We start from the raw sequence: 72,089 nt of genomic DNA on the forward strand, positions 1-72,089 counted from the left end.
AACAAGTCATACACAAGAAGAGCAACTAGATGTCAGACAGAATAGATACATGGTTTGTGTGGACCTGTTTCATGAGAGTGAGCGAGTTGGCTTTTGCACCGCTTTTAGCAATACTCCAGCAATATCGCGGCTGGGGACACCAGAAATGGGCTTCACACATTGTACCCATGTGGGGAATCGAACCCGGGCCTTCAGCGTGATGAGCCAACGCTTTAGCCACTGGGCTGAAAGACAGTGTCAAGACTAAGCACAGTGACAGTGCCGTAACTAAGCCCAGTGACAGTGTCGTGACTGAGGGAGAGTGTCGTGACTAAGCACATAGAATATGTCAAAACTAAGCACAATGACAGTGTCCTGAGAGAGAGTGTCTTCACTAAGCACAGTGACCACACTAACAGCGTCCAGATTAAGCACAGGTCAGCTTTTCCTTGGGATCCCAACATGTTACACAGTACAATAATAAACCTTCCAATCCTTGCTCATTATAAAAGTTCTACCTGAAAATGCCTCATTTACAACCGGGTTAAAAATAAAACCACCATCTCACCACAGGACATGAGAACAGCAAAACTGCCTTCAACACTTCCTTTGTGGTTATACAAAACACAAGACAGATGACAATACACAAGACATGACAGGACAGATGAAGGAGACTGTACAGGGGAAAGGATGGCCCCCATCTCATTAATTATAATACAATATAATCCAAGTGTCAAGTCAGAAAATATTCGAAGAAAAAGGTGTAGTGAAAGAAAATTCATGGAGAATAGTATTTGTCTCTTTAATGTGTACCAACAAAATTATACTTATGCTGCCAGGGCATTTTACACAATGTAATTTTTTAAAAACAGTTCAACTGACGGAGGTTGAGATTTCACTGAGGAACAGTGCACATTACTGTAGTGATGCTAACTAGGGGTGCAACGATTCGGTTCGACACCTAAGTTTTGATTTTCGATAACCATTATCACTATTTCAATTCAATATTCGAATACCAATAACAGTGTTTAAAACTCCCAAAATTCCAAGCCAGACAGCCGGACTGGTGACTTTAAAAAAAATACCAGTCCGGATACAAACTTGCCTGTCCGGTTTTCAACAATGCAAAAAAAATCGGGTTTCTGAATACTTTACTGTTTGTAGGCATCGCAATGAACAACATAGCACTAACAGGCAATGTACCGAGTTTAGGTAAACTGAAGGTACATGTGTTGTGATTGGTTATTGTAAAATGAACTGTCCAATCGTAAATAGTTTATCGTAATTATCATAATACCTTAAACACCTCAAACTGACGACAAGAGAACCTGTCTGATATTATGAAATATTTATTGTTATGGGTAAAACATCTACCAGACCACCGGACAGGCTACTTTTGAAATTTGACCGTCCGAGATGAAAACAGACCGTTCCGGAAGGTCGGGCAGGCGGGAATTCTGAACGCTGCTATTAATATTATTTCCACACGAAGAGAACATAAGTTTGACACCAACTTCGAGCAGTTTCGAGTGCTGAAATAATGCTAAACGTGATTGGTTGACGCCGGGCTAGTTATTGTTGAGAATTGTTCTTAGGAGACATCGCCAAGTTGATGATGGGTTTCAAGCCAAAAAAGCCGACTCACTTGAACTCTGATAGTTAAATGAAATCTGATGTTTTCACTTGTATGAAGAATCGAATCGAAAATGATCGAATCAAGGGTTCAATATCGAAAACCGAATCAAATCGAGGTCTGGGTGAATCGTTGCAGCCCTAACCTGTATCTCAGTTAAGCAGCAGTTACAACTATTTGATCACATCTGTGACCATAACATTTTAATTAGGACACCCTTAACAACAACTCAATCTGGTAAAAATGATAAGCTCCACAAATAGTTCTGATTGAATTAAAATATTAAAAATGGTTGTCTTATGTATGGTGTAAGATTCAGGCAAATCCTCCATGAGCCCCATCTCGACATCCACATGGCCAAACAGCACGACACTGCAAACATCTGTTGACCGTATTTAACGTAATTATATTCCAACTGAACTTCTAAGAACTACAGAACCGACTATGTTTCTTAATATGTTCCCATATATGATCCAGCACAATGACACGACAAATTCACAGAGTAAGTATCTGGCCCCAATATGTATTTTGAAAAGCTCATTTAGCACAACACATTCTAACTTTCATACCCATTATTTTTAAATACTCAAAATGGACCACAGAGAATAACTTGGGTCTCAGTTTGTTCCTTGAGACACTTCCCCAGCACACATCTTAGGTCTAAGTAAGTTCCTTGATGACATTTCCATCTGTGTACCCAGTATAAGATTCCCATGTATGTTCCTTGAAGAAATATAATACTAGGAACACTGCATGTTCCTTGACCAGACTACGAGTACCAATACTTCAGTTTTAGTCCAAGCTTGTTAAATGAGACCATTCAACATGGCTTCATAGCCTAACTTTCAGACCTTTGTTTGCTGTTGACCAGTTACTTCAGTATTCTCCAATTCTTAAGCCTGAGCTTGTCCCTTGAGAAGATTCAGAGTCTAGCTCCCAAGCCCCTGTGTTCCTTCAGATGTTCCAGAAGCCTGTCCACAACTTGTCCGTTGAGAAGCTTCAGATTCTAGCTCTCAAGCTCCTGTGTGTTTCTTCACAGATGTTCCAGAAGCCTGTCCACAGCCTGTCACTTGAGCAGCTTCAGATTCTAGCTCTCAAGCTCCTGTGTGTTTCTTCACAGATGTTCCAGAAGCTTGTCCACAGCCTGTCCCTTGAGAAGCTTCAGATTCTAGCTCTCAAGCTCCTGTGTGTTCTTTCAGATGTTCCAGAAGCTGGTCCTGCTTGTGGAACACGGAGCTACAGAGGGGACAATTGAACACTGACTGTCCTTCATGAACTTTCATGTGATCATGTAGAGCCTTGAAGGAATTAAACATGGCAAGGCAGTGTCGGCATTCCACCTGATGACTCTCTTCAATGAAACCCTCACCGTGGTAACCATCATGTCTGGCTACATCATGACACTCACTCAGAGGGGTTTGTTCTGGAAGACACTCCTCTGGTTCTTTCTTAATTACTGGACTCTTCATCAGCTGCTTTTGATGACTCTGAACAAAAGATGAAGCGTCGTCGGTGTGTGTCGATGCACTGCTCCTCTCCTCAACCCGGTTCTTATTGGAATCTTGTACAGGATCACTGTGGCCTTTGAGATGGTGCTCTAAAAGTTCGGCAGTTGAGAACACATCACCGCATATCGAACACACTTCTTCAGAGGTAGAATTATTCAAAGGAAGCAGAGCAGATTTGGCTGCACTTTTCCTTTTCACTTTTGAGGTAGTTTTGCTACTGAATGACTGGCTATTTTCAACAACTTGAAATGAGGTTTCGCAATGCGGCCTCAACTTGTCTCTTTGAGAACTGGTTTCAACACTAGCTTTGTCTGATTCTAAATGATCAGCCATATGCTGTTGATACTTTCTGCTTTCAGAGAACATGGCCCCACACACATCACAGACGTTTGGTTGGACACCAGAGGTGATGGTCCATGCTTGCCCTACTGAATCACATTCCTCCATGTCTTTGATTGGATCACTTTCAAATACCCCATACTGTTTGCTGTAATCGATCTGCCTTTCAGAATGTGTCAGAAGATGTTCAGTTAGATCCTTCTTGTGTTGGAAGATTAAAGGACAATGGACACAGTTAAAGGAACACACAGTGTGACTGCCTGAACTCATCTCTCCTTTATAATGTTCTGGAACATTTGAATCAATCTCAGACATACCACCACCCTGAATGTTTTGTGACATTTCTTCAGAGTTTGATGGACCAGGTTTCTTTATATTATATATTTCAGGATGAGTTCTCATCGATGTTTCATTCTTGCTGCTTCTACTCAAGCCTTGACTTACATCACCACCTGTTAGAAGTCTCAGTATAGTTTTTCTCCCTTGTAATCCATTGGATTTCAGCACTGATATATCATTGGGATTATTCACAGCAGATCTGGACACTGATCTTCCACTGTCAACAGCCATCCCAAGCACAACCTCCCCATCTTCTAGATCAGTGGAACGAAACACACCATCTGATTCTGCATTTACATCATTGCCCTCTGAACTGTCCATTTTAGTTGGCCTCCCTCTCTTCTTTGCAAGTTCTGAAGATGCAAAACTTGGATGCATCTTCCTATAATGAAGTTTCAAGATATGCTTATACTTGAAGCTCTCCTGGCACAGCTGGCACTGATTGGGCTTGTCCCCAGTGTGCACCAGCATGTGTCGCTCCAGCTTGGACCTGACACTGAAGCCCTTACCACAAATGCCACAGCTGTACTTCTTGGCGTCAGCGTGGTTCCGGAGGTGAGCCTGCAGGTGAGCCTGCATAGCGAAACCCTGGTGACAGAATGGACATTCATAGCAACGTTCATTTTTGTGTATAGTCATGTGATGCTGGAGATAGTGCTCACTCTGGAACTCGCTTCCACAAAAGGAGCACATAAACCGCACTCCCGAAGAACATCCATCGTCTGTCTGTCCCGGATCCGATGAAGCAAAGTGGGGGTCAGTGCTGTCTCCGAGCTGAGCATGATCCTCTTCCTGAATGTTGCTGAGTTGCCTGGATATTTCTAGGCTTGGGTCCAGCATACCACTGCTGTCTGTCGGCATGTGTTCTGCTGCCTGGTTAGTTGTTATCACACCTTGATTACCAGCTTGTGAGGGGTTATCATAGGGAAATATAAGCTTGCCATCCACTAGACTGCCCACTCCACCTGGTGCTACAATAAGTTTCTTTGACTTCTTTTTCGATTTCTTTTTCTTTTTCCCTTTCGATAATTCATAAGTATCAATTTCCACCTTTTTCAGCAAGGATGTATCAAAATAAGCATGGTTTTTCTGACAGTGTGACTTCAGCTGCTCCAAGTAAGAGAAACCCTCGTCACAGAGAGTGCAAGGGTAAGGCTTGTCGCCACTATGACGCAGCATGTGTCGATTCCGGGAACTGCTGGTGGTGAACCTGCGACCACATGTCGGACATGCATGATTCTTCTCCCCAGTGTGTGTCCGAACATGTTTGTACAAGTTTTGAGAAACAGTGAATCCCCTTCCACAGAACTGACAAACAAAAGGCTTCTCCCCAGAATGGGATCGCATATGTATTATCAGATAGGACTCTCGTGACAAAACCCTTCCACAAATTTTACATTCACAACCATCAAGAATAATTCCTCCAGGAGGGTCTCTTGTATTGGACGACTGGGGTGTGTCCTTGGTTACCGAGGCATCAGGATTCTCTGTGGACTGTGCACTTTGTTCTCTAGCTACCGGATCCTCTTTCATGGAAGACACATCTGTCGAACTCCCACTCTGATCCTCGACCTTGGTTATCCTGGTTGTATCATCACCCATCTCCAGCATCTCCTGTGATTCCCCAGAAGGAGAGTGTGCTCTGCTTCCAGCAGGATCAGAACAAGAGTCGTCCACTCCTGTCATCACAGACTCCTGGAGAAAGGTCTCAGGAAGAGAGGCATCAATCTGGATACTGTGATCACCAGACTGTGATGAAGAACTATTACTTGAGGGATTCAGGGATGACAGCTCAAGAGATGATTTAAGGGTATTCTCTTCACTGAATTCTTCAGAGTCGGGCAAATCTGGGGTACTCACTTTAACAAACGGCGATTGTTTTCTCATGGTTTTCCTGGCCGTTCCAGCCCCTTGACTAAGAACAGGTTTCTTGGCCATGACCTTACTGCCTGATCCACTAGCATGAGAAGCTGTCTTTACAACACTCAGTAACTTGTGCATTTTCTGATGACGCGTCAGTTGGGATTTATTGTCAAAAGATTTCGGACACTTGCTGCATTGAAGCTGTTCTATTCTGTTTTTCACCTGCTGCAGCAAGACAGGTCCCTCTGGTCTGGTGATGCTGACCGCATCTGTGTTCTGGAGTTCTAGAGGCATCAGTTTGTAGGGGGATGTGTCCTCAAACGCCATGTCACCATCCTCCTCGGTCAAACTCGACATTTCAGCTTGTTCCTCAGACCCAATACACTGTGCACTTGGACCAGCAGTCGTATTGTAAGCGAAACTGGAAAGGTTAGCCAGCTTATCCTTCTGACCCGTGCTGTCTAAACCAACTTCCTTTTTCAAAATTACGTTTCCAATTATTTGAACAGCAGAGGACAGGTTCTGGATCTTGTCATCACCCTTGGAAGAGACTGTCTTGGGACTCATATGGTGCACATCCGTGCTACCTTTTTGAGTGCCGGATGCACCTTGTGAGTTCGAACTGCTCTGGTCCATCTTCATCTTCTTCCCTGGAGGCAGAGACACAACCTCCTCTTCATCAAGGCCATGGGTCTTCATCATGTGAGCCTTGTACATTTCTCGGTATCGAAAGTTTTGGTCACAGTCCTCGCACCGATACGGCATCTCCCCAGTGTGGAGCCTCTCATGCCGATTCCGAGATGTACTGTCCCGAAACATCTGCCCGCAGTAGCTACAGCCGTAATTCTTCACCCCAGAATGTGTTCGCATATGCTTGTACAGGTTTCCCCGTACACTGAAGCTAAGACTACACTGCTTACACGCGAACGGCTTCTCTCCTGTATGTGTTCTCTTGTGCAACTTGAGATAATTTCGACTTTTCACTGACTTTCCACACTCATCACAGGTGAACCTTTCCTGTTTTTCCTTCAAGTCTTTCCTCGCTTCTGTGACATCAACTTGGCTGCTTGTTATTTGAGTTATCAAATTAGGATTTCCTCTTGCAGTGACGCTGTCAACTACGGTGCCGTTGATGATGGGATCACAGACACCTGCATTTGTGTACAAGCCGTAAAGGGACACCTGGTAGGTGGCGATGGCAGCCTGGTGGTATGCCGCTGCCTTACTGGCGTCGATCATACTAACATAGAGATGTGTCTGGATGGAATACGCTCATGCTCCGAACTGTTCACTGAGGTTAGGCAGGTGCTTGTCTTGTGATTAGCATCATGAATAGATCGGTTGGTGATGATGGCTCAGGTCACAGATAGAATGAAGGTACCAAAAGTTTTGAGATTGTATCTATGAATTTGGTCTTGTGGTTGTGATGGCTGCCCTCTTGTCTATTTCTGCTGGATGGGTCTGCTCTCCTGATCTGTCACTCAGTCTGGAAGGGAAGAAAGAGATAAATGATTATTTGTATTTTTGTTTGTTTTTTTTACGCCGCACTCAGCAATATTCCAGCTATATGGCTGTGGTCGGTACATAAATCAAATCTAACCACACAATCCAGTGATCAACAGCATGAGCATCAATCTACGCTATTAGGAGACGATACATATACGCAACTAAGACACGATGACATGTGTCAACAAAGTCTTTGAGTCTGACCATCCTATCCTGTCAGTCACCTCTTATGACAAGCATGGGTTGCTGAAGACCAATTCTAACCTGAATTTTCACGGCTTAACATGGGAAGTTTTGTTCACAGTGCACGCTTAGGGTTGTACTATGTAACCTACGTTGGCACCGAACCGTCAGCCTGGCCTTGTTCTATTTATTGAAACATTATGTATGTATTCGGCCATTTCTTCTTCTGCAGGGTTATAAGGATTTATATTGTGCTGAAAATGTTGCTGACAAATCAAAGATCAAACACACGTGAGATTCAAACTCACAATCAATGAATCTGGGAAAGTTAATGAACAACTCTACAGACACCGTTGAACTGACTGACTGAGTGAGTGAGTTTAGTTTTACGCCGCTTTTAGCAATATTCCAGCTATATCACGGTGGGGGACACCAGAAATGGGCTTCACACATTGTACCCATGTGGGGAATCAAACCCGGGTCTTCGGCGTGGACACCGTTGGACAAAAGATCCCGATATATTGATAAAATATCTTAAGACATGTCGTAAAAGGGACACAGAGAGTTTAAGAAATATAGACAAGTGTATGAGCACAAGTTTTCAGCACACTTCCAATATGGCTTACTTAATAGGCTGTGTTTGGGTTGAGTGTGAGTGAGTTTAGTTTTACGCCGCACTCAGCAATATTCCAGCTATATGGTGGTGGTCTGTAAATAATCGAGTTTGGACCAGACAATCCAGTGATCAACGGCATGAGCATTGACCTGCGCAGTTGGGAACCAATGACATGTGTCAACCAAGCCAGCGAGCCTGACCTCCCGATCCTGTTAGTCGCCTCTTACGACAAGCATGGGTTACTGAAGATCAATATTCTAACATGGACCTTCATGGTTCGTTTGGGTTGAGGTACAATCGTGGTAAATGATGAGCTCCAGAAAAGATGCGTATTCATGTAAAGTGAACTGAATGTTCATCATGACATCAAGTTTAAATCGTCACTACATGGCTGAAATATTGCTGAGGTGACGTTATATTTTAACTCACTCACTCATGTTTAAAAAAACAGTACAACACTGTGTAATTAACCAGTCTAACCTCGTCATCTTGCAAACCATATGTGTTTAACTGATCCAATTCAGGCATCACAGATTCACATAGTGAATAATGCCAAATTCCTTATGGTTGTTTTGTTATTTAATGCCACATACAGCAATATTTCATCTATATGGTGACGGTCTGTAAATAATTGAGCCTGGACCAGACTATCTGGTGATCAACAGCATAAGCATCAATCCACGCAATTGGGATACGATGACATGTGTCAACCAAGTCAGCGAGTCTGACCATCCTTCCTGTTAGCCACCTCTTACAATAAGCATGTGTTGCTGAAGACCAATTCATTCCATTAGTACTCATGAACAGTGGTGCTTGCTGACCTGGAGACCGAAATCATGCAGATCCTTCTACCTTTGCATGAGCATTGACCAGCGCAATTGGGAACCTATGACATGTGTCAACCATGTCAGCGAACCTGACCACCCGATCCCGTTAGTCGCCTCTTATGACAAGCATGGGTTACTGAAGGTTCGACCTGTGCAGATCCGGGGTAGAGTAGGTCTTCAGCAACCCATGTGCTTGCCATAAAAGGCAACTATGCTTGTCGTAAGAGGCGACTAACGGGATCGGGTGGTCAGTTTCGCTGACTTGGTTGACACATGTCATCGGTTCCCAATTGCGCAGATCGATGCTCATGCTGTTGATCACTGGATTGTCTGGTCCAGACTCGATTATTTACAGACCGCCGCCATATAGCTGGGATACTGCGGAGTGTGGCGTAAAACTAAACTCACTCACTCACTCACTGAAGGTTCATTCTAACCTGGACCTTCACGGGTTAATCTATATTAAACCACAAGAGATCGCAGTTTATTTGCATCAGTGTGGCGTCCATCTATTACCACTTATTCCAACCAGAAAGTCTATTCATACATCTAATAACAACTAGACTAAGACCTAGTTTTCTGAAATGAACATATTTTTCACAAAAAAATATTTTCAAAGTGTGTTGCTAAAATACAATGAAAAGGATCCCAGAGACATTCTATATGTTGGTAATCTGGACTTGAAATACATTCTAGACTTGCATAGCTTGTATTGGGTATATTTGTTTCAGGGTCTGTATGACAGACTACATAACAATCAGCTGAGCAATGGAATGACTCAAGAAGCCAGAGGATAAACAAAGGGAGGTAACTCCAAGTTAATACATTTATCAGTTTAATCGTTCATCATTAATCATCATAAATGAATTTTATACACAGTCAGAGGTACTTTATTATTTACATTTTTGTATTATTTTAGTCTCACTAACATGCCTTGATTAATTTAATAAAAAAAATAATGACAGGGTTCGAAATTCCCCATATAGTGTGCCATGGCACGGTAAATATTGAAATGGCACAGATAAAAAATGTTCTCGGTGCCCTTATGGCACGCGCCTAATTTTTAAGAGACATAACTCACCTTTAGTCATGTAATCCCCAAAACAAAACACTTACGTAAATGAAAAACAAGCAAAAACATTTATTGACTTTATCACCCAGGAAATCGCTGGAATTATGATGGATGATGTCAAGAAATCTGGTTGTTTTTCCATTTAGAGTGATGGGAGTAGTTATAGTTCGGTTACTGAAGAGGAAATTGTGCATTTTACATATATTGAACAAGTCAACATGTCACAAAAGTTTTAGCTATAAGGGGCTGGGAAAGCGGAATATATGAAGCGAAAGCCATTTTAAACAGAAGACATATCAGTGATAACAGAAAACCGGTTACATTTGTTGTTTACTAACAATAAAATTCAAAAGATCATCATCATTGCTACAGTTATTTATTCTAAAAACATGTGGGCACACTTGATTTCTGAAAGGCACATCTAAAAATATTTGTCTGGTGCCCTAAGACACACTTAGAAGAAAAAGTATTTCTATCCCTGAATGAAATGAAACATTCCACATACACTTCAAACCATGTAACGATGTTGAAATGTCTGTGTGGCATGTAGACCTAATCACCAAGAATCTTGATCAAGCTTCGATAAAAACTTTTAATCATGACAAAATAAAAATTGCAAATAATATTTAGCACAAATGAAACAAGGAAAAGATCAATTTAACATCAACACAGAGCTTACTAGTTTGAACAAACTAGTTTCTCCACTCTCAAAAAAAAGGCCTGAGATTTTAGACAACAACTTGACCTGGTCAGGACATATCAGAGATCATTGGTCATTAATGAGTAAATATTTAAAATTTTCACACCAAAAACATTGCGAAACACTTGAACAAAAATTACTAACACAACTATCTTGACTTCCGGTGTGAAAAACGGAAATATCCGAAGATTTTCGTGTGCTACAAAGTATTCCGAATGCATGTCAAAATATCGTTTTTCGATCAGCGTATCGCAATACGTATCGTTTTCATGTCTGCGCCAGTAAATACCGGCAAACCCAGGTATATTGTGCAGCCCTACCAAGAAGGAATTTATCTTGGATTTGAAAACAAATTTGCCCATGGCAGCTAAACTGGATTATAACAACAGTAATAATGTTTGTTATACCCTGGGCTGGCAAAACATTAAAACCTCTAGGAAACATGAAGATGTATTCCTGTAAAACTTTAGAAAACATAGATCTATTCCTGGAAAATTTAGGAAAAACCAAGATTTATGCCTGGAAAATTTAAGAAACACAAAGATTTATTCCTGGAAAATATAGGAAACACAAAGATTCATTCCTGGAAAATTAAGGATAAGTCAAGATATGTTCCCGGAGACCCTGGTTAACACAATCTTTATTTATTCCTAGAAAATCTAGGAAAAGCCAAGATTTAATCCTGGAAAATCTTGGAAAAACAATCCCTGTCACTTGCACCACTTGTCAATCTTTAAGATTCTGGTTAGAACTGGTCTTGAGCAAACCCATGTTTGTTGTAAGAGGCGACTAATGGGATCAGGTGGTCAGACTTGCTGACTTGATTGACACATGTCATCGTAGATTGTCTGGTCCATACTTGATTATTTACAGACCACTGTCATAAAGTTGGAATATTACCGAGTGTGACGTTAAACAACAAATAAACAAACCACCATATGTAATTAGACTCAATGGTTTCATCTATCGCCTCTTAATCCACTGTAAACCCCCCGACCCTCTTTGTACATCAATTAGACCCAATTGGCTTCTATCATCAATTGTAACAACATCATATCTGTTTTGTATACCTATTCTCCTTCATCTCATAATCCTGTTTATTGCATATACATGTTTAAATTCACTCTGGCTTCATGTACATTACTAGTATATATATATATATATATTAGTCACCATTCACCCGACGAAGGGGCAAGGAAAAGCCCAGAAACGTTGTGTATAGAATACACAAGAAGTTGACATCCATAATATTTTGTTTCATAGTCATACACCATATGTCAGGGGTGGAAATAACCCATTGCCCGACGTCCAAGTCCAGTGTTTTTTTCTGTCGGGCAAGCACATTTGTATATCACCCTGTACCGGTGTCCAGTTGACATTCCAATTTTAATTATGTTGTTTGTTTAAAAAAATCACCAAGAAAATCGTCTGGTAGCACGGAAAAATTATCAGGGCAAGTGATTTTACATGTGCCACTGTACCGGAGTACACTAGCAATATAAAAGTTATTTCCACCCCTGTATGTGAATCATTATCTGGATCATTAACTTGGCAAATGTCCATTTATATTTTCACTTCTCAAAGAATAATATGTAGTGATGCTATCAGCGACAACAATGTAGATATCTAACCAATCTACTTCGGGTTTGAATGAAGTATTACACGGAACAGTACGCCATTCAGAATTTTAGGTACCTGCACCAGTTGCAACCGAGTGAAATAAGCAGGTTACACCATCAGAATATCGGATGCACCACATTATCAAGAATTCTATTTTGGATATTCATGGTCAACTTCATTATCTCCAGAAAAGCTGACATTATTTGTCTGAAAGGATTTTTAATAGATGGTTGCTTTTTACTTGACATTTTCATTCAATTTCTTTTCCACTTGGCAAAATCAGCTTGTACACCATGACAAGCGATGTATCACAGATTGACGTGTCACTATCCATTAAATGTCACAAGATTGTGTACAATGTGTGTGGTCTATAGTGGTGTTCAGATTAATTGAAATAATCGCAGATTGGTCGCAGTGACCAAACTACCAAGCAATCAATCACATTTTCTCATAATCGAACATAAACGATTTTGGAACTACTGTTTTAGTCTTTAAAATACTTGAAAATGGAACATATCGTTGAAGTGTCAGGGCCTGAAAACGTGTTTAATTCTTAGAAAACTCATTTCACTAACTGAAAAGCCATGACTGAATATTTCTTAAAGACCCTGGGAAGTTTATGTTCATGATATATTAGTCATCTCTTTAAAGTAGCAAGTTGCATCATGTTATACATATCTGCAATAACAACCTGGATAAGAAAATCTGAAAAATGACGCTAACCATTTTTTTTCGATGATTGTTCGTTGGTAATGAATCAATCATCAATTGTGAGATTTTAACCAATTCCCAACAATAGTGGTCTATGAAACTGATGTATGAGCATGAAAACAGGCTTGTTGACATTTGTTGCTTCGGCAGGGGAGGAAATAACCCATTGCCCGAAGCCAGAGTCCAGTGTTTTTTTCTGTCGGGCAAGCAAATTTGCATATCACACTGTACCGGTGTCCAGTTGATATTCCAATGTTAATTAAGTTGTTTATTTAAAAAATCAACAAGAAAACGGACGGTATAGTGGAAAAATTATCAGGGCAAGTGATTTTACATGTGCCACTGTACCGGAGTACACTAGCAATTTTAAAATTATTTCCACCCCTGCTTCGGGTGATTGATCCATCTGTAATTTATACCAATAAAATAGCTGCCATGTGCTTGAAGTGGAATGTGTTACCTGCACTGGTGCAACCTGACAATATAGATTACTTGCACTAGCAATATTTTATCTGCACTACTGCACTATAGAAACATTTATCCTTATTAGGTGCCTGTGGCATGAAGAGTAAAATAGTGTGTTTTAACTTAACAAGCATTTATATTTTGTCAGCCAGTTCCAAACTTTTGCAGACGCGTGAAGATCCGGGTTTGAATTGATTTTCAGTAACCCATGCTTGTAATAAGAGATGACTAACAGGATTGGGTGGTCAGGCTCGCTCACATGGTTGACACATGTATGTATCTTACTGCGTTTCAACGCTCATAATGTTGATTGTTATGATTGTCAACAGGTCCAGACTGCGATTATTTACGGGACCGCCGCCATTCACTTGGAAAATTACTGGGTTCCCTAACCCACTCCCTAACTTTTGCAAGGATCAAAAGTGCCAAACAAGTAGATGTCAAGGGTGAAGCAGAAGCTTACAGGTAATTTAGGTCATAAAGGGTCAATCATCAATGACAATAACCCTATCAGCAAAAACTGAATTCTATTGTTGAAGTGCATACCTGTATGAACATAAATATAATCATACATTTAATTTATAAACAATGTCATCTAAACTGTTTAAATGAAAAGGAGAATGTGAGGATATATATGATTACTTAGAAGTGATAGTCATTGGGATGTTTGAATAAGCACTGTGCAGCACACCACTTAGGCTATTACATACAACTTATGCAGGTACGGGTTATATCCAAGAACGAGCTGAATTCAACGTTCTGGTGATTTAGATGATTGCTTTGCTCGCACTATATCGGGGGAGTATGTGTGCGATCTGAGTGCACAAGCATTTTCATCGGTAGGGCGGATGTCAAGTCGCTGTCGTGAGAAGTTATTGAGAATGGAAATCGGGAAGTAAAGTTATATAAAAAGCAAATAAACATCAATATTATTTACCGTTAATATCGTTAATACCACTTCAGATGCAAAATCAGTTGCCTTAATAACAAAAAATAGCATGCGAAAATTCTGTAAGATCAGTCGTCTGCTGGTGACAGGCAATATATAAATAGGAAGTCATGTGATCACAACACTCCATCGCAGTGCGGAGAGAAAAGTATGAACCATCGTCAAAAACCCATACAATATCCCCAGATGTGGTGAGCGGTAACAGTTTCGCCGATACGATGTTATCAACGCTATAATTGTAGGAAACACTTGATATTTTTGTGTGAAATAGATGAATATTTCCTTTATCACTCAAGGTTATTAAAATAAAAAGTTTAAATGATATTACAGATAAAAAATATGTCTTTGTCTTACATCGTCAAAAACCCCAGACACTGGGATATGTAACTGGTCTTCAGCAAAACATGCTTGTCGTAAGAGGCGACAAGCGGGATGAGGAGGTCAGACTCCATGACTTGGTTGAGGTCATTGTATCCTAATTCCTTACATCAATACCAATCACTGGATTATCTGGTCCAGACTCGAAATTTTTTACAGACCCCTGGAATATTGCTGCATAGGCGGATCCAGAGGTGTGTGTGTGTGCGTGCGCACACACACCCTTTTGTGCTGAATGTTTGTTAAATGACCATTGAAACTCGGGTGAAAATGAAGTGTGCACCCCTCCTTTTCTCAATAGTGTGCACCCCCCCTTTCTCAAAAAGCTGTATCCGCCCCTGTGCTGAGTGCAGTATTACCATTAACAAAACAAAATCACAGCATCTGATGACCGTACAATCACCTGGAATAATTCCCCTAATTAGCCTCTAATTACTTTGTGATTGAAGAACAAGCAAGCAATCAATCGCCGATAGCACCAGGGTTTGGGCGGTCACTCGTCATCTCATGCTTATAAACAATACTATCATGAAATCAAGTGTAGACTCTATGTGACAGTTTACTTTGAATTTGGAATGAGTGTTTGATTATAATAAACATACAATGTAACGATGCAACTAGTTTTAATCATGTGTGTGTGGCGTTACGTCACAATATAACTGAATTTCAATACATGGGTAAATTCCTTTGCATAAGCTAACATGCAGGTTGACTACCTATTCCAGGACATGACAATATACCCTCCGACCTCGCACTTCGTTTACCAATGGTTTCTTGAAGACGTTTCGCTTCAGTGCTTTTCGACACCTTACCGTGCAAATATTTATCAGTTTGATACGAGGGTTTATGTTGAGAATTGTTTGTTAATACACACCGTGCATATCAAGCTGAAGTCGCTCTTCTGATTTGTTTTCAAGTGTTAAATAGCAAGTCTCGGCCTCTCGCTTTGTTTTCACATTTCTCTACCGGAAGTCACCATTCCAAGGGGCATAACTCAACCCGGAAAACGATTTAATGAAAGCATTTTATTACGCTTCGAATGCATTTCTTGAAAGGTATAGAAGTTGCTGTGGTGAGGTGAAATTGGGTTTTACGTAGTGCATGAGAATATTTCGCTCATATGACGACGTGCATGCGTGTGTATTTGTATGTGCGGCTGCTTGTACTAGCCCAGACTGTACCTGGTTTTATAGTGCTAGCCCACTGAGATACCATGCCGCAGTGAAGCATGAATACCCCACTCAGACACATTATACTGACTCCAAGCCGACCAGTCCTTGTTGTACCCATTAATGCCGAGCACCAGGCAGGAACCAACAAGTACCATATTTTAACGTCTTTTGGTATGACGCGGTCGGGGATCGAACCCGCGACCTTCCGCGCATAGAAGTTGGACGAACATGAACACATGAAACGTTTTGAAAGGTTAACAACTTCTTTTTATTCTTCTGATGAAGCAGCAAGATTTAGCTCTGAAACGTCGTATAAATAGTGAAAAAGAAGTTGTTATTCATAAAGAAACGTGTCATGCACTTCGAATGGTCCGATAAAAAGGGTGCAATTTGCGTGGTTTGTTTGATACAAAGATGCATGTTTATCAACGTTTAAAGAGACACTCGAAGCATGTATTTCTAAACATGTTTCTTAAAATGGATAATTTCTCACAGTAAGATCTTTTATTCCTATACTGGACACAGAGAGGCCATGTATTGCAAATGAAATTTGATATGAACGAAATTAAGCGAATATGTCTAGCTGTTTCAAACACCTGACACAAAACAACATGGTTCCCAATTTGGGATTTTACAGGACATTTCTTTGACATGTGAAGCAGACAAAATAAGTACAGACTGAAAATTGTGATTTTCAACAATAAATCATTTAAATTTATTATTTGCATTATTTCATATTTGACTACTGAAATCCACATAAGGGCTATCACACATAAGGGTTCGAATCTCTGGCCGCATTGATCATGTTTCAAAGTTTGTCACAGATTCATTCCTGATTTTGGCGACCCGTGAAGGTCCGGGTTAGAATTGATCTTCAGCAACCCATTAATTCTTGCAGTAAGAGGCGACTAACGGGATGGGTGATCAGGCTCGCTGACTTGCTTGCCACGTCATCGAATTCTAGTTGCGTAGATCAATGCTCATGCTGTTGATCACTGGATCAAGGTCCAGACTCGATGCCAAATAGCTGGATTCCCCTGCCGTTAGGGAGCGTTCATAATTTATGGCTAGGGGCGTGATGATAATTTTTATGGAGAAGCACTACAATGTGAATGAACCCCCCTAAGATTTATGTACAAAGTACCTGACAACCCCCGCCCCCGCATGTCATGTACAAAATCAATGACCCCGGCCCCCCCTTCCCAAATTTTTAAGCATAATTTTTTAAATATTTACATGTACAAAATTGATGTCAAACCATCTCCACCACCCCACACCCCACCCCACACACACACCTTCCCAGAACAAAATGGGTGACCCCCCTTAAAATCATCATCACCCCCTAGCCATAAATTATTGACGGTCCCTTATATTGCTAGGACCATGCTCACTCATTCACTCATATGGCTGGAATACTGGCCAGTGCGGCGTTAAACAACAACCAACCGACTGTTTTTGTGGGTTAAAACCAAGTGCTACATAAGGAAGACTTGACCCACTTAATGCTTTCCTCTCCCATGGGTTTGGCACATGAATACTTATAAAAACGTCACAAAACGATTTCACTCACTTCTTTGTTTCAGACTTAATGTTCAGCGCAACTAATCTGAGACAGGTTACTTATCAACTGAATGTATTGTCACCAGTTCTCTTTTCAATCTTCATTGATGACGTTATCGAGGAGTTGGAGTGTGAAACCCATGGTGTTACATTACATGCTTTAGAATTGTTTATCTTGCTGTTTGCCGATGATATCTTAATGGACGTGTCTGTTGTTGGTCTACAAAAGCGTCTTGACAAGTTGCCTGCATATTGGATAAATGGAAGCTTACTATTAATATGGATAAAAGTAAAGTTGTAGTGTTTAGAAATAGTGGGAAGCTTAGACATCAGGAAAAGTTTAAAATTGGTTATGATGATGTTACAACAGTATCTAGTTATAAATATCTTGTTGTCCAGTCATCTTCCTCTGGTTCCTCCAACAAGCTTGGAAGGTTATAAAAATACTCAAGTCTAGGTTGGGTAAAATTTCATGTACGCCTCAATATATTTGTTTCAATGTTTTTGATGTTAAAGTGTTACCAATTTTGACTTATGTATCAGAAGTTTAGGGATTTCATTCATCGCTAGACGTCTAAAAATACACACTAAATTCTGTAATTTAACTTTGGGATTGAATAGAAATACTCCAAATAATTTTGTGAAATCTATTTTGGCTAGAAATTCTGTCAAAGTGCCACATTATTTAAAAATTGTAAAATTTTAGCTTAGATTATTAACTCAAGAAAACAACTTGATATTGAAGAAAGCTTATACTTTTAATATTTCAGAGAAATATACTTGCTGGGGCAGAGAACGGTGGGGTAGTAGTGGTTAAAGCGTTGGCTCGTGGGCGCTCAAGGTTAATATCATTGCTTATTCTCTTACGGAGTACGGATTCGCAGAGGTTTGAATTCAACAGAGTGTTGGATGGGCTGATATATTCTTACATCAGTTTAGGAAAAGATGTGTAGACATTGAGAATCAAATCTGGCATGCAAATATTCAATCCTGCTCCAAACGTGAACTGTTCTTTGCTTTAAAAAGATCATTTTCAATACCACAACTGGGTTCAATTTATCGATGTAAAATTATTTCAAATTAACATTTTAAATTTTCTTGGATCTAATCACCGTCTTCTAATAGAAACGGGCAGATATTATAAAATTCCACGAAATGAACGTGTTTGCCCTTTTCTTATTACCAGTTGTCGAGGATGAATTTCACTTTTGCCTCGTGTGCCCATTTTACCTTGATCTGCGATCCAATCTCTTACCTCAATATTATCACATGTTCCCAACTCGAGAGAAAATGGTCTTGTTATTTTGCTCCACTAATCAAAACATTTGCAAGAATCTGGCAAAATATATATTTCCTGCTGCTAAGAAACGTGATTCCTTTTTCAAAGGGATATCTGTGAAATAATATCTTAGTAACACTAATGTTCTCAATGTACGTGTATTATATACAGCGCTCATGTTATAATTGTACAAACCCGTGAAGGGTTAGAATATTGATCTTCAGTAACCCATGCTTGTCGTAAGAGGCGACTAACGGGATCGGGTGGTCAGGGTCGCTGACTTGGTTGACACATGTCATCGGTTCCCAATTGCGCAGATCGATGCTCATGCTGTTGATCACTGGACTGTCTGGTCCAGACTCGATTATTTTACAGACCGCCGCCATATGGCTGGAATATTGCTGAGTGCGGCGTAAAACTAAACTCACTCACTCACTACAATTGTAGTTATACCCTGTACCTGTATAAAGGGCCGGTGGCCCCTTTACCGGAATAAAAGCAACATACTGAGTGTATTTTATATAAATGTTTCTTTATGTCAGATATCAGACAATATTTTGGTTTAAATTTTTCTACGTTTGTTTGTTGTTTAATGACGTAAAAGAGAATACATCAGTTGTATGATGTCTGTCTGTATATATGCTGACGTACAAAAGAAAGTACACACCTGGGATTATTTGAATTCGGATGATGGTCATTGGGGGGCCTATGAACGAGATGGGTTTCGGACCAGCTAGAGAATGAATGAATGAATGAAAGAATGAATGAATGAATGAATGAATGGAAAGAAAGAATGAATGAATGAATGGAAAGAATGAATGAATGAATGAATGAATGGAAAGAATGAATGAATGAATGAATGGATGAATGAATGGAAAAGAATGAATGAATGAATGAATGAATGAATGAATGAATGAACCAATGAACGTCTTATTTGCTCCAGAATTGAAACCTATGTTCATTCAAAGGCAAATACAATACCTCACTTGATTTAGTGTATACAATGAAAGCATGTGATGTGCCGCGATGTACTTTAATAAAGATACAATGTACAATTTGTGAGCAGTAGGGACAATTTGTTTAGTTGATGTACTTATGATGTTTCTCTAGATTCCAAACGAAATGACAGCATTATGTATTGCCATGTATCATAATCAATTTATTTAGTTACGTCATGAATATCTGCTCCGACAAGCAATGACAGCATGTCGCAGATTTCATTGATATAAGCCAGCTAAACCCACTCACTCTACATATTCACAATTCCTAGACGAATGGCTTAGCCTTCTATATACACGTAGTGCAGTATGATTCTGGAAGTCCAAACTTTAACATGACCCACACCACCAAGCACTGGTTTGCCTGTACCAGAATCAAGCCTGAAGGCTACCAACTGTGAACCGTGATAAAGGCATATGCATTGATATCTATGTAATAACTGCCCTAGTTCAAAACTGCGGAAAAGGTTTATTATACCCAAGCAAATAATATGAATGTCAGTCAACATGAACACAATTTAAATATGAACACAAATAAAAAAAGAGCTAAGGCAAGTGTACAATGTGGATCTATCGGCAATATGTACTCGACATTTGTATATATGAAATATTCAAAAACAAATATACATGTACATGTATGCGGGGCGGTGGGGTAGCCTAGTGGTTAAAGCGTTCGCTCGTCACGCCGATGGCCCGGGTTCTATTCCCCACATGGGTACAATGTGTGAAGACCATTTCTGGTGTCCCCCGCCTGAAATTGCTGGAATTTTGCTGAAAGCGGCGTAAACCTAAACCCACTCACTCACATAGGTTGTATCCTTATCTGAACTTGTATTTCGGGACCCTTGAAGGCCCGGGTTAGAATGAACCTTCAGTTACCCATACTTGTCGTAAGAGGCGACTAACGGAATCGGGTGGTCAGGCTCGCTGACTTGGTTGACACATGTGTCAGCGTATCCCAATTGCGTAGATCGATGTTGATCACTGGATTGTCTGCTCCAGACTCGATTATTTACAGACCGCCGCCATATAGCTGGAATATTGCTGAGTGCGGCGTAAAACAATAATCAATCAGTCAATCAATGTATTTTGTTCAATGGAAACATTACATGATGAATATGATGCATAAAGCGGAATGATATTGGCGATGTATTAAGTTGAGTAAAACTTCACCCACTCACTTACTCACCCATTCATCCAATAACTCATCATCCGACTCACCCACGCACTAGTTCACTCACTCACTCACGCCTGTGACACCCTTTGGGTACTGTGACACATGTGGACAGTAACGTAAATCGGTAAGCTATTATAACAAGTCATAAAATTCACAAGGAAAAACGGACGTTTTTTCGAGAATGTCCTGACATCTTAACACGCCCTTCTGACAATGTCCTCACATCAAACAAAACGGACGTACTTCTGTTTATGTCATCACATTAAAGCAACGGACGTCTCCCTGTCCATGTACTGTCCCGAAACAAAACGGACGTCATTCTGTACTGTCCCCGAAACAAAACGGACGTCATTCTGAAATGTGCCCCAACTAAACAAACCGGACGTCTTTCTGACAATGTCCCTACACCAAACAAAATGGACGTCTTTCTGACAATGCCCTCAGAGATAAGGGAACGGACGTCTTTCTTACGAATTCATAATATCAAAGAAAACGAACGTCATCACTTTAAAGATACCCCACCCCACCCCCTTCCCGGTCAGGGGACTCTCCTCAAACAAAACCGACGTCATTTTGACAATGTCCCCACACCGAACGTTATGGAACGTCATCTGCGGTAATGTCAACATATGAAAGAAACAGGCGTACCCTGTCAATGAACTCTCTCCAAACAAAAGAACGTCTTTCTGACAATATCACCATATCAAACAAAGGAAGCGCCTTTCTGACAATATCATCATATCAAACAAAGGAAGCACCTTTCTGACAGTGTCATCATATCAAACAAAGGAAACAAATTTCTGACAATGTCATCATATCAAACAAAGGAAGCGCCTTTCTGACAATATCATCATATCAAACAAAGGAAGCACCTTTCTGACAATGTCATCATATCAAGCAAAGGAAGCACCTTTCTGACAATTTCATATCAAACAAACGAAGCGCCTTTCTGACAATATCATCCTATCAGAAAAGGAAGCGCCTTTCTGACAATGACATCATATCAAACAAACGAAACACCTTTCTGACAATGTCATCATATCAAAGAAAGGAAGCACCCTTCTGACAATGTCATCATATCGAACAAAGGAAGCACCTTTCTGACTATCATCATATCGAACAAACGAAGCGCCTTTCTGACAATATCATCATATCAAACAAAGAAAGCACCTTTCTGATGTCATCATATCACACAAAGGAAGCGCCTTTCTGACAATATCATCATATCAAACAAAGGAAGCACCTTTCTGACGATGTCATCATATCAAACAAAGGAAGCACCTTTCTGGCAATGTCATCATATCAAACAAAGGAAGCACCTTTCTGACAATGTCATCATATCAAACAAAGGAAACACCTATCTGACAATGTCATCATATCAAACAAAGGAAGCACCTTTCTGACAGTGTCATCATATCAAACAAAGGAAGCACCTTTCTGACAGTGTCATCATATCAAACAAAGGAGACACCTTTCTGACAATGTCATCATATCAAACAAAGGAAAAACCTTTCTGACAATGTCATCATATCAAACAAAGGAAGCACCTTTCTGACAATGTCTCTACAGGAAACACAACAGATGTCACTCTGACAATATCCTCAGGCAAAATACAACAGATGTCTCTCTGACAATGTCTTCACACCAAACAAAATGTCATATCTCTGACAATGTCCTTACACCAAATACAACAGATGTACCTGTGACAATGTCCTCACATGAAACACAACAGATCTCTCTCACAATATCTCACACCAAACACAACAGATCTCTCTCACAATATCTCACACCAAACACAACAGATCTCTCTCACAATATCTCACACCAAACACAACGATGGTCTCTCTGAGTACTCAGGTCGTTTCAGTGTGAAGTCCACTCGTATTTTGTCAGTGTTGGTTTCAAACATTAAGCCTCACTGCACCCTGTGCCATCCATCAGGTACTCCCCCATTCGTCTCTCTGGAGACAAAATGTAGATAATTAATAATTATATGATAAAAAGAATATGTGTATGTTTTGAAAAACATACGTTACATTATTTAAAATCAAACGTCACATCATCTCCATTCAAATAACCCCTTGCATTATAGACCGCCTCCGTGGTGTAGTGGTGAGAGCGTTCGCCCGGGGAGCGGAAGGTCGCGGGTTCGATCCCCGACCACGTCATACCAAAAGACGTTGAAATGTGGTACTTGTTTGTCCCTGCCTGGCGCTATGCATTAATGGGTACAACTGGGACTGGTCGGCTCGGAGTCAGTATAATGTGTCTGAGTGAGGTATTCATGCTTCACTGCGGCATGGTATATAAGTGGGCTAGCACTATAATACCAGCTTCAGTCTGGGCTAGTACAAGCAGCCGCACATACACATACACACGCATGCACGTCGTCATATGAGCGAAATTTCTCAAGCACGACGTTAAACCCAATTTCACCTCACCATATATTATAGTAGTCCCCACCCCTCCACACCCTACACCGAATCTACCTCCCCCTTGTCGGTTCACACCCAAAAGACAGACTTCCCAAAAGACAGACCTCCCATAAGACAGACTCAATAAGTACACTAACTAGCTGAGCCATGCTGTCCACCCCTATTTAATTAATGAGCTGACCCAGAGTCACTACAGAGTATAGTAACATCACACTCCTATCTCTCCTAGTTTACTAGTGAATACTGGGTAGTAGTGAGTTGTTAGAGAAATTATGAATGTTCTCAAGCACTTTACTTATATAGTTACATTACTCTGAAAACCCGTGATAATCCTGTAAAGTCATAAATTGTTAAGACTTTCATACTTTTTTATAATAAATTGATCTGATTGTGTTTTCCTCTCATTATTGTCTTCTGAAAATAATTGTTTTGTACAAACTATGTGAGTAAAGCATTGTGATTGGGGCTTTGTACTATCTATATGTATGTGTTCCATGTCGAGGGGTAATGATATTGTGACTGGCAATCACTTGCAGGTACTCGTTAAAAATGTTATATAGACATGCTTTAAGAATGTGAAAACTGGAAAACTGTACACATTTGAGATATTAAAGAAATCATCTTATCTTGTGACTTGATCATGTGGGCGATTTGAAATTACCTGATGCACATCATTCATTGGCCAAGTAAATGTTTATAAACAACACAACCTATAGCCTTAACCTGAATAAACTCAAAATGATAGGCATTTTCCGTTATTTATACATATGACATAATTCGCTGTGAATATTTTCTTCGAGGGTTGTTCATCTTGATGGTTTACTCATTTTTATTATATAAATTACTTTCATTGCGAATTATGAAGACAATTATATCTATGCTCTTGCTAGAGTTATTCAAGTAAATTATATAGTTGCTATATGATATTATGTGTTCATTAGGAATATTATAGTCTTTAATACCATAGACTAAAGCTATAATTACCATTTATCTTATAACACATATCATTGCAAAGACTCTGTGACAAATCAAAATGGCTGTCATAAATCATACAGTTTCTGTCGCAAAAATCACAAAGACTCCACTCTCACTGTAACCAAGTCCCCTACCTAGTTAATACCTAATGCTGTATTTTGTATCTTGGCACATACCATTATCATCAAGGGTACAGCTTAATCAAACCTTATGCAACCAACCATAAAATGTGTTGTTTTAAGCGGTCTGTCTTTTGGGAGGTCTGTCTTATGGGAAGATACCCCCTTGTCAAGTCTACCCCACCTTGAATTACCCCACGTAAGACAGTGTCCACCATCTTGTATGCCGCCTGTACAACATCGTTCCCACGTTGTAAGACCCATCGAGATTTAGTGTTACCCATTTAAATAACCCTTCGCGATGCATTGATCCTGTTGTAAAATCAGACGAGTGGCAGATGAGGTTTTGAACCATTCATAACACTCATTGTCGTTCCCTTCCCAAGTCGACATTGTTGCCAGCGAGTGAGCAGCTTTACAAGGGAGATAATTTACCATAAAAGTGGAAATTGGAACTTTTGCAGTAAGTTAACTCCCTTGACTGGGGAATGACATTCCTCGGGTCATCACACTCACCTTGACCTTTCCTGCGAAGTGCTGCCCTCTTCTCCACTGACTCTAGCCCTGAAACATGTGACAGCATTTAAAGACAGTCTCCGTTTTCTGAAAATCTTCGCAGTACAAACTATTGTATTTACTTGTTTACCTGCGAAGCGTCCATAAACTATCAGGAATTAACTTCATATATATTTGCATATACGTCATTCTGGTTGGCAATGTGAACCAGGGGTGTGCTTGTGTAGTGTGCAGCACTGCACACAACATTATTCAACATACACCATGTTTATTATCGACAATCCAACTAGGGTCCATGCAGGTAGCAATAGCACTGTAAGTCCCCATGGTCCCTGGTATGGTGATCTACCTTCAGTTGTTGGTAGTCTATAGCCCATATTTATACTGTATTGTCCTAATTTAAAATCCAGTTTTAGAGAGAGATGCTAGTTTTATTTCTTGATACTGTGATATTCTAGTCGGTTTAACTGTCCTTCGATGACAGGTTTTTATAATTTACATGTATTTATGGTGAATTCTAAACCTGTTTTAGTCACGATATGGCTGAAATATTGCCGATGTGACTTTAAATTTTAACTCACTCACTCATTATCGACATGGACCAGGCAATCCAGTCCATGTTGGACCTAAGTAACCCGTCCATGTTGCCCGTGGCGACTAGGAAGAGGTGACCGGGTGTTCGGTTTCCCGTCGTGTATCAAGGAACACGATCGGGTACTGAAACCGACTGTTGTCACGTTGAAGGACATTGTCATGGAAGGACAAACAGACAGCCTTGTATTCTGATAGATTCGTTACTCATGTCGTAGAACATGATGGCATAAAAACAAGTTCGTCAAAATTGTAAGCACGGTCCTTGGGTCATCCAGTGTCACGTGTGTTGCAATGGTACCTGCAAGAGGCACGTGTTACAGTGTTCCCTGTACGTGGCATGTCTTATTTTAGCAGTGTTCTCTGCACGTGGCGTGTCCTATGTTACTAGTGTTACAATGTTCCCTGCGCGTGGCGCTTCCTACATATTACCGGTGTTACAATGTTCCCTGCACTTTGCATGTTCTATATTACCAGTTACAATGCAACCTGCACGTGGCGCTTCCTATATTTCCAGTGTTACAATGTTTCCTACACGTGGCATGTCCCATATTACCAGTGTTACAATGTTCCCTGCGCGTGGCGCTTCCTACATATTACCAGTGTTACAATGTTCCCCGTACTTTGCATGTTCTGTATTACCAGTTACAATGCAACCTGCACGTGGCGCTTCCTATATTACCATGTTACAATGTTTCCTACACGTGGCATGTCCCATATTACCAGTGTTACAATGTCCCCACACGTGGCATGTCCTATATTACCAGTTACAATGCAACCTGCACGTGGCGCTTCCTATATTACCATGTTACAATGTTTCCTACACGTGGCATGTCCCATATTACCAGTGTTACAATGTCCCCACACGTGGCATGGCCTATATTACCAGTTACAATGCAACCTGCACGTGGCGCTTCCTATATTACCATGTTACAATGTTTCCTACAGGTGGCATGTCCCATATTACCAGTGTTACAATGTCCCCACACGTGGCATGTCCTATATTACCAGTTACAATGCAACCTGCACGTGGCGCTTCCTATATTACCATGTTACAATGTTTCCTACACGTGGCATGTCCCATATTACCAGTGTTACAATGTCCCCACACGTGGCATGTCCTATATTACCAGTTACAATGCAACCTGCACGTGGCGCTTCCTATATTACCATGTTACAATGTTTCCTACACGTGGCATGTCCCATATTACCAGTGTTACAATGTCCCCACACGTGGCATGGCCTATATTACCAGTTACAATGCAACCTGCACGTGGCGCTTCCTATATTACCATGTTACAATGTTTCCTACACGTGGCATGTCCCATATTACCAGTGTTACAATGTCCCCACACGTGGCATGTCCTATATTACCAGTTACAATGCAACCTGCACGTGGCGCTTCCTATATTACCATGTTACAATGTTTCCTACACGTGGCATGTCCCATATTACCAGTGTTACAATGTCCCCACACGTGGCATGTCCTATATTACCAGTTACAATGCAACCTGCACGTGGCGCTTCCTATATTACCATGTTACAATGTTTCCTACACGTGGCATGTCCCATATTACCAGTGTTACAATGTCCCCACACGTGGCATGTCCTATATTACCAGTTACAATGCAACCTGCACGTGGCGCTTCCTATATTACCATGTTACAATGTTTCCTACACGTGGCATGTCCCATATTACCAGTGTTACAATGTCCCCACACGTGGCATGTCCTATATTACCAGTTACGATGCAACCTGCACGTGGCGCTTCCTATATTACCATGTTACAATGTTTCCTACACGTGGCATGTCCCATATTACCAGTGTTACAATGTCCCCACACGTGGCATGTCCTATATTACCAGTTACAATGCAACCTGCACGTGGCGCTTCCTATATTACCATGTTACAATGTTTCCTACACGTGGCATGTCCCATATTACCAGTGTTACAATGTCCCCACACGTGGCATGTCCTATATTACCAGTTACAATGCAACCTGCGTGGCGCTTCCTATATTACCATGTTACAATGTTTCCTACACGTGGCATGTCCCATATTACCAGTGTTACAATGTCCCCACACGTGGCATGTCCCATATTACCAGTGTTACAATGTCCCCACACGTGGCATGGCCTATATTACCAGTGTTACAATGTCCCCACACGTGGCATGTCCTATATTACCTGTTACAATGCAACCTGCACGTGGCGCTTCCTATATTACCATGTTACAATGTTTCCTACACGTGGCATGTCCCATATTACCAGTGTTACAATGTCCCCACACGTGGCATGTCCCATATTACCAGTGTTACAATGTCCCCACACGTGGCATGTCCTATATTACCAGTGTTACAATGTCCCCACACGTGGCATGGCCTATATTACCAGTGTTTCAATGTCCCCACACGTGGCATGTCCTATATTACCAGTGTTACAATGTTCCCTGCTCGTGGCATGTCCTATATTACCAGGGTTACAATGTTTCCTACACGTGGCATGGCCTATATTACAAGTGTTACAATGTTCCCTGCTCGTGGCATGTCCTATATTACCAGGGTAACAATGTTTCCTACACGTGGCATGGCCTATATTACCAGTGTTACAATGTCCCCACACGTGGCATGTCCTATATTACCAGTGTTACAATGTCCCCACACGTGGCATGTCCTATATTACCAGTGTTACAATGTCCCCACACGTGGCATGTCCTATATTACCAGTGTTACAATGTTCCCTGCTCGTGGCATGTCCTATATTACCAGGGTTACAATGTTTCCTACACGTGGCATGGCCTATATTACCAGTGTTACAATGTTCCCTGCTCGTGGCATGTCCTATATTACCAGGGTTACAATGTTTCCTACACGTGGCATATGCTATAGTACCAATATAACAATGTTTCCTACACGTGCCATGTCCAATATTAGCAGTGTTACAATGTTTCCTACACGTGGCATATCCTATATTACCAATGTTACATTGTTTCCTACACGTGGCATGTCCTCTGTTACCAGGGTTACAATATAACCCGCACGTGGGATGCCCTATACCATTGGTGTTACAATGTTACCCGCACTTTGCATTGTCTATATTACCAGGGTTACACTATTCCCTGCACGTGCACTTTTCTATGTTACCAGTGTTACAATGTTCCCTGCACGTGGTATGTCCTATGTTACCAATGTTAGAATGTTCCCTGCATGTGCCGTTTTCTATGTTACCAGTGTTACAATGTTCCCTACACGTGGCATTTCCTAAGTTACCATGCTACAATGTTCCCTGCAAGTGGCATGTCCTATATTACCAGTGTTACAATGTTCCCTACATGTGGCATGTCCTGTTACCAGTGTTACAATCTTCCCTGCTCGTGCCGTTTCCTATGTTACCAGTGTTACAATGTTCCCTACATGTGGCATGTCCTGTTACCAGTGTTACAATGTTCCCTACACGTGGCATGTCTTATATTAGCAGTGTTGCAATATTCCCTACACGTGGCATGTCCTATGTTACCAGTGTTACAATGTTCCCTACACGTGGCATGTCCTATGTTACCAGTGTTACAATGTTCCCTACACGTGGCATGTCCTGTTACCAGTGTTACAATGTTCCCTGTTCGTGGCGTGTCCAATACTAGCGGTGTTATAATGTTATCTGAATGTCGTGTGTTCTATGTTAGCGGTGTTGCAGCTTTCTCTTTGGGGTGTCCATTGTTCCCAGTGGTACACTGTACGTCGTATGTGGCGGAAGTCATACGGTACTGGTATATATTGATCTCCGTATCACAGGTCATCGTGTCTTTGCGAGGATTACAGATTTTATAAAAATGATATAAACTTTTGAGATGACCCCCGAGTCGAAATGCTTCACAGTACAGTAATGTGAAGCTTTTTGAATCGGGGATCATCTCAAAAACAATATTTTTTCATCTTTAATCCTAGCAAAGACACGAGGGCCTGTGTGTGCTCCGTATGTTACCTGTCCCATTCCTTTAGTTACCATTGACAGAGCGTTACCCACATTTTGCAAAATGTAAGATTAATTGTTACCATCCTCGTCTTGTTCAGCGTTTCCCTCGCTTCCTTGACCTTCCTTATCACTCTCTGACCTCTCCAACACAGACTCTGTCCCTGAAATATATTTCATCGTGTCAGGTCAGTAATCTCTCTTCGGACGTTTTCGGTAAAATCAGGGACATTTTTAACAAATAATACTTTTATTTGTTTTAAACGAATTTAATTCTTGTCGTGAATATATAACTGCATAAATGTAGGGAAACTTTGGATACTATTCAGACCTATCACCGAAAAACAGCAGATAGCGACCAAAGTATGAAATATGAAGACATTTTATATAACCACACGAGTCATAAACAAAAGACAACCAGTAAATTTGCATTGTTACGATTAAACTCGCTACATTTTAAATGGAACCAAACACTCTAAATTGCTAAATAGGTTGGTTGGTTGTTGTTTAACGCCGCACTCAGCAATATTCCACCTCTATGGCGGCGGTGTGTAAATAGTCGAGTCTGGACCAGACAATCCAGTGATCAAAAGCATGATGTAAGTTTGTTTGTTTCGGTCTCAGTTGAAGATATGCCGGGTTTAAATCACTACAGTGGGTGGCCTAGTATTTAAAGCGTTCATTCGTCACGCTGAAGACCCGGGTTCGATTCCCCACATGGGTACAATGTGAAGCCCATTTCTGGTGTCCCCCCATTGTGATATTGCTGGGATATTGCTAAAAGCAGCGTAAAGCTAAACTCACTCACTGACATCACTTCGATGCACACTTAATGAGGCTTCTGTCTTGTAATCTGCATGGCTGTCTAAAGTGGATTTGACGATCATGGATTCATTATGTTCATGATTTGGGCAGTTGGTCAAATCAAACAGATTACAGTTTAGCCTCCACACTGACAGAGGTGGTTCAGTCACGTCACACCCTTCAGTCACGGGTCTTACCTGTCTTGTCACGTTTTGGCGTGACCAGGCCGATGATGGTCTTGTAGATGTTATGGTTTCTAGCTGAAACCATAACACAGAATGTGAATTTAACATGGCTGTCGAAATATGATCCATATAGACAAGTACAAAGAAAGATTTATACATATGACTGTGTTGGTTGGTTGTTGTTTTACGCCGCACTCAGCAATATTCCAGCTATATGGCGGCGGTCTGCAAATAATCGAGTCTGGAGCAGACAATCCAGTGATCAACAGCATGAGCATTGATCTACGCAATTGGGATGCGATGGCATGTGTCAACCAAGTCAGCGAGCCTGACCACCCGATCCCGTTAGTCGCCTCTTACGACAAGCATGGGTCACTGAAGATCAATCCTAACCCGGATCTTCAAGGGTCCAGATATACGTGTAGGGTGAGTTCAGGCAATCTACCACGTGTATGGATACATGCCACAGACCTTCACTCTGGTGTTGTGACCAGCTCTGGATAAAACACACACACACACACACACACACAGCACACACACACACACACACACACACACACTCTCTCTCTCTCTCTCTCTCTCTCTCTCTACTTTACACGGTTGTAAATAAAGAGGTTAAATAAAAGAAATGACGGTTGTGTGTGTCACCAGGTTTTAGTAAGTAAAATCAAAGTAAGCCCATGAGCACTTTGTTTGAAATGTGTCTTACAATTAACATGCACCACACTTTACTTTTTTAATATACTGAACAACATAAGAAACGCACCACCCATATAATACGAAATATCCCGTCACACTGAAATGTACCCGTGATATCTGAGCATCGTCGGTGCATTTTATTGTGGTGCGTTTCTAATGTTGTTCAGTACATAATTAACAGGATACATGTCAGTTGCATTGCTTGGGAGAAAAGTATGACAAGGAAGGAAGACAGGCGCCCAGTTTAGAAGACTGGTTCAACAGCTGACAGGAAAGCAACTACCTTCCAGTTGGCCTGGCTTCGGCCTTCCTCTCCTGTACAGGATGGTTACCATGGCGACACACCCGAGGACGACGATCATGGCGATGACTCCCGAAACAATAGGCACCACTGATGGACGTCCATGTGATGCATCGGACTTGGCTGCAAATAATTATTATTCACAAGCATCATGCCTTCAGAAAAAACAACAAAGAGGAGTGAGTGAGTGAGTTTAGTTTTATGCCGCCAGTAATATCACGGCGAGGGACACTAGAAATAGGCGTCACACATTGTACCCATGTGGGGAATCGAACCAGGGTATTCGGCGTGACGAGCGGACGTTTAACCACTAGGCTACCCACATGCATCTATTGTCTACGCACATAAATCTATATTTTTTTTTCTAAACATTGGCATATGGTGCCGATATACCGATGTCAGTATATGGCTGACGAAAGGATGATTTAGATTATTAACTGGGTTTAAGCACACTGTGATTGCACATTGAGGAAATATATTGATAAACAGTCTAAAAATATCTCACCTCCTTCTACTATATGTAGAGTTAACTCGCTTGAACCTTCTCCGTTTTGAAGGTGAAGGATGTATGTGCCAAAATCATCGTCATTTTCAAGCATTGTATCCAGAGTGATTTGATACAGATTTGTGTCGAAGGTGTTGTTGTAGACGGTGATGTTGACGTTGCAGGTGTTGTTCCCACGTCTACAGTCCACGCTGAGTGCTTCGTGGGAAAGCACAGAGAACGTCACTGTGACGGCGTTGCCAACTTCAGAATACACGTCATCAGGGGCGGCAACCACTGTCGGCAAACCTAGAGATAGGAAGAAGTCATAATCAAGTGACAAGACAATGGGAAGGTGAGTAAGTGAGTTTTGTTTTACGCCGCACACAGTAATATTCTCGCTCCCTCACTCACTTACGACAAGCATGGTTTACTGAAGATCAATTCTGACCCGGATCTTCACGGATGAATGGGATAGAGAGAGAGAGATGAAGAAAGATGGAGACAGTCTGACAGTGAGTGGGTGACAGGTGAGTGAGTGACGGCTGAGTGGGTGGGTGAGTGAATAAGTGAGTTTTTTTTACGCCGCACCCAGCAATATGCGGGGGATACCGGAAATTGGAGAGAGAGAGAGAGAGAGAGAGAGAGAGAGAGAGAGAGAGAGAGAGAGAGAGAGAGAGAGAGAGAGAGAGAGAGAGTACTTACTCTCAACTACGACAGTGACACATGCCTTCCTGATGGAGTTGGGCTAGGAGAGAGAGAGAGAGAGAGAGAGAGAGAGAGAGAGAGAGAGAGAGAGAGAGAGAGAGAGAGAGGAGGTAGGAGAGAGAGAGAGAGAGAGAGAGAGAGAGAGAGAGAGGGGGAGGTAGGGAGAGAGAGAGAGAGGGGGAGGTAGGGAAGGAGAGAGACAGAGAGACAGAGAGAGAGAGAGACAGAGAGAGAGAGAGACAGAGAGAGAGAGAGAATACTTACTCTCAACTACGACAGTGACACACGCCTCCCTGATGGAGTTAGGCAAGGCGTTGTGCGCACTGCAGCAGTACCTTCCATGATGTTGTGCCTCCACGCTCGGAACGTTGTACGAACTCTTGTAGTTGTGCACGTTGAAGTCAGCGTTAGCAATGTAGGCGGGTTCAAATGTTGATTTCTTCAGCATCGTCCTTGACCGGCTATCCTCTTCCTTGTTGATGTACCACGTGATGGTTGGTTCAGGTCGACCAATCACAATACACATCAGATCGAGGGTTTGTTTCGCCTTGATGTGCATTCTGTCAGTCTCACGCCTATTGGCTGTCAATCTTGTTATGTCTGGTATTACTGCAGAACAAAGTTTGAAGTTTATTCTCAAAATGTTGTAGAGCCTAGTATGTAGTTGTATGGTCCAGCACTTGACACACAAACAATATCAACAGGAATTACGCTGGGAGTACTCACGTTTCACATTGTGTAATAGTTGTACTTACGTTGGATATTACTCATGTCGGTTATTATAAAATAGGTGTCTTCATGTTGGTTATTGTTATTACAGGGTAGGTGTACTCATGTCGGTTATTACAAAACAGATGTACACATTTTGGTTACAACAGTAAGGGAGTATAGATTTAGCAATATTCCAGCAATATCACGGCGGGGGACACCAGGGATGGGCTCCACATGTTGTACCCATGTGGAGAATCGAACCCAGGTTTTCAGCGAACCCGGGTGTACTCGTGTTGGTTAGTAAAGCTAAGGTGTACTCACGTTGGCTATTTAAGACTAGGTGTACTCACGTTGGCTATTTCAGACTAGGTGTACTCACGTTTGTGGTGGGGTAGCCCAGTGGTTAAAGCGTTCGCTCGATGTGTTATGGTTGCGATAAAAGAAGTTAGATTTGTTTTTGAGGGGTGTATTTTCTGTTTCATAAAATGAATTGCATGTGAAGTATGCTGTTTTGTTAATTATATCCAATGGAGAACTTCAGTGTGAATGAAAGTCTGTGTAGATTTAACTTAAACTGTAGTGATAATCACAAAACTTCATATATTTCCGGGGCGGTGGTGTAGCCTTGCGGTTAAGGCGTTCGCTCGTCACGCCGAAGACACGGGTTCGATTCCCCACATGGGCACATTGTGTGAAGCCCATTTCCGGTATCCCCCGCCGTGATATTGCTGGAATATTGCTAAAAGCGGCTTGAAACCCAATTCACTCACTCACTCATATATTTCTATTACCAAATATACCGGTTGTGAGAAAAAAATAAACATTGCTATACTTATACCGCTATACCGGTAATACCTTGCTGTCCTGGTACTGACCTTGATTATTATAAAACTTGTGGACCTTGGATACGGAGTCATGGATGTTGCTGGCGATGCAGGTGAAACTGTCGCCGACCACCGTAAGGCGGCTGTCCACGACGTGTGTGATGTAATTCACGTAACTTGTCGATTTCAGCGTCACGTTATTTTTGGTGAAGGTGAGAGTACAATTCGGGCGGCAGTCAGCTGAACACGTCAGCGTGACAAGCTTGTTGTCGTCCTCCGACACAGTCGACTGAAACTTCATCGGGCCATCTGAAACATTTGATATCGCACAGATGTCATCTAGGAACATTGATAAAATGACGTGCAAAAAGGTATACACTTATGAATTTGACCTCAAAATTACAAACGCGCATGAAATAATACTCAGCCGAAGAGAGTCCGTTTAGTACAATCGTAAGGTCCAAGATACTTTTAGCATTTCTTTTATTCTTAGCCACTATGAAACATGGGTGTATACTTTCTTTTGCACGTCAGTTTATAGTCCGTTTGGCTCAAAAGCGGACCGATGAATTGCAATCTAACTCGAAAACTAATAAACATAACATACTCAATGAAACGCTGATCATAATCAAAACATCATACCCACTCTGTGAGGTTTTTGCAGAATTTTTGTCCTAAAAATAATAAAGTTGTTTAAAAAACTATCATTAAAATATTGACATAGTTCACTGTTTGTTACGAGGGAGGAGTGCAGAGAAAGGGACAGCCAGGTGTTCGAGAAGCACGTTCACAGACAAAGTTATTTATTCATTAACCTGTGCTGTGCCGTCTCCATCCATTTTCGAACACCTGGCTGTCCCTTTCTCTGCACTCCTCCCTCGTAACAAATAGTGAACTGTGTTTTGATTATGATCAGCGTTTCATTGAGTATTTTATGTTTATTAGTTTTCGAGTTAGATTGCAATTCATCGGTCCGCTTTTGAGACAAACGGACTATAGTTTTGTAATCTCCAGAAGGGAGTTCAAACTGAAAATATGAGCAAATTCCCTCTAAGTACCATGTGAAATTTACTGTTTGTGTTTGTTTTTCTTTGTTGTTTAACGCCGCACCCAGCAATATTCCAGCTATATGGCGGCAGTCTGGACCAGGCAATCCAGTGATCAACAGCATGAGCATCGCTCTACGCAATTTGGATACGATGACATGTGTCAACCACGATCGCGAGCCTGACTACCCGATCCCGTTAGTCGCCTCTCAGGACAAGAATGGGTTGGTGAAGACCAATTCTAACCGGGATCTTCACGGGTCTAGTGTTTAGAGTAAACTAAGCGACACTGGTTTGAGACAGACAGTTCGGATTGAGGTGAGGTGAGGTGAATTTGGTTTAACGTCGTGCTTGAGAATATTTCGCTCATATAACGACGAGCATGCGTGTGTACGGGTATGTGCGACTGCTTTTACTAGCCCAGACTTAAGCTGGTTTTATAGTGCTAGCCCACTGAGATACCATGCCGCAGTGAAGCATGAATACCCCACCCAGACACATTATACTGACTCCGAGCCGACCAGTCCTTGATGTACCCATTAATGCCGAGCGCCAGGCAGGGACCAACAAGTACCATATTTTAACGTCTTTTGGTATGATGCGGTCGGGGATCGAACCCGCGACCTTCCGCTCTCCGGGCGGACGCTCTAACCACTACACCACGGAGACAGTTCGGATTGAAGCTGCTTGTGGAAGTATGTCAGTTGTCTCAGTGCGTGTTGGCTAAATCGGAGGACAGTATGGAAAGGAACACATGTATTAGATATTTACCACATTGGTAAAACTTTAAGGTGCTGACAAAAAAACAGCCGTGGTGAAGTTCGAGTTCGAACTTACACACTTGCTGTCTTGGTTAGGCAAGGGGGCATAACTCTGAATACCTCATACCACAACTCACACGGGGAATGGAATGAGTACACTTACATTCAATAAATATCGGTGAAACTCGGCTCTCTGCGGTCCCGCGACCCCCTTCCTCCATCACACTACATCGAAACACCTTCCCGTCATACATCATGCTTAGGTTGGTAATTGTCAGGTTCGGCCCGGTCAGCTTGATCCCTTTATCCGGATTGACAGTCTCTCCGTTTTTTACCCAGAAATACGTCATTGGAAGTCCATGGTTGACGGGGAGCGACTGAGACCTTGTTACACAGGTGAGGGTGTACTCTGTGTACAGAATCGGGGCAGGTGGTGTGGTTATGTACGGCCTCGTAGGCTGCTCTGAAAGACGTATCATCGTTAAAGGTACATTAAAATCGTAGACACAAGTGCTTGTCATGCAAAAACTCGTACCAAGCTATATGTTGTCATTGTGACACTTTAAGCACTGTGGGAAAGGTCACCGGAAGTGACGACATAGAACCGGATGCTAGGTTTTGCGTTACGAACCCCTGTGATCGAAGACGGGCATTGTCTGGTTATTGCCGATACAAAACCAGACAAATGCGAAAAATACAAAAACAACGCAGCACTGTGATCACTGTCGCACTTTGCATAGTTTTGTTAAGTGTACTTGCTTTTGTGAAGGTGAAAACGAGACAGTTCTGTTCTAAGGTTCCATTGTTATAAGTGCTGCCTTAGATTGGTTGGTCTTTTAATGGTACATTCAGCAAGCAATATGCCTGCCAATATTCCAGCCTGATTGGTTGTTGTTTAACGCCGCACTCAGCAATATTCCAGCTATATGGGAGCGGTCTGTAGATAATCGAGTCTGTATCAGACAATCCAATCAACATCGTGAGCATCGATCTACGCAATTGGGACTGCTGAAGACCAATTCTAACCCGGATCTTTAGGGAGTCCAGCATTAAATGGGTGGCGAACATCGCCAGTGAGCTTAACATAAGTGTAGCGTGCGAGGATGTCGAACCTGCTAAGCTTCACACAATGTCATCTGTTACGAGAAGAATGTCTGTATGTAGACTTATAGTATTGAATATAGACCGAATGAAAGACATTCGTTCTTACACAACACCACAGCGACTGAACGTGCTTCACATTATGTTCCCATGTGATCTTTGCATAATGTTACTATGTGACCTTCACATTATGATCATATTTGACCTTCACAATTTGACCTCATCTTACCTTTACAATATGATCCTACTTGGCATCATATTCACATTTGACCTTCAAGTTATGTTGCCATGAGACCTTTGCAATATCTTCCCATGTGGCAAACCAAGATACACTTACGATACAAAGGGTAAGTTTATGATCATGAAATAAGGATATTTCTAAAATCCTAAAGGTGACAGAACTGAGTGGAGCATGCGCAGAGATGTGAAACTCTCCACTAGTGTTCTCAATGTACGCGGATCGTGAAGATCCGGGGTAGAATAGGTCTTCAGCAACCCGCGCTTGCCACTATGCTTGTCGTAAGAGGCGACTAACGGGATCGGGTGGTCAGGCTCGCTGACTTGGTTGACACATGTCATCGGTAACCAATTGCGCAGATCGATGCTCATGCTGCTGATCACTGGATTGTCTGATCCAGACTCGATTATTTACAGACCGCCGCCATATAGCTGGAATATTGCTGAGTGCGGCGTAAAACTTAACTCACTCACTCACACATTACGATCATATTTGACCTTCACAATTTGACCTCATCTTAACTTTACAATATGATCCTACTTGGCATCATGTTCGCATTTGACCTTCAAGTTATGTTGCCATGAAACCTTTGGGATACCTTCCCATGTGGCAAACCAAAATACACTTACGGTACAAAGGGAAAGTATATGATCATGAAATAAGGATATTTCTAAAACCCTAAAGGTGACAGAACTGAGTGGAGCATGCGCAGAGATGTGAAACTCTCCACTAGTGTCCTCAATGTACGCCTCACTAATATAACGCTCACTTATAAGTTGGTCAGGAGTTGTAACGTCCGTATTACTGACTGACTGAGTTTGGTTTTACGCCGCTTTTAGCAATATTCCAGCAATATCACAGCCGGGGACACCAGAAATCGGCTTCACACATTGTACCCATGTGGTGAATCGAACCCGGGTCTTCAGCATGACGAATGAACGCTTTAACCACTAGGCTACCCACTGTAGTGATTTAAACCCGGCATATCTTCAACTGAGACCGAAACAAACAAACTTACATCATGCTTTTGATCACTGGATTGTCTGGTCCAGACTCGACTATTTACACACCGCCGCCATACAGGTGGAATATTGCTGAGTGCGGCGTTAAACAACAAACCAACCAACCAAATGGGCTTCACTCATTGTACCCGTATTGGGATTCGAACCCGGGTGTTCGGCGCGACGAGCCAACGCTGTAACCACTAGACTACCCCATCGCCCCACGTCCATATGATAATACAGTAATAATAAGACAGTGTATTCGTAGAGCGCTATATACATCCAATAACGGACGCGGATGGTTCATTGACGCTTCCCGTTTCAGTGAAATCATTACGCGACCGCCTCCGTGGTGTAGTGGTTAGAACTCCCGCCCGGAAGGCGGAAGGTCGCGGGTTCGATCCCCGACCGCGCCATACCAAAAGACATTATAATATGGTACTTGTTGGTCCCTGCCTGGCGCTCGGCATTAATGGGTACAACAAGGACTGGTCGGATCGGAGTCAGTATAATGTGTCTGAGTGGGATATGCATGATTCACTGCAGTATGGTATCCTAGTGAGCTAGCACTATAAAACCAGCTTAAGTCATACACACGCCTGCACGTCGTCATATGAGCAATATATTCTCAAGCACGACGTTAAACTCAATTTCACCTCACCTCACCTAAATCATTACGCATTTTGTTCTGGTGGAGGCCATCAATTTTGTACACGTGTATTTTTGGGTGTCAACAATTTTGTACATAAACATTATTAAAAGACAAGCTTAAAAAAAAAGGGGGCGGGCAGCTAAATGATTTTGTACATGACATGCAGGATGCGTCACTTCGTACATAAATTTTAGGTGTTTTGTGTTGGGTGGGGGTGGGGTGGGGTGGGGTTGGGGGTCATTCGCATCACACATGCTTCTCCATAAAAAACCTCATCATCTTAACCCCCCACTAGCCACAATACTTGACCCTAATACAATTATATTTGTATTAAGTTTAGTCAGCATTATTATTTGTCGCTCCGGTGTCTTTTCGGTTTCGGTCCTGTATCGAAAGTCAACCAGACTTACAATCGAGCAATAACAATAGTTGTAATAATCAACGGGAACAGGAAGAGATACACATCTGCCTGTTTCAGTTAAGCTTAATAAAGTTTGTTATTTAACTCCGCACTCAGAAATCTGTTTCCAAGTTTCTTTATTCATCTGATAAAGGAGTAACAATATATTCTGAAACGTCGTGTTCCTAAAACTAAGACGTTGACATGCAGAAATTCCTGTTACACAAGGCGAAGATCGATGTCAAAATAAATATACGTCATTTTTAAACAGGGAATGGGTAGTCCAGTAGTCAAAGTGTTTGCTCGTGGTGAAAGCCCAGGTTCGATACATATACGTCACTAGTTTCCCAGGGGATGGGTAGTCCAGTAGTTAAAGTGTTTGCTCGTCGTGAAAGCCCAGGTTCGATACATATACGTCACTAGTTTCCCAGGGGATGGGTAGTCCAGTAGTTAAAGTGTTTGCTCGTCGTGAAAGCCCTGGTTCGATACATATACGTCACTTGTTTCCCAGGGATTGGGTAGTCCAGTGGTTGAAGTGTTTGCTCGTCGTGAAAGCCCAGGTTCGATACATATACGTCACTTGTTTCCCAGGGGATGGGTGGTCCAGTAGTTAAAGTGTTTGCTCGTCGTGAAAGCCCTGGTTCGATACATATACGTCACTTGTTTCCCAGGGATTGGGTGGTCCAGTGGTTGAAGTGTTTGCTCGTCGTGAAAGCCCAGGTTCGATACATATACGTCACTTGTTTCCCAGGGGATGGGTAGTCCAGTAGTTAAAGTGTTTGCTCGTCATGAAAGCCCTGGTTCGATACATATACGTCACTTGTTTCCCAGGGGATGGGTAGTCCAGTAGTTAAAGTGTTTGCTCGTCGTGAAAGCCCTGGTTCGATAGATATACGTCACTAGTTTCCCAGGGGATGGGTAGTCCAGTAGTTAAAGTGTTTGCTCGTCGTGAAAGCCCAGGTTCGATACATATACGTCACTTGTTTCCCAGGGATTGGGTAGTCCAGTGGTTGAAGTGTTTGCTCGTCGTGAAAGCCCAGGTTCGATACATATACGTCACTTGTTTCCCAGGGGATGGGTAGTCCAGTAGTTAAAATGTTTGCTCGTCGTGAAAGCCCTGGTTCGATACATATACGTCACTAGTTTCCCAGGGATTTGGTAGTCCAGTGGTTAAAGTGTTTGCTCGTCGTGAAAGCCCTGGTTCGATAGATATACGTCACTTGTTTCCCAGGGGATGGGTAGTCCAGTAGTTAAAGTGTTTGCTCGTGGTGAAAGCCCTGGTTCGATAGATATACGTCACTAGTTTCCCAGGGGATGGGTAGTCCAGTAGTTGAAGTGTTTGCTCGTCGTGAAAGCCCTGGTTCGATACATATACGTCACTAGTTTCCCAGGGGATGGGTAGTCCATTAGTTGAAGTGTTTGCTCGTCGTGAAAGCCCAGGTTCGATAGATATACGTCACTAGTTTCCCAGGGGATGGGTAGTCCAGTAGTTGAAGTGTTTGCTCGTCGTGAAAGCCCAGGTTCGATACATATACGTCACTTGTTTCCCAGGGGATGGGTAGTCCAGTAGTTAAAGTGTTTGCTCTTCGTGAAAGCCCAGGTTCGATACATATACGTCACTAGTTTCCCAGGGGATGGGTAGTCCAGTAGTTAAAGTGTTTGCTCGTCGTGAAAGCCCTGGTTCGATAGATATACGTCACTAGTTTCCCAGGGGATGGGTAGTCCAGTAGTTAAAGTGTTTGCTCGTCGTGAAAGCCCTGGTTCGATACATATACGTCACTTGTTTCCCAGGGATTGGGTAGTCCAGTGGTTGAAGTGTTTGCTCGTCGTGAAAGCCCAGGTTCGATACATATACGTCACTTGTTTCCCAGGGGATGGGTAGTCCAGTAGTTAAAGTGTTTGCTCGTCGTGAAAGCCCTGGTTCGATACATATACGTCACTTGTTTCCCAGGGATTGGGTAGTCCAGTGGTTGAAGTGTTTGCTCGTCGTGAAAGCCCAGGTTCGATACATATACGTCACTTGTTTCCCAGGGGATGGGTAGTCCAGTAGTTAAAGTGTTTGCTCGTCGTGAAAGCCCTGGTTCGATACATATACGTCACTAGTTTCCCAGGGGATGGGTAGTCCATTAGTTGAAGTGTTTGCTCGTCGTGAAAGCCCAGGTTCGATACATATACGTCACTAGTTTCCCAGGGGATGGGTAGTCCAGTAGTTGAAGTGTTTGCTCGTCGTGAAAGCCCTGGTTCGATACATATACGTCACTTGTTTCCCAGGGGATGGGTAGTCCAGTAGTTAAAGTGTTTGCTCGTCGTGAAAGCCCTGGTTCGATAGATATACGTCACTAGTTTCCCAGGGGATGGGTAGTCCAGTAGTTAAAGTGTTTGCTCGTCGTGAAAGCCCAGGTTCGATACATATACGTCACTTGTTTCCCAGGGGATGGGTAGTCCAGTAGTTAAAGTGTTTGCTCGTCGTGAAAGCCCAGGTTCGATACATATACGTCACTAGTTTCCCAGGGGATGGGTAGTCCAGTAGTTGAAGTGTTTGCTCGTCGTGAAAGCCCTGGTTCGATACATATACGTCACTAGTTTCCCAGGGGATGGGTAGTCCAGTAGTTGAAGTGTTTGCTCGTCGTGAAAGCCCAGGTTCGATACATATACGTCACTTGTTTCTCAGGGGATGGGTAGTCCAGTAGTTAAAGTGTTTGCTCGTCGTGAAAGCCCTGGTTCGATAGATATACGTCACTAGTTTCCCAGGGGATGGGTAGTCCAGTAGTTAAAGTGTTTGCTCGTCGTGAAAGCCCTGGTTCGATACATATACGTCACTTGTTCCCCAGGGATTGGGTAGTCCAGTGGTTGAAGTGTTTGCTCGTCGTGAAAGCCCAGGTTCGATACATATACGTCACTTGTTTCCCAGGGGATGGGTAGTCCAGTAGTTAAAGTGTTTGCTCGTCGTGAAAGCCCTGGTTCGATACATATACGTCACTAGTTTCCCAGGGGATGGGTAGTCCATTAGTTAAAGTGTTTGCTCGTCGTGAAAGCCCTGGTTCGATACATATACGTCACTTGTTTCCCAGGGGATTGGGTAGTCCAGTGGTTGAAGTGTTTGCTCGTCGTGAAAGCCCTGGTTCGATAGATATACGTCACTAGTTTCCCAGGGGATGGGTGGTCCAGTAGTTAAAGTGTTTGCTCGTCGTGAAAGCCCTGGTTCGATAGATATACGTCACTAGTTTCCCAGGGGATGGGTGGTCCAGTAGTTAAAGTGTTTGCTCGTGGTGAAAGCCCTGGTTCGATAGATATACGTCACTAGTTTCCCAGGGGATGGGTGGTCCAGTAGTTAAAGTGTTTGCTCGTGGTGAAAGCCCTGGTTCGATATATATACGTCACTAGTTACCCAGGGGATGGATAGCCCAGTAGCTGGGATAGCCTTGTGATTAAACACGCGGAAGATCCGGGTTCAATTGCCCACATGGGTGCAATGTGTGAAGCCCGTTTTCTACTGTCCCCTTCCGTGATATTGCTGGAAATTGCTAAAACTAAAACTCACTATTAAACTCATAATCTGGGAATTCTGCTTGTCTATGGGACGCTAGGCTCACACAACTCATTGCTTTACCTTGTACAATCAGCATGGCAGTTTCTGGATATCCAGTTTTGTAACACATCTGGTAGATTCCTGCGTCAGCCTTGCTGATGTTAGACAGCCTGTGGGATGACAAGCCGTCCCCGTCTCCATTAAAGGTCAGCCGTTCTGTGTACTCATCTGATACAGTGAAATCAGACTGTCTTGGACAGAACGAAAGACGCTGACACCCGGGACTCCAACACGCGCCGGCATTCTCAAAGGCGAGTCCATTATCATCCAATGGGAGATGGCATACTTCTACCGGACTGTTACATCTTAGGAGATGTTGGAATGGAAGATCGATGGCACGGCCTTCTATGTCTTGGATCTTACGTAGAATCGACCCATCTGGAAATGCAGCGAATATCGTCAATGAAACCGTCACATAGGGTGAGGTGAGGTGAAATTGGGTTTTACGTCGTGCTTGAGAATATTTCGCTCATATGACGACGTGCATGCGTGTGTATGTGTATGTGTGGCTGCTTGTACAAGCCCAGACTTAAGCTGGTTTTATAGTGCTAGCCCACTGAGATACCATGCCGCAGTGAAGCATGAATACCCCACTAAGACACATTATACTGACTCCGAGCCGACCAGTCCTTGTTGTACCCATTAATGCCGAGCGCCAGGCAGGGGCCAACAAGTACCATATTTTAACGTCTTTTGGTATGACGCGGTCGGGGATCGAACCCGCGACCTTCCGCTCTCCGGGCGGACGCTCTAACCACTACACCACGGAGGCGGTCCCGTCACATAGGGCTTTGTAGAATATAATGAAATGCCTTTTGTCATATGGTTGATGTTATGAATGCATGAGGCCTTTTGGAAGGTGGTCAGATGTAAGATATGTTATATTTGGATTTACGCATTCTCAGCTGAGTACAGATTTGAGAGTTTGTTTTTGGGCTGCGTACCACCCGGGATTCGAATCAACGCTCTACTGAGAATGTGTACAACACATGTTCCATTTGACCACTGTCTAAAAGGCATTGTATATTCTAAGCTGTTCAGTTTTCACTTGTCAGAAGGGTTGGGTGGTTGGTTGTTGTTTAACACAATGAGTGAGTGAATTTAGTTTTACGCCGCATACAGCAACATTCCAGCTATATGGCGGCGGTCTGTAAAAAATCGAGTCTGGACCAGACAATCCGGTGATCAACATCATAAGCATCGATCTACGCAATTGGGATACGATGACATGTCAGTCGCTTCTTACGACAAGCATGGACTGCTGAGGAACAATTCTAACCCGGATCTTCACGGGTATTGTTAGAAGGGTACACAGACTACGTGAACTGACCAACCACCTGTCCGACTTCCGTTTTTGTGGACGGTCGGTGGCTGAGTGGGTTAGATCGCTGACTCTGTGTGCTGGTGATTATGCTCACTCTGAGATGATGGATCCTAAAACCGGATGCAGCCAACCCAATAACATACTAAAATACATACTTTATTGAGAAAGTGTAATCCCAAACATTTGTTTGTTTGTTGTTTAACGCCACACTCAGCAATATTGCAGCTGTACGGCGGCGGTCTGCAAATAATCAGGTCTGGACCAGATAATCCAGTGATCAACATCATGAACATTGATCTACTCAATTGGGATACGAAGAAATGACCACCCGATCCCGTTAGTCGCCTCTTACGACAAGCATGGGTTGCTAAACACCAATTCTATCCAGGATCTTCACGGGTATTATGACCCAGTGTTGGCGTACCATTACATGATATTAAAGTAAATGTTAGTTTCATTTCTCATAATCGTATTCATTTATGAAAATTGTCACCATGAGGAAGTGCCTCTCTGTCACAAAGTACAGTTCATTAGCACAATAACATTAATGAATCAGTGGTCCATAAAACGCTCTTCTCTAGAAATTATTGTGAATCATATTTCCTGACCATGTTTTCGCTGGTCACGTGAGGCAACGATTCACGGATATATTTTAATTCTGTTTACAGACTGCTGTGATATGTCTGTAATGCTGATTGTGGCGTAAAACAGTATTCACTCACTTTTAAATGTATTTCGCTTTACTCACAGAAATGGATATTTGCTACCCCCTGTGCCAAAACGCAACCAAGGAATGCATACGAAATTCTGTCTTTTTATTCTGGATCGGTATTTATTTAAGCGAACTTCATATTTTTTATCCAGATTAGTGAAAAAAGATAGCTTTTTCAAAAATTTAAACTTTGATCCTAAATTTTGTATAGAAACAATTATTACTAAGTTTGTATTTTTTAAACACGTTTCAACTATTGATTTCCTGCATTTTCTCAGACAACGTATTATTTTTTAATAAAATGACAGACGCTCCAATTCAAATAAACTGACGTTCAGAAGAAAGTACACAGTCACCTGATTCTTTGGTAAAATGTTTTCTTTAAAACACCATTAATATTTTAAAAAGTGTTTTGATTCTGCCTTGTCACAAATATTGTGCAAGTGTTTCCAAAACACCAGATATTGTACCCAATTACAACATTGCTAGCGAAATATTTATGGTTTTAATGGAGATAGTCCCAAAACACCAGGTGTGTACTTTCTTATGAACGTCAGTATACTTCACTCTGTTCACTGACCTGCATCTTTGTAGATCTCTGCAGCAAGGAGAACTATGAAGATGAGACGGAACATGTCTGCCGCCGTCGAGAACCAGTAATTTGTGAACTGTGTCATGCAGGGCGATGTTTCATGTCCGTGTCTGTCTGTGTAAAGTGCGCGCATATACAGTCATACTTCCCGGTTGTTGGGATATCCTAAGTCCTTCTCTTCATGACCTGTGTGTGAATCGTAACATTCGCCAAGAACACACCATACACATGTGGGGAATCGAATCCGGGTCTTCGGCGTGACCAGCGGATATTCGATGAATCAAACCGTATCCCTTCATGAATTCAAAGTATTTTTTGTTCACTAATATCGAATATTTAGGAAAATCTTTCAGTGAGTGTTTTTGCTTGGGTAGCATGTCGTTCATCTAAGTGAGACACGCGAAATGGAGCGTAACGTGTGTTATTTTGCTTAGGCCCATTACGACACTGCTATAAGCAGCATTGTTCACAATGTGTTGCGTTTTTGCTTTATAGGAAATATCATTTAAATGTTTCAACTGAAGCAATTACACGACTTTTATTATTTTAATTTCTTGGTATTTATCATAAAGTATTCATGAATACATACTCGTGTTCGTTACTGTTGATCAAACATAGAATATTCATTGCAGTCCTACTAAGAATCACCAGGTTTCAAATAAAGCTTGGGCCAGGTTTATGTACGATACTTATATGCGATATCACACTATGACTGAACTTGACTTTTAATTGTAACAGACCACGAAAAGATTCCTGAAAGTACGGGTCTCCGCATGCAATGACAACCATGAATGAGTGAATTAAGTTTTAACGCCGCACTCAACAATATTCCAGCTATATGGCGGCGGCCTGTAAATAATCGAGTCTGGACCAGAGAATCCAGTGATCAACAGCATGAGCATCGATCTGCGCAATTGGGAACCGAGACAACCATGAGAACCGTGATATTGCTGTAATATTGCTAAAGGCTAATATTGCTAAAGGCGGCGTAAAGCCCAACTCACTGACGCTATTGTGTTTACACTTATCACGATGAGAGTGTGTTATCAGTGATCTGAAAATCTTAAACCCCAGATTGTGTTCTCTCAGTGAACATGGCGCTTTATGACGCCAGGGCTTTTCAGGTTTCCATATGGCTTCAGGCTTTGTATTTAATGTTAGAAATGTTTTATTTCTGAAAAAAAACTTCAACCGCTTTATCCTGTTCCTGAACAATAGAAATAGAACTGGGAACAACAGTCCGTCTGTTGTACGACTTGGAGTTCACATCGTATTTTGTTTACTTTAATAGTACAACGTGATGTTTGGTTTAGGTTTTTATGTACCATTTTGGCATATTAGCACAAAGATTTATCAGCTAGCATATTGTTTCCAAGAATAAAGTTACTTTGATGTGAACCAGAGATCCTAAAAAATTAAAGTGACAGTTTTCTCAATATTTCTTCCTTATGGTTTTCAAGTACATTTATATTCGTGTAAACTTATACACGGACACAATTTAAAGTGTGGTGAGAACTTGACATTAATAATTTATCTGTTGTGAAAGAGTAATACGTCCCTGTTAACCGAGTGGTATTTATGAATGTTGGGTCATCACTGACGTGTCATAACACGAAACCTGACTTCCATTGTACAAAGTTATATATCCTTGTGTATTGTGATAAAATTAGATATCCTTGGCCAATCCGAAAGATAATCGAGAGATATAACTGACATGCAGGAAACTACGGATATTACGAAATCAAAGAATTGCGTACAGCGATGCTCATGATGTTGATCACTGGATTATACTGACTGTCTTCAGTAACCCATGCTTGTCGTAAGAGGTGACTAACGGGATCGGGTGGTCAGGCTTGCTGACTTGGTTGACACATGTCATCGGTTCCCAATTGCGTAGAACGATGCTCATGCTGTTGATCACTGGATTGTCTGGTCCAGACTTGATTATTTACAGACCGCCGCCATATAGCTGGAAAATTGTTGAGTGCGGCGTTAAACAACAAACAAACAAACAAAACAAAATCGAGGATTATAATAGAGAAGAAACACAATGTACCGATTTGTCACATAGGATATATATCGTGCATGTGAACAGCTGCGTTTTGGTGTAAAATTGTGTTAAGAATTCGCCAATTGTCACTGAGTTTCATCATTTATTGAACTCATTACAATAATCTTTCCAACGTTACGAATATGTTTTACAATACATCAGTTCATGTGTAAACAGCACCTTTAAACATTGTGGAATATTTAGCAAAATCTAGTTTGGAACAGTTGACATAAGTTAGTCTCTACATTGAATCCAGTGAGTCTTAGCGTTTGATGAGTAGTATATACCACTCACACTTTGCTAAGGATTTATTTAAACGTAGATTCATCATTTGAAATTGTATCCATTACAAACTGGATAAATAATAATATGGTAGGTAACCCCTCTTTAGGCAAACAGTCACTTTAATCTAACCTTATGCACTTAATACATGAGTAACCATAAAAATGTTTTTTTTATGGCACCAATCAACCATTTTGCAAATCGTCAAGTACACAACACCTGTCAGATGCAGGTATGGGTTCCACAAGATGAAATGACACACTGAAACCTAGGATCCATGCTTACAATAAGTTTACATATTTAAATCCAATTTGACCACACATCATAGTTTTCTGTTGAATCCATGATTTGATCCTTAGCAAAGTGTGATCAGTATATATACTGGTCGGTGGATAATTCACAAAAAGGTTATAGTGTATGAAGCCCAAGTAAAATCTTCCTCAACCTCATCTTTTGGTGGGAACAGTGCACAAGAGTGGTGGTGGTGGAATTGGGTTTAACGTCGTGCTTGAGAATATTTCCCTCATATGACGACGTGCATGCGTGTGTATGTGTATGTGCGGCTGTTTGTACAAGCCCAGACTGAAGCTGGTTTTATAGTGCTAGGCCACTGAGATACCATGCCGCAGTGAAGCAGGAATACCCCACTCAGACACATTATACTGACTCCGAGCCGACCAGTCCTTGTTGTACCCATTAATGCCGAGCGCCAGGCAGGGACCAACAAGTACCATATTTTAACCCGCGACCTTCCACACTCCGGGCGGACGCTCTAACCACTACACCACGGAGGCGGTCCAGTGCACAAGAAAAGATATACATGTATGTATGCAAACCTAATACGTAAGATTCCACTTAAAGCATCCAATACCGGTGCACCACTACTTATAATAACGTCGCTCGGGGCAGCTTTAGTTCCTCTCACGCGGGGTAGTGGATAAAGCGTTCCCTGGTCACACCTAAGACCAGGGTTCGATTCCCCACCAGGGTACAAAGTGTGAAAGCCATTTCTTAGGTGCCGATGCTGTGATAGCTGTGGAGTGAGTGAGTATGGTTTTACAGCGCTTTTAGCAATATTAGTCGCGGCGGGGGACACCAGAAATGGGATACACATTGTATCCATGTGGGGAAGCGAACCCTGGTCCTCGGAGTGACGAGCGGACGCTTTAACCACTAGGCTATCCCACAGCCCCTTGTGATAGATGTGGAATATTATACCCACTCCACTCCGCCCCGCCCCGGCCCGCCCGTGGGGTCATCCAATTACCAGTGACCATACGGTCTCATTCTGTGATCTCTGGTACTGCCATGGTCCTCAAAGTCTCCAGATCTGAACCCCCTCGAACATTTATGGGATGCTCTTGATCAACGCCTGTGATGGCGTCAGCAACAGTTACAGAACCGTCAACAGTCATCACAAGCTCTGTAGAGAAGTTTGGGCGAACATTTCCCTGGCCACAATTCCTAATCTGATTGGTTCAATGGTGCCAGGCAGTTCTGGACTCTCATGGGGGCCATAGAAGATATTGACGACAGATTGTCGTCACCCTGACATTCGAAGTTTTCATGTGTGCCACAATAATCATGGGTCAGTGACAAGGACTTGTCAAATCTGAAGAATATATTATGATCTGTTCATTATTCATGAGGACGCCGACCCGGGTTCGATTCCCAAGATTGGTACAATTTGTGAAGCACATTCCTGGTGTTCCCCGCCGTGATATTGCTGGAATGATGCTAAAAGCGGCGTAAAGTCAAAGTAACCTACTCAAATATACTGACGTTCATAAGAAAGTACACACCTGTTTGGGACTATTTCCATTAAAACCATAATATTTCGCTAGCAATGTTGTAATTGGGTACACTATCTGGTGTTTTGGAAACACTTACACAATATTTGTGACAAGGCAGAATCAAAACACTTTTTAAAATATTAATGCTGTTTTAAAGAAAATATTTTACCAAAGAATCAGGTGACTGTGTACTTTCTTCTGAACGTCAGTTTAATTATTTATCTAAAACGTAAAGTAAACCACTTTTGCGTTTATGTGATTAATGGCGGTGTGTTCTTGGCGGGGCACACAATCATATACACTTTCCTTCTGCAGTTTCTACGGTGGACAATTTGTTATGCTGACGTTACGTCCGCGTGATTTACCATCCCTACGTCCAAACGATGAGATTAATTACGTCGTTTGACATAGTATCCAATATATGGGGAATGGAATTCATTTTGTTCACCGTCAGGAACTTACGTTGTTCATCCAGGCATTAAGTTGGGTCGGGGACGATTGATTTTCTGTCAGACGTGGGGTCGGGGATACACTGGCGTCTGCCGTTACTCACGCCGTTGGTTTGTTTGCATTTGACATCACATTTGGCTGAAATGACAAACACATGGGATACTGAAACGTGCTGTTTCGGTTTGATTCTGATACTGACAACGGAAACATCTGTAAAGTTTCGTATTCTTGTGAGTGAGTGAGTGAGTGAGTGAGTTGATGAGTTGGTGAGTGAGTGAGGAAGGGAGGAGGTGGGGTTTTTGGGGGTGAGTGTTTGTAAGTGATGAATATGTCCGCGTGTGAGGATGAGTGAGTACCTGAGTGGTATATTCCGTGTGTGCGTTCCTACGTGAGTGAGTGAGTAAGTGAGTTTCATATGGCCTTGGACAACACATACACTGACATGCCGGGCATCCATTGATTTACTCTGAGGCGTTATCAGATACAGCCTTGATGCAAGATCTTTCCAAACGCCATTTGTTTAACTGATCTCATTGGATCTGCCAGGTCGGATGTGAAGAGTTCGTTACAAGAACAACTCCAGCGCAGTGATGACTTTTTTTCCAAGAGCACATTTGGCATCAGGTGACCATAATTTTTCTTGTTTGTGAACAGGCCCGCATATTTTGAAATCAGAACAGTCTGGCCTATTGCAAGCCTTTGTCTGCTTGACTTACCAGGAACCATTGCCTTAGAACGTTTGTTGCAAGGAACCATGTGACTTCTGTCACAAGGCACCATTTTCCCTGGACATTACTTACCAGGAACAATTGTTCTTGGATTATAGTTAGGAGGAACCATTGTTGTGAGGCATTCTTTATCCGAACCATTGTCCTAGAATGTTATTTATCAGAAACTATTGTCCTAGAACGTAAGGTTCTTGGAATCATTGTCCGAGGACGTTAAGGGCCCCGTTTCAAAAAGCTCTCGTAAGCCTAAGATCTCGTTCTTTTCTCGAACTTTTCTTTTAGCATTCGTACCTCCTATACTGTAACATAGGAGGTACGAATGCTACGAGAATGGTTACGAGATCTTAGGCTTACGAGAGCTCTCGTAGCGCTACGACTATCGAAGTCAGTGTTACAGTATAGGAGGTACGAATGCTACGAGAACGGTTACGAGATCTTAGGCTTACGAGAGCTTTGTGAAACGTTGCTCCAGTACGTCATTTGCCAGGTACCATTGCTCTTGGACATCACTTGCCAAGTTCCACTGCCCACAGATTTGAGAGACTCGGACCGTTCCAAACCAAAGTTACCAACGACGTTTGGTACCAGGATCTGTCGCCTGTAAACGTTGGTTACCAGGAACCTTTGACCAAGGATTAATTCCATGTTATCAGGAATAATTGGCATGGGTTGTATGTTTCTGGTAACGTTCATCCAATGACGTTGGTAACAAGAAACCATTCCTCTATGATGTTAGTTATAAGGAACTATTCCTCTTGGATATTATTTGCCAGGAATCATCAATCCACGATAGTTTACTATTAACATTCTAACAGTAGGTTAGTTACCAGGAACCTTTTCCTTGGGACTATAGTGACTAGCAACCATTGTCCTGGAAGGCTAGTTACCAGACGCAGTTACCCACTGAGTATAGTTACCGGGATCGTTTGCTTTTCGAAGTTTGTTTCATGCAGCCTTTGCCGTTAGTTCGAGAAATCATCATCCATGGAGGTTAGTTAAAGGAGCCAATTTACGTAGGACGTAAGGGCCATTCCACTTTAGCGTCAGTTACAGAAGACGATTAGCCGTGGACGTTAGTTACCAGGGACCATTAACCTAGGACGTTAGTTACCAGGGTAATTCCCCGTGGACGTTAGTTACCAGGGTAATTCCCCTTGGACGTTAGTTTCCAGGTTCCATTCCCCTTGGACGTTAGCTACCAGGGGCCTGTCCCCTTGGACGTTAGCTACCAGGGGCCTGTCCCCTTGGACGTTAGCTACCAGGGGCCTGTCCCCTTGGACGTTAGCTACCAGGGGCCTGTCCCCTTGGACGTTAGTTACCAGGGGCCTGTCCCCTTGGACGTTAGCTATCAGGGGCCTGTCCCTTGGACGTTAGTTACCAGGGCCTCCCCGTTAGTTCCCTTGGACCTTTTGGACATTAGCTACCAGGGTAATTCCCCGTGGACGTTAGTTACCAGGGGCCTGTCCCCTTGGACGTTAGTTACCACGGGTTATTCCCCTTGGACGTTAGTTACCAGGGCAATTCCCCTTGGACGTTAGTTACCACAGGTAATTCCCCTTGGACGTTAGTTACCAGGGTAATTCCCCTTGGACGTTAGTTACCAGGGGCCTGTCCCATTGGACGTTAGTTACCAGGGGCCTGTCCCCTTGGACGTTAGTTACCAGGGTAATTCCCCTTGGACGTTAGTTACCAGTGTCATTCCCCTTGGACGTTAGTTACCAGTGTCATTCCCCTTGGACGTTAGTTACCAGGGTAATTCCCCGTGGACGTTAGTTACCAGTGTCATTCCCCTTGGACGTTAGTTACCAGGGTAATTCCCCTTGGACGTTAGTTTCCAGGTTCCATTCCCCTTGGACGTTAGTTACCAGGGTAATTCCCCTTGGACGTTAGTAACCAGGTTCCATTCACCTTGGACATTAGCTACCAGGGACCATTCACCTTGGACATTAGCTACCAGGGACCATTCACCTTGGACATTAGCTACCAGGGACCATTCACCTTGGACATTAGCTACCAGGGTAATTCCCCTTGGACATTAGTTACCAGGGGCCATTCCCCTTGGACGCTAGTTACCAGGGGCCATTCCCCTTGGACGTTAGTTACCAGGGTAATTCCCCTTGGACGTTAGTTACCAGTGTCATTCCCCTTGGACGCTAGTTACCAGGGGCCATTTCCCCTTGGATGTTAGTTACCAGGGGCATTCCCAATTAGGCGTTAGTTACCAGGGGCAATTCCCCTTGGACGTTAGTTACCAGGGTAATTCCCCGTGGACGTTAGTTACCAGGGTAATTCTCCTTGGACGTTAGTTACCATGGACCATTTACCTTGGACATTAGCTACCAGGGTAATTCCCCTTGGACATTAGTTACCAGGGGCCATTCCCCTTGGACGCTAGTTACCACGGGTTATTCCCCTTGGACGTTAGTTACCAGGGTAATTCCCAACTGGGCGTTAGTTACCAGGGTCAATTCCCCTTGGACGTTAGTTACCAGGGTAATTCCCCTTGGACGCTAGTTACCAGGGGCCATTCTCCTTGGACGTTAGTTACCACGGGTTATTCCCCTTGGACGTTAGTTACCAGGGCAATTCCCCTTGGACGTTAGTTACCACAGGTAATTCTCCTTGGACGTTAGTTACCAGGGTAATTCCCCTTGGACGTTAGTTACCATGGACCATTCACCTTGGACATTAGCTACCAGGGTAATTCCCCTTGGACATTAGTTACCACGGGTTATTCCCCTTGGACGTTAGTTACAGGGCAATTCCCCTTGGACGTTAGTTTCCACAGGCCATTCCCCTTGGATGTTAGTTACCAGGGGTCATTCCCCTTGGACGTTAGTTACCACAGTTCATTCCCCTTGGACGTTAGTTACCAGGGTACTTCTCCTTGGACGTTAGTTACCAGGGGTCATTCCCATTGGACGCTAGTTACCAGGGGTCATTCCCCTTGGACGCTAGTTACCAGTGGCCATTTCCATTGGACGTCAGTTACCAGGGATCATTACCCTGGGACAATAGTGACCAGAAACCATTAGCCTGGACAGTTAGTTGTAAGTGGTTTGTGCGAGAACAGAAGTACTTTACACCGTGCCTGACGTCAACACTCTCGGTAAAGCTGATACTTTCAATGCCCTCAACATGCTCTCCACAAAGCTTATTCATCCCAGTGTCAAGATCAATGTGGCAGCAGCCATCCTACAGCGAGGATAAACATTTGCAATCTCAAGCCGGGCATCAGCAAAATTAAGAATTAAAGCCTATTTTCAACTCGAGTGCACACATGGAATGCCGGCGGTTGCAGCTAGTCACTTAACGAGGGACCAAGCTGTGGTTGCAGGGACACGAGGCTCTCAACGACATTCATCATACACAGAGGCTATGTTATAATGAACGTCTAACACAGGTCTCAGGATATAAATATAGCGGGTGATTCGCTCTTCCTTGTAATCTCCAAACAACATTGATCTTCTCTCTTATCTGATGGTATTTAACAACTTCCTTGAGCAACCCATGTTTTAGTTGGTATGAAGAGTGAGTGAGTGAGTTTAGTTTTACGCTGCATTCAGCAATATTCCAGCTATATGGCGGCTGTCTGTAAATAATCGAGTCTGGACCAGACAATCCAGTGATCAACAGAATGAGCATCAATCTGCGCAATTTGGAACCGATGACATGTGTCAACCAAGCCAGCGAGCCTGACCACCCGATCCCGTTAGTCACCTCTTACGTGGTATGAAGAGTCCGTCATGGGTGGTCAGGTTTGCTGACTTGGTTGATGCATGTCACCTTGTCCATATAGCGTAGACGATGCTCATGGTGTCAATCACTGGATTGTCTTGTTCGATTATTTTTTAGAGATGTACTTTTTACACCACCATCATATAGCTGTAATACTGCAGAGTGCAGTGTTAAACAGCAAAAAGACAAATATCGATCACTGGATTGCCTGTCCACATAGTTGTCACATAGTTGACATATTGCTGAATATGGCGTTAAACAACAAACAAACAATTACCCGCCGGAGGCATTATTACTACGGGTGAAGCTGTTCTGTCATCAACAAATATAGTCTGTACGGGCCCAAGGCAGAGGGGTTCTGACACGAGTGAGTGAGTGAATTTAGTTTTACGCCGCACTCAGCAATGTTCCAGCTATTTGACGACAGTCTGTAAATATTGTTGTCTGGACCAGACAATCCAGTGATCAACAGCATGAGCATCGATCTACGCAATTGTTAACCGATGACATGTGTCAACCAAATCGGCGAGCTTGACCACCCGATCCCGTTAGTCACCTCTTACGACAAGCATGGACTTCTGAAGATGGTCAGGCTCGCTGACTTGCTTGACACATGTCTTCGTATCCCAACTGTGTAGATCGGCCTGATTATTTACAGACCGCCACCATATAGCTGGAATATTTCTGAGTGCGGCGTTAAACAACAGACCAAACCACCAGTTATATGGACAGACCACAGGCCATATATTTACGATAATTTGATAAAACCATCTCGCGACATTCGACAAATATCTGGAAAACGTATACAGTAGTTGTGTGGAAAATAGCCGTGTATCAATGAGTTTGATTTAATGGTAATTCTCCATGCCTCAGGAGGTGTTCATGACACTGTTCAATGGCAAACATCATGCACTCATCAGCCTTCAGTGGCGACAGAGTAAACCACATTACAAGATAGACAAGATAGACCATCTCCGGAAACCATTCCAATAACTGCATCACAAACGGGTAATTGAATAATTGTGTTAGGTCCTCCCAGGGGTGGGATGTGATTATACGCTGTACAGTAGATGCGGTTATCACAATATTATGCGCCATCTCCTAGACCTGTTCCATAGACACTGGGCGACTTTCATCGCCGCGCCGGAAGTTTGGGGGAAATCAATGTTAAGGAAGCGTTCATGTGTAGAATCCTGTCTGCCCTGAAGTAAACACCGTTTGTGACACGTGGTTCTCTACCCCATCATGTTTCCCCTCATCACCGCCCCTTCCTTGCACAAAGACGCTGGTACTCAGATGTGGGCACTTGCTTGATAACGGTGTTAGAACCTCCACCGAAACGTCGCTCTCACTGTAATAAAGAAGTTGTTCATCCATATATTGTTATCCTGCCTTACTGCCCCAACTTCTAAATGCCTGTCAAAGAAGAATGGGATGGGGGGTTGAGATGGGATGGAGGGTTGAACGATTGAGTATGACTGAGAGATCGTGAGTGAGTCAGAGAGCGAGCGTGTAGGTGCGTGTGCGTTATCAACAGTACCTATCATTGACTAAAATATAACTAATTTTTTATCACTGTAGGATGCCATATCTTTTTATCGAACACTGGCAGTTCGGAATACGCATTATTTCTGAAAGTGGACGTTAAATATCATCGTCGTTGTCGTCATCATCATCGTCGGCGTCGTCGTCATCATCGTCGCCGTCGTCGTTTGTCGTCGTTATCATCACCATCGTCGTCGTTTGTCGTTTGTCGTCGTCATCATCCTCATCCTCATTGTCGTCGTATCGTCGTCGTTATCACCATCATCGTCGTCGTCATCAGCATCAGCATCATCATCATCATCATCTGTTGAGGCAGATTTACGAGAAGTTAGCTTCATATAGTGGTATATCGACGGGCTCTAATTTCCCAGCAAACGTGTTGATGGTAACGCTTTTGTATACTTACACAACCGACTACACCTGGCCTCTTTGCTAAGAAGTACACCAAAAACGGGATCCAGTCATTTCCCCACCCAGTCATTTCCCCATCCAGACAAGCCCCCAACCTAATTATATATCTGGCAGCTCATTTCACGACCTTTCTGATTTTCATTCAAAAACAATTTTTGGATTTTTGGATTTTCTTGGCAACTGAGCTAATAAATTTGGTTGTCATTTCACTCAAGAAAGAAATAGCAAGAAGTAGTGTAAAATACATTTCATTCTTTAACCATCAAAGTATATATATCACACGTGTAATGAAAGCATCTTATTGATGTATACGCAGTGTTACAACACGTTTCTATTCTATTTTCATAGTGTTTACAGGGAGATGTTAAATGGATGTTATCTCTAATTTCATATTCTAAATCCCTTCACTCCAACATCTCAACGTCTCAGTTAAGTAGGAGGTTCATTCAGATGTAATTTCTCAACTAATGATCAGCAATCGTTAGAAAAACATTGGTTTCCAAACGAGAAATAACGCAAATCAATGTAAAACAGAAAATGTCATACAAACAAATTATTTTGGATCAAATCTGCCTGTTAACTTTATAAACGAGTGAACTGAAATTAAAGTTCTTTGTTTACTATTGAGGAGCAGTTCTGGTTTCCAAATAAAATTTATATTAGGTTAAACCCTCTAGTAAAAAATACATAATTTGACGTATAATTTGACTGTAAAGAGTACATGAATAGAAATAACGGGGAAAAGACTTGGTGGGGGGCCCTATACCCACTTAAAATATAGTGTATCGGATATCTCTAACAGAACGTAACCAAAGTATCTAGTAGCATCATAATATAATTACATTTCACAAACCCTGACTTTGGGCGGCATACTGGTAAAGACAGAGGTGCATGTTTCTAGTTTCCTGTTCATGGATCAATTATTCTTATTGTGAAGTAAATACCTCAAGCCCGGTAATTCAGATCCAGATCAGTTGCCTACATTGACTGCTAATTACCTGTAATCAACAGGAAGGGGTCCTCACAAGCAGGTGTGTCATGTCCGATACAAGTGAAAGGATGGTCAAATACACACCTGCCCTGCTAATTAGTCTTTACAAGTCTTTGCACAGGATCGAATGTATTTGTTTGGATAGGTTTATCATTACCATAATAATGATAATAATAATAATAGCAACGTGATTGGCAAAATTCAGGTAATGAATGCTAAATATGCGGACTTCGCCTTTGAAATGTCTCGCTTGCATCCCAAGTACACTGTCGTCAGACTCCCCATTGCCCGTTTTTGGTACCTCCTGATCTCTTGGCGCAGATCAGGAGAGTGCCCTTGTTCTCCGCCTACCAAAACCCGTCTGACACTCTGGGTAATGTAGAAGGCTGCAGTGTTAGGGGAGTCTACATATTCCCCGGAAAGGTCTTGGTGGGTTCGACTAGACAGTGCTTCCTGGGAGAAGTTCCATTCGCTGTCTGAGCTGCGTGTAGAGGGGACAAAGGCCCTGAGCTGATGATGAGCCTTACCAGCCTGACTGTGCCAGGATCACCCGAACCCTCTCTGCTGCATTTTCATCTTAATCTGTAAAACATAAATCATTTATATAGCGCCTAGTATCTATCTGACTAGTTGCTCACTGGACGCTGTAATCAGAATCTGATTATTATTACCCCGGATAACCCAAGGTGCCTGTTAGGCGCTAGAAGGTTATAGTCACATGACTTTATCCAACCGGGTACCCATTTTCTGCTGGGTGAACAGGGGCAATTTTGAACAAACTCACCTGCCTAAGGTGAGACCACATGTATTACATGTGCTTCGTTGTGGGACCAAAAGACTCTCAGGAGTCAAGCTTCCAAACACGATCACCCATCCAACGACCCTCCGAGCTAGATGCTGCTCAACTTCAATTGATTCCTGACTTGAGCTCTACGCACAGGACCACACACCGCCATCAAGAACACATATATGCTACCCGCATTACGTTATTACATTATTTTCACACCATGAATCAGTTTTTGAAGAAGTAAGACATTCCCGTTTTATACCGTTTGAATGGCATTACATCAAATATGCTTGTGAATACATTCCTAATACTATTAACCCAAAGCACTTAACCCTTCAGTTATCACTGGTACACAGTAAGGCTCATCATTTATAACCAACAATTTATAAATGCATTTTGTTGTCCATATAATATTTATTACACATTTGCATACGTGTGCCTGGGGCTCTGCAGCTATTAGTCTGTCTCACAGTCCCTGAACCACATTATTTTCCCCAGTGCCAAGCTCTCTCTGCAGTGCTAAAGCCCTAAATAAAGCAAGTCTAGATTCCCTCAGGTTCATGGACCCAAGGCCTATTTATTGAATAAATCTGTCTGTCTGTCTGTCTGTCTCTCTGAATACATTCCCAGTCTCAATTTACAAGCCAGTATTATGATATTGTAATGAAAACCCTTGACTTGAACAAACCTATCGGTTTGCCGGGGGACGGACAAAATCCCACCCAGAAAAAATCCCATAGGACAAAATTTCTTTGGACAAAATCCCACACCAAAATGACCAACATAGGACAAAATCCCATTTATATATGTTATTGCTACCCTTCTGTATCTGGCATTGGTCACATCAGACGATTGTTGATTTATGTTGTGGGATTTCGTGGAATCAGGTTAGTAGTGCTTATGATCAATGCTGCTTATTTATCAGGAAAAGTAAAAATATCTAAAAAAAAATTGTATGTCATTTTTCACACTGATGGACATTTTGTCCTATGGGATCTTGTCCTGTGGGATTTTGTCGGGGCGGGATTTTGTCCGGGTGGGATTGTGTCCTACCCTCAGGTTTGCCACCTATAGAAGGTTAGTTCCCTGTCAGTTAATGTCATTCCTGACTCAATTATTTAAAAAAAGGTGAAATAAACTTAAAGTGTATGATAGTGTCGACTTCAGATGCACGTCTGTGACGTTTACAGTTTCGATCAAGTGAGTGAGTGTCGTTTTACGTCGTATTTAGCAGTACGACAGCAATAATAAGAGTGAGTGAGTGAGTTTAGTTTTACGCTGCTTTTAGCAATATTCCAGCAATATCTCGGCGGGGGACACCAGAAATGAGCTTCACACATATAGTCCGTTTGGCTCAAAAGCGGACCGATGAATTGCAATCTTACTCGAAAACTAAGAAACATAAAATACTCAATGAAACGCTGATCATAATCAAAACATCATACCCACTCTGTGAGTTTTTTGCAGAATTTTTGTCCTAAAAATAATAAAGTTGTTTAACAATCTATCATTAAAATATTGACACAGTTCACTATTTGTTACGAGTGAGGAGTGCAGAGAAAGGGACAGCCAGGTGTTCGAGAACGGATGGAGACGGCACAGCACAGGTTAATGAATAAATAACTTTGTCTGTGAACGTGCTTCTCGAACACCTGGCTGTCCCTTTCTCTGCACTCCTCCCTCGTTGAGCCATTCCGTACGGAATTATGAGAGACACTTGTGCCACAATATACAGAATATAATATATGAATATTAAAAATGCAATCATAAGGGTACAAATTACATTAAGAAGATATATACAAATTTATACATATAAACGCCGCTCCAGTACATTGTTTATATAGCTGGATACATAAATGAAATAGTTTGACAACAAAAGAATAATACAATAACAAATAAATGACTTAGTAACAAATATGTTCGTTGTGGTGTTGGTTATGCCTAGCAACGAAATGGGCTGCCGCAGAAATCACGTTATATAAAGTTTGTCCTACACTGAATATATATATATATATATATATATATATGTTGAGGGGATAATCACTGGAAGCGGCTACTTTTAGAAATGAGCTGGTGTAATGAGTTAAGAATGTCGCTATTAGTTGAGTTATTCAATGTGCTGTTACCGTATAAAGTAGTTTTAACATCGTATCTTTGAATATAAAAAACGCACAGTTGTTCTTAAATTTTGATAGTTCCGACATGTAAAAAGGTAGTGAATAACGTCTTCGTTATAATAACCACATGAACACCTGGGTGTGTCCGATATGTGTCGATTATATCTGTCTGCGTTTACATCACTACAGCCGAGCTTGAGGCTACAATGAATGATTTGACAATCTAGTTCCAAAATTCAAATCAAAGTAATTGTGAGTTTCTGTTGTGTTTATCATGGTTTTAAATTGATTCAGGGAAATAGCGTTAACAGCTCCATCGGCAATAAATTCCACGACATTATCGCGCTCGGTAAAAATGATTGAGCATATCTTTGCGTTCTACAATTAATAGTTTGAATGGAAGTACTATTTCTAAGATTATAGTTGCTTTTTTCAAGTACTCTACCTGGTGCCAGATCGTTCAAATAATCAGGAGTCAGGATACATTTTATAAAAAGTTATGAGTTTAGAGCGATGTCGTCTTTCTTTCAGTGTGCTATAATTAATTTCCCTGTATATGTTATCGTGACTGGTGCCACGAACCGCACCGCTTATAGTTCTTAAGGCGTCTAAATGTAAATTTTCCAGTAAAATCGCCTGTTCAATCGTACAATTATCCCATATATGACAGCAGTAATCAAAAAGTGGTAAGATAAAGGAGTTGTATGAAGTATTAAGCGTTTTCCGAGATAAACGATATTTCAAACAGACATTTGATCTTTGGACTAATTTTCTTTATCATGTCACCTATATGAACTTTCCTAGAACAATCGCTTTGAAGTGTTATACCTAAGTGTTTATGGTTATCCACTTCTTTAATAATTTCACCATTCAATAATAAGTTCGGTCTGACATAGATTTGCGTTTTTCGAGTGAATGTTATACTCTCAGTCTCATTAGGATTAAAGCTAACTTGCCACTTTTTAGCCCAATCTGAATTTTTTGCCAAATCATTGTTTATAATTGCGGCTGCTGTAATATGATCATCTATTATAGCATATATCGATGTATCATCCGCAAAAAGGCGGATGTTACAATCTATACCATCCACAATGTCATTGATATAGATGATGAACACAAGCGGTCCTAAAACGGAAGCTTGGGGTACGCCAGCTTCTACAAATTTAAAATCTGAACTGTATCCATTTATTACCACTCTCTGCATTCTGCTATCTAGATAACTTTCAAACCATTCGAAGAGTTCACCTTTATACCGTAAGCATGAAGTTTATGAATAATGCCCCTATGCCAAACTCTATCAAAGGCTTTACTTATATCGCAAAATATGGCTCTAATTTCCTTTCCTTGATCTACTGTACCTGCGATGAAGTTATAAAGATAAGTTTATTGATTTACTGTAGAATCGCCAGGCATAAATCCAGATTGTAAGTTTGACAGAATATTGTTATCTCTAAAGAAATTGAAGACGTATTTAAAAAACGAATTTTAGAATAACTTAGCGACACAGCTAGTTAGCGCAACTGACCTATAGTTTGAACAGTCGTGCTCATCGCCTTTCCTATGAAGTGGAATTACCGAGGCTAGTTTCCAAGATGAAGGGAAAGTTTTATTACGAATGGAGATGTTAACCAACTTAGCTAACAACGGCATTAGAGAGACTGAAGATAATTTAATCCCATATGGGGAGAGGATGTCAGATTGTACAGATTAATAGTGTCATTGGGACCAGAAAATGATATCGCCATTCGGAATGTACAGATGTCGGATAAATCAATGTTTAATTGATTATAATATAAAAGAACGCTGCCGGGACCTAAAAAATATGTCGGAATTCACAGATTGTCGGATCATTCAGATGTCGGATTATACAGAGTCCACTGTACGTCAGTTTAGTGGAACATACACACTGATATTGCACAGATAATGTAGTCGTAAAACATAAGTGTCCCCTTGCTTCTACAGCCATGCAAGACGTAAAGGTCAGCTTCTCGATTAGAGAGGACAATAATTGCTTCCTGGTCAAGATAAAGCCTATCATACCAGGAAGGAGTGGCCAATTACGAGCATGATGAAAGCTATTTCATGTTCTTCCATCTGAAGTGACTGCAACGATGCCAGTAATTTCTGACGTGGACCTCCTCCTGTCGCCGTGAAGTACAACCACAATGGTCATCCAGGTCTTGACCAACGCTTTGTCCAGAGTAGGGCAGCATCTGGGCTCATTCTTCGTGACCACCAAACTGGTGATTAGGACTGGAAGCTGTCCGATTGAAGTGCGTGCTCCATGTAGACTGCGTATTTGGATACTAGTTGCGTGGATACCTGTTTTCAGATATTCTAAAACGTGAAGATACGGGTTAGGATTGTTCTTCAGTAACCCATGCTTGTCGTAAGAGACAACTAAGGGTATCGGGTGTCAGGGTCGCTGACTTGGTTGACACATGTCATCGTATCGCAAATGAGTAGATCGATGCTCATGCTGTTGATCACTGGAATGTCTGGTCCAGACTTGATTATTTACAGACCGCCGCCATATGGCTGGAATACTGCTGTGTGTGGCATTAAACTGCAAACAAAACAAAACCAACATCAGGTATTCTAGACCTGACGTAGTGACCATACAGTATGTTTATCACTCGGCAGATATTCCAGAGTCGGCGTAGTGACTATAAAACCTACTGTTTGTCCCCCTGTAGCTATTCGTAGTCAAACTACCTACTGTTTGTCCCCCTGTAGCTATTCGTACTCCAACTACCTACTGTTTGTCCCCCTGTAGCTATTCGTAGTCAAACTACCTACTGTTTGTCCCCCTGTAGCTATTCGTAGTCCAAACTACCTACTGTTTGTCCCCCTGTAGCTATTCGTAGTCCAACTACCTACTGTTTGTCCCCCTGTAGCTATTCGTAGTCCAACTACCTACTGTTTGTCCCCCTGTAGCTATTCGTAGTCCACCTACCTACTGTTTGTCCCCCTGTAGCTATTCGTAGTCCAACTACCTACTGTTTGTCCCCTGTAGCTATTCGTAGTCCAACTACCTACTGTTTGTCCCCTGTAGCTATTCGTAGTCCAACTACCTACTGTTTGTCCCCTGTAGCTATTCGTAGTCCAACTACCTACTGTTTGTCCCCCTGTAGCTATTTAGTCCAACTACCTACTGTTTGTCCAACTACAACCACCTACTGTTTGTCCCCTGTAGCTATTCGTAGTCCAACCACCTACTGTTTGTCACCCTGTAGCTATTCGTAGTCCAACTACCTACTGTTTGTCCCCCTGTAGCTATTCGTAGTCCAACTACCTACTGTTTGTCCCCCTGTAGCTATTCGTAGTCCAACTACCTACTGTTTGTCCCCCTGTAGCTATTCGTAGTCCAACTACCTACTGTGTTTGTCCCCTGTAGCTATTCGTGTAGTCCAACTACCTACTGTTTGTCCCCCTGTAGCTATTCGTAGTCCAACTACCTACTGTTTGTCCCCTGTAGCTATTCGTAGTCCAACTACCTACTGTTTGTCCCCTGTAGCTATTCGTAGTCCAACTACCTACTGTTTGTCCCCCTGTAGCTATTCGTAGTCCAACTACCTACTGTTTGTCCCCCTGTAGCTATTCGTAGTCCAACTACCTACTGTTTGTCCCCTGTAGCTATTCGTAGTCCAACTACCTACTGTTTGTCCCCTGTAGCTATTCGTAGTCCAACTACCTACTGTTTGTCCCCCTGTAGCTATTCGTGTAGTCCAACTACCTACTGTTTCTCCCCCTGTAGCTATTCGTAGTCCAACTACCTACTGTTTGTCCCCTGTAGCTATTCGTAGTCCAACTACCTACTGTTTGTCTCCCCTGTAGCTATTCGTAGTCCAACTACCTACTGTTTGTCCCCTGTAGCTATTCGTAGTCCAACTACCTACTGTTTGTCCCCTGTAGCTATTCGTAGTCCAACTACCTACTGTTTGTCCCCTGTAGCTATTCGTAGTCCAACTACCTACTGTTTGTCCCCCTGTAGCTATTCGTAGTCCAACTACCTACTGTTTGTCCCCCTGTAGCTATTCGTAGTCCAACTACCTACTGTTTGTCCCCCTGTAGCTATTCGTAGTCCAACTACCTACTGTTTGTCCCCCTGTAGCTATTCGTAGTCCAACTACCTACTGTTTGTCCCCCTGTAGCTATTCGTAGTCCAACTACCTACTGTTTGTCCCCTGTAGCTATTCGTAGTCCAACTACCTACTGTTTGTCCCCCTGTAGCTATTCGTAGTCCAACTACCTACTGTTTGTCCCCCTGTAGCTATTCGTAGTCCAACCACCTACTGTTTGTCCCCTGTAGCTATTCGTAGTCCAACTACCTACTGTTTGTCCCCCTGTAGCTATTCGTAGTCCAGCTACCTACTGTTTCTCACCCTGTAGCTATTCGTAGTCCCACTACCTACTGTTTGTCACCCTGTAGCTATTCGTAGTCCAAAACCGCCTCCGTGGTGTAGCGGTTAGACCGTCAGCCCTGAGAACGGAAGGTCGCGGGTTCTTTTCGATTCATACCAAAACACGCTAAAATATGGTTCTTGTTGTTCCCTGGGATCTAATGGGTACAAAAAGGACTGGTCGGCTCGGAGTCAGTATAATGTGTCTGTGTGGAGTATTTATGCGGCATTGTATCTCAGTGAGCTAGTACTATTCGTCGTCCCCATCTCCTTGTTGGGCAGCTTACATTCACTTAACTGCGTTTGCTTCGAAAGTTTTACCGGTTATTGCTGCATGGGTTTGGCATTGCAAAGGTTTTTCACTTAACAGTTTTCCGTGCTTGAAAATAATAACTACTCCCTACATGCCTCTATTGTCTGTGGGTGTATGTTCGTGTTAATTCTGAAAACGTCAAACATGTATAATACACGACAACTTACATCATTCAGTTTTTAGATGGCATTAGACCGTTTATCTTGATGGGTCTTCGAAATCCATAGAAAAATTCCACCATTATTACTCTTTCAGTTCTTATTTAAGGTCCTGTCGGAATTACGGCATGCACAGCACCATCACGCAACCAGGCCTCTGATGTTGTAATCTGGTGCCAGCCAGTGCGGTATCTCGCGAGAGTGCATGAGATCTCGCGAGACAGGAGCGTGACAGTTCTCCCAACAGCTCGCGACTTGTGGGGCAGAAACCATCGGAGAAGGCTTTCATCGGATTCCAGTGGTATTAGTGTCGGAGGATCCGGACCATCAAGAATACACAAGTAAATGTGTTCCCGCGCTGACGATGTTGTTACATCTTATTATTAGCAGGGTAATACACTAACAAGAGACATTATCCCTTCGTTAACATAAATCGCAGACTGTTGTCCGAGGGAGGTTTACGTAAAATGGACGCGCCACTCATACTGTGACTAGCGGGATAGGGTGAACAGGGATTTGTGTGTGTGTGTGTGTGTGTGTGTGTGTGTGTGAGAGAGAGAGAGAGGGAGAGAGAGAGAGGGTGGGAGAGAGCGAGAGAGGGAGAGAGAGAGAGAGAGAGAGAGAGAGAGAGAGAGAGAGAGAGAGAGAGAGAGAGAGAGAGAGAGAGAGAGAGAGAGAGGGTGACAATACTTACTCTCAACTACGACAGTGACACATGCCTCCCTGTTGGAGTTAGGCAAGGCGTTGTGCGCACTGCAGCAGATGAAGTAAGATGAAGAAAGATTGAGACAGTAAGTAAGTGAGTGACGGGTGAGTGAGTAAGTGAGTTTTGTTTTACGCCGCACCCAGTGTGTGGGAGGGGGTGGGGAGGAGGGCGCTTGTGTGTCTCTTCTGCAATTTCATTTTATACTTATTACAGACAGCGAAAGAAACCCACCTTTATCCATAATTTACATGACTATCCTCCATCTGGTACGTTCACGACCACTGAATGTGAACGCTGTAACCACTAGGCTACCCCACCGCCCCGACAGGCATCAGATGTGGGCTGGGGGCGTCGTCCCCCGAGATGGGTCACAACAACACGTACGTGACGTGCGTATTTCGTTTCTGAAACAGTGCCGTGAGTGAGGGTCCCATGCGTCACGTGATCAATCACATTATCTACTGTTGACGGGCAGCTGCCGATTGTGACATGAATATTCATGGATATTCAGAAGGTGTTCATGTTCTCTGTCCTGACTGAAACAGATTGATTGCTACTGGGCTAATGTGGCATTAGTAGGCTCAAACAGGCATCTTGACACCTCATACGTGTAGTCCCTACATGGTTAGAAGTGTACTGAATGAGAAGTGTACTGAATGAGACGTGTACTGAATGAGAGCTGTAGTGATGAGACGTGTACTGGATGAGAAGTGTACTGAATGAGAGCTGTAGTGATGAGAAGTGTACTGAAAGAGAGCTGTAGTGATGAGAAGTGTACTGAATGAAGTGTACTGTAGTGATGAGAAGTGTACTGAATGAGAAGTAGATGATGAGAAGTGTACTGATGAGAAGTGTACTGAATGAAGTGTACTGAATGAGAAGTGTACTGAATGAGAGCTGTAGTGATGAGAAGTGTACTGAATGAGAAGAATGAGTGTACTGAATTGAGAAGTGTACTGAATGAGTGTGTAGTGATGAGAAGTGTACTGAATGAAGTGCTGAAATTGAATGTAGTGTACTGAATGAGAGCTGTAGTGATGAGAAGTGTACTGGATGAGAAGTGTACTGAATGAGAGCTGTAGTGATGAGAAGTGTACTGGATGAGAAGTGTACTGAATGAGAGCTGTAGTGATGAGACGTGTACTGGATGAGAAGTGTACTGAATGAGAGCTGTAGTGATGAGAAGTGTACTGAATGAGAGCTGTAGTGATGAGAAGTGTACTGAATGAGAAGTGTACTGAATGAGAAGTGTACTGAATGAGAGCTGTAGTGATGAGAAGTGTACTGGATGAGAAGTGTACTGAATGAGAACTGTAGTGATGAGAAGTGTACTGAATGAGAAGTGTACTGAATGAGAGCTGTAGTGATGAGAAGTGTACTGGATGAGAAGTGTACTGAATGAGAGCTGTAGTGATTAGAAGTGTACTGAATGAGAGCTGTAGTGATGAGAAGTGTACTGAGATGAGAAGTGTACTGAATGAGAAGTGTACTGAATGAGAGCTGTACTGAATGAGAGAAGTGTACTGAATGAGAGCTGTACTGATGAGTGTACTGAATGAGAAGTGTAAGTGTGATGAGAAGTGTACTGAATGAGAGTGCTGTAGTGATGAGAAGTGTACTGAATAGTGTAAAATGAGAAATGTACCAAATGAGAAGTGTATTGAATGAGAAGTGTAGTAGAGAGTACTGAATGAGAGCTGAATGAGAGCTGCAGTGTAGAAGTACTGAACTACTGAATGAGAGCTGTAGTGATGAGACGTGTACTGGATGAGAAGTGTACTGGATGAGAAGTGTATTGAATGAGAGCTGTTGTGATGAGAAGTGTACTGAATGAGAGCTGTAGTGATTAGAAGTGTACTAGAAATGAGAAGTGTACTGAAAGAGAAGTGTACTGATGAGAAGTGTACTGAATGAGAGTGTAGAGAGAGAAGTGTACTGATTAGAAGTGTACTGAATGAGAGCTGTAGTGATGAGAAGTGTACTGGATGAGATGTTTATTGATTAGAACTGTCCTGAATGAGGAGTGTTCTGAGACTTGTTAGAGGATGCTGTCATGGAGATTCTGGAAGGACACAATCCATAACAACATTTGTACAATTTGATAAAAAGATACATGGATCATCATCAAGAGTTTCATTGTAAAAATGTGTAAACAGTAGAACGTTCTATTGCCTCACGACTGCGTTTACATATATCATCCTATTGTCCACGTTTGTGCTAACAATTAACATCGTGTTGCTCCATGATTGTGCCAATAGTGTCACGACTTCTGTCTCGCGATTGTGTTACAACATCATGTTGCCCTACGATTGTGTAAACAGTATACAACATCACGTTGCCCTACGACTGAGTCAACAGTATAACACCATGTTGCTCCACGATTTTGTTGACAGCATAACATCCAGTTGCCCTACGTCTGTGTCAACAGTATAACACCATGTTGCCCAACGATTGTTGCACTAAAATTGTGTTAACAATATTAGAGTCTGTTGTTCCACGATAAGTTGACAGTATAACATCTTGTTGCCTTACGATTGAGCTGACAGTATAACATCATGTTGCCCTACGATTGAGCTGACAGTATAACATCCTGTTGTCCCAAGATTGGGTTTAATGTATAACATCTTGTTGCACTAACATTGTGGGGTAGCCTAGTGGTTAAAAGCGTTGGCTCGTCACGCTGAAGATCCGGGTTCGAATCCCAACATGGGCACAATGTGAAGCCCATTTCTGAGTGTCCCCGCCGTGATGTTGCTGGAATATTGCTAAAAGCGGCGTAAAACCAAACTCAGTCAGTATTACAGCCTCTTGCTCCACGATTGTGTTAACAGCATAATATCCAGTTGTCCTACGATTGAGTTGACAGTATAACATCGGGCGGTGGGGTAGCCTAGTGGTTAAAGCTTCCGCTCGTCACGCCGAAGGCCCGGGTTTGATTCCCCACATGGGTACAATGTGTGAAGCCCATTTCTGGTGCCCCCCACCGTGAAACATTGCCGGGACATTGATAAAAGCGGCGTAAAACTAAACTCACCCGCTCACTCAGTATAACATATTGTTGCCCTACAATTGTGTTAATAATATAAGATCCTGCTGCTCTAAGACTGCACTCCATCATGTGCCACCACGATTGTGCAAACAGCATTGTAATGCAGAGCGAATTTGTTAACATTTAGAGAAAGCACAGCTTGTAGAGGTATCACATTTCCAATATTTATCATTCCCTGTTGAGTGATCGCATTATTCGAAATGCATCATGAATGTCATGACAATGAAAAACAAACTTCTTTGACAAACAAAAACAATACTTCTACTCGATATCTCTTCATCTTTTTCAAGTTAAGTCAAATTCATTGGCTGTAATAAACACAGTTTCTTACCAGCAGATCAGCCTAAGGAGAACCATTAAATGTTTTTAATGGACGAGATTGAGTTAAAAGGACGGTTTTTATGAAAAAAATCAATTTCGTTCCCTGATAATTAAATGTCAGCTGAAAGATACTATCTTTATTATTGTCTCCGAGGCATCTTATGAAAGCAGATTTTTAAGTAGTAGAAACATCAAAAGGGACTTTTTGTGTTGCATGGAGTGAGTGAGTATGGTTTTATGCCGCTTTTAGCAATATTCCAGCATTATCACGGCGAGGACACCAGAAATGGGTTTCACACAATGCACCCATGTCAAATATCGAACCCGGGTCTTCGGCGTGACGAGTGAACGCTTTGACCACAAGGCTACCCCACCGCCCAGTGCATGGAAAAGAAGGGATGCCCGAGGTATATTCAGAGGGACATTGTCATGTTTTCCCATTGTCACCTACAATGTGTTGTTTAAAAACAAACCCAAGAATAACCATATACCCATTACAAGGGGGAATGTAAAGTTTCCAATACGCAACCTAAAGATGAAGCTTCACGATTTTTTGTTCAGATTCAACAAATCAATAATATAAAATTGAGTTTTGCTCCCGTGGGAATGCAGTGTTTTTTGTTATCAAATCTTTTATCATACATAGTCACTGAACTACCACCAAATTCCATTTAGCTGTTTAGAAAACAAGGCAGAATTTCTTTGTGTTTGTACTGAATTGACAGCTAACAGGCTGATGAAGTGTCTGGGCGCATGACGTCACATGAAGCTGTCTTCAGCTGCCTGTGCTCTGTCGTACGATGCCACTAGTAAATTTTATCAGCCAATAGATGACTTATTGATAACGTATTGATAGCTAAAATGTTTTACAGTGATCACATGGGATTACAGATCCGATAATGATTTCACATTAAGTATCCATTATCTTCCATCAGTTGGTCCCGAGGTTTTGGAATACTGAAGGTTCACGGTACTCAGCGAGATTAGGAAAGGGGTAAATATAAGATGGTTTGGTTACTAAGAGGAGTTGATACAAAACATACCCAGAACACACGCGTAAGCGAGTGAATGTACCGCATTCGTAGTGGACGTAATCCAGACGTAAATGTTGAAGTGATAAGCTACCGTTATTGACGTGGTACAGACGCCATTGATGATGTGACGTGATACAAATGCCACTGGTGACGTGATAGAACATCATTGTTGATTGGATACAGACACGTTTGTTGACTGGATACAGACACGTTTGTTGACTGGATACAGATGCCATTGTTGACTGGATACAGACACGATTGTTGACTGCATACAGATGCTATTGTTGACTGGATACAGACGTTATTGTTGCCGTGATAGAACGCCATTGTTGACTGGATGCATTCGCCATTTTTGACGTGATACAGACGCCATTGTTGACTGGATAGAGACGCCATTACTGAGTTGATACAGATGCCATTGTAAACGTGATAGAACGCCATTGTTCACTAGATTCCATTGTTTTCGTGACAGAACGCTATTGTTGACGTGATACGGTCGCCATTGTTCCCGTTGGTAACGTCATAGAAGGCCATTGTTGACTGGATACAGACGCCATTGTTGACGTGATAGTTCGCCATTGTTGACTGGATATAGACGCCATTGTTGACGTGATAGAATGTCATTGTTGACTGGATACAGACGCCATTGTTGACGTAATAGAACGCCATTGTTGACTAGATACAGACGCCATTGTCGATTGGATACAGACGACATTGTTGACGTAATAGAACACCTTTGTTGACTGGTTACAGACGCCATTGTTGGCATGATACAGACGCCATTGTTGACGTGTTAGAATGCCATTGTTGACGTGATACAGACACAACTGCTGACTGAATACAGATGCCCTTGTTAACATGACATGATACAGACGTCACAGCTGACTCGATACAGACGTCATTGTTGAAATTATTATTCGTATTTCATTGCCACGTGTATATTTTACTCACTGTCAGTTGGTCCATGGAGGGACACGTTTTGATAGTAATAGTTCACCCTTCAAAGAAGAACGTTCCTTGCGAAGAATAGACTGGGCAAGTGATGACACTGCGATAGCGAAGCTACTTAAAGGTTTCGGATCGCAAAATAGAGCCTATTACGTTTTTGTTCCATAATGCTATAAGATTAACTTCATTAACATCAGCAGAACATGCAAAACAACTGTAATACATGGATTTCTCACATGATCCAGTCATTCATCACTTATCTCCTGGCTTCTAACTGTCGTTATCAACTAGAAACATTGGTGATTTTAGAAACTACATCTGGGGGAAATCTATCTATTGAGAGATAGTTTTCAGATACCTGAGCTCAATACTTAAATTATTCAGAAAAAAATAGAAAGACCACGAAAAAATAATCAATTCATTTTGCTTGATCTTATTTCTTGCAAACCACGTTCTCCAAACTCATCGTGTTGACATAACAACCTTGGCTTAAATATGTCAGTCACGTGGAACCAGAGACACCTAGCGGTGGTGAGAAGCAAGCCGAGATGTTCCATTGTCCTGGGTGTGTGGAAGCTGTGTGCTGAACTCTCCTTGTCCACATTCATCACCTTATCCGTGCTCAAGTTAACTGCTAATTGTCATCAGCTATGCC

The 72,089-nt window shown here is 42.3% G+C and overlaps 2 protein-coding genes across 2 annotated transcripts; both read right to left on the bottom strand.

The window, feature by feature from the left end:
* Positions 1 to 2,121: 2,121 nt before the first annotated feature.
* Positions 2,122 to 15,663, bottom strand: LOC124257173 (zinc finger protein 236-like). Its single transcript, XM_046691192.1, has 2 exons — positions 15,563 to 15,663; positions 2,122 to 7,147 (listed from the first exon to the last, which is right to left on the bottom strand). The coding sequence occupies exon 2, from the start codon at positions 6,898 to 6,900 to the stop codon at positions 2,788 to 2,790; it is 4,113 nt and encodes a 1,370-aa protein (XP_046547148.1). The 5' UTR covers positions 6,901 to 7,147; positions 15,563 to 15,663; the 3' UTR covers positions 2,122 to 2,787.
* A 6,914-nt stretch (positions 15,664 to 22,577) lies between these two features.
* Positions 22,578 to 45,753, bottom strand: LOC124257176. Its single transcript, XM_046691196.1, has 11 exons — positions 45,599 to 45,753; positions 43,004 to 43,360; positions 36,165 to 36,464; positions 34,246 to 34,503; positions 32,924 to 33,268; positions 31,973 to 32,260; positions 31,450 to 31,590; positions 30,480 to 30,542; positions 29,562 to 29,642; positions 24,920 to 24,967; positions 22,578 to 22,835 (listed from the first exon to the last, which is right to left on the bottom strand). Exons 1-11 carry the CDS (start codon positions 45,741 to 45,743, stop codon positions 22,783 to 22,785), a joined length of 2,079 nt encoding a protein of 692 aa, XP_046547152.1. The 5' UTR covers positions 45,744 to 45,753; the 3' UTR covers positions 22,578 to 22,782.
* Positions 45,754 to 72,089: the final 26,336 nt, after the last annotated feature.

This window comes from Haliotis rubra, unplaced genomic scaffold, assembly GCF_003918875.1.
Source record: "Haliotis rubra isolate DU_JTF1 unplaced genomic scaffold, ASM391887v1 Scf650, whole genome shotgun sequence".
Classification (NCBI taxonomy): Eukaryota; Metazoa; Mollusca; class Gastropoda; order Lepetellida; family Haliotidae; genus Haliotis; species Haliotis rubra.

Excerpts from the sequence above, each read along its gene's own strand:
- LOC124257173 (XM_046691192.1), bottom strand. The coding sequence starts at position 6,900 with ATGATCGACGCCAGTAAGGCAGCGGCATACCACCAGGCTGCCATCGCC.
- LOC124257176 (XM_046691196.1), bottom strand. The coding sequence starts at position 45,743 with ATGCGCGCACTTTACACAGACAGACACGGACATGAAACATCGCCCTGC. Across the intron at positions 43,361-45,598 it reads AGAGATCTACAAAGATGCAG|ATGGGTCGATTCTACGTAAG; the intron begins GTCAGTGAACAG and ends CTGCATTTCCAG. Across the intron at positions 29,643-30,479 it reads GCCAAAACGTGACAAGACAG|GGACAGAGTCTGTGTTGGAG; the intron begins GTAAGACCCGTG and ends AATATATTTCAG.